We start from the raw sequence: 60,948 nt of genomic DNA on the forward strand, positions 1-60,948 counted from the left end.
TGAGGGAAGACTTAGAAGTCCAGTACAGGTAGAGCTGTGGTTTTCGGAATGTGGTTCCTGGACCATCAACCTCAACATCACCTGGGAACTTGTTAAAAATGCAAATTCTCAATTATAGAGTCTTGCATCTCAATTATTGAATCACCATATGCCCCAACAATTTCACACCTAGATATATATATTCCAAAATAATTAAGAAGACAAAAATTTGTACATGAACGTTTATAGCAGCATTGTTCATAATAGGCAAAGGGTAGAAACAACCCAAGTGTCTACCATTTGGATATAGGTAAATAAAATGTGTTTGCATGCAGTGAAATATTTTACCATAAAATAAACAAAATACTAAAATATATTACAACATGGATGAACCTTAAAAATAGTGTTAAGTGAAAGAAGCCAGTCACAAAAGACCACATACTGTATGATTCCATTTCTATGAAATGTCTGAAAGAGGCAAATTCATAGAAACAGAAATTAGATTAGTGGTTTCTAGAGACTGGGATGAGGAGGGAATGAGAAGTGTCTGCTAATGGGCTTCTTTTAGGGTGATGAAAATGTTCTAGAAGTAGTAGCAATGGTTGTGAAACTTTGTGAATATACCATAAACCATTGAATTGTGTACTTTAAAAGGATTACTATTGTATGTGGATTATGTCTCAAATTTTAAAAAAAGGAAAAATTCTCAGGTTTCACTCCAGTCCTACTGAATCTGAAACCCTTGGGCTAGAACCCAGTAACCTGTGCTTTAACCAGCCTTCTGGGTGATTCTAATATACACCATGTGTGAGAACCACCTTAAGGCACTGGATCTCAGTCTGGGCAGGACATTATTATCATCTGGAGAGCTTTAAAAGATATCCATTTCCCAGGGCCCACACCTAGAGATTCTGGTTAATGGAGCCAGGGAATCAGTGTTTTTTGAAAGCTACTCATGTGACTCTCCTGTGCATCACAGTTGAGAACCTCTGGCCTGGCACCCAAGGCATGTGTAGGTGGATTAATGAGTGATGGTGCAGGAGGATACTGGAGAGGCGAGGACCTCGCTGTAGAGGACCTTGGAAAACAACCTTGAGGAAAGGAGATAGGCATGTGAAGATTATTCTGGCAATAGTGAGTGGAAGAATGGGTGCATGTAGGCACTGACAGCTGTGAGATCAGTTAGGAAATTTGGATAAGCATGAGGAGTCAAGGGCAGAAAGCAGAAACATTGTGGTAGGAATGAAAAGGAAGGGAAGTAAGGAAAAAACACATGGGGATAGATCTACTGACTATGAAAACTAACAAGATGTAAGATGGGGAAGGGGAGAAAGGAGTCAAAGTTGTTTTCAGAGTTTTAAATGTAGATGATTGGATAAAGATAATGCCATTAAAACAAATATGGAGATCAAGCATTTTTGCTGGTGCTTTTTGGTGTGGAGGAACAGAAAGTGCAGGATGAGGGGAAAAGGTAGAAGAGCAGAGTTGAATGAAGATAAAGATAAGGAGCAGAAATAATCCATTATGCACTGATCTTAAAAAAAAAATACAATGATTCCAAGAGCAAATCTGTTTCCACTGTATGTTTCCAAAATGAGTGTTGCAAATATATTCAATCCTTGGAAATTTTATTAGTTTCATATTGTTGCCATAACCAATTACCTCATATTTGGCAGCTTAGAAACAACACAACTATACTACCGTACAGTGCTGTAGGTCAGGTGTCTGACATGAGTCTCACTGGGGTTAAAGTGTTGGCCAGACTGCATTCCCATCTGGAAGATCTAGGAGAGAATCTATTCGCTTGCCTTTTCCATCTGCTAGAGACTGCCTATATTTCATGGCTGGTGAGCCCTTCCTCCAGTTGCAAAGCAAGCACTGATGAGTTGAGTTTTTTATGCTGCATCACTCTGAGCTCCTCTTTTGCCTCCCTCTTTCACTTTAAAGGACCCTTGTGGTTACATTGGACCTACCCAGATACTCCAGGAACATCTTCCTATTTAAGGTCAGCTAATGAACAACCTAATTCCAATTACAACCTTCATTCTTGTTTGCCATGTGATATAATATATTCACAGGTTCTGGGGCTTAGGATATGGACATCTTTGGAGGGCATGATTGCTATATTATATATTATTACTATACAGCCATTTCCTACTGCTACATTCCTCCTAATACAAATTTAATTTATAACTTCCAAGTCTGTTCTAGTATTTTATGATATACCTAAGATTTTTTTCCTTTTTACAGAGTCCTTACTCTATAATACTGGAACTAACAACCACAAGCCAGATAAGAGTGGGGGATGTCAATAGCTCATAGTTCAATATAAAAGAATAATATTAAGAGTGTACCAGCAAATTGCTAAGAGTCTTTTCTATTGTTATAAAAGTCAAGAAGCTTCTTAATCACCCCCACCACATCCTTCTATTCTATTTATGAGACTGGTATTTGTTTGCTAGGACTGTAGTAACAAAGTGACACAGATGGGGTGCTTAAACAACAGAATTTTATTTTCTCACAGTTCTGGAGGCTGGAAGTCTGAGATCAAGGTGTCTGTGGAGTTGGTTTCTTATGAGGTCAACAGGGGAAGCTCCGTGACAGGCTTCGCTCCTTGGCTGGTAAATTGTCAGTCACTTTATCTATGTCTTCACATCATCTTCCCTCTGTACGTGTTTGTGTCCAAATTTACTCTGATAAGGACAACAGCCATGTTGGATGAGGGCATAATTAATGGCCTCATTTTAATTTAATTACCTCTTTAAAGACTCTATCTCCAAATACAGTTATATTCTGAGGTGTGAAGGGTTAGGACTTCAATATGTCTATTTTTGAAGGAAACAGAATTCAACCTATAATGTAATACTTATGTTATCGTATTGTAATATAGCCATATTACCAAACGAATCTCACATGCCTCCTCTGATTGTTGGTGGTTGCCTCAGGACATCTTTTGGAAAGGATGCTGAGGGTATATCTGGGTTGGGTTGGAGAGAAGTAGGTACAACTAGCAAACTAGCAATGTCTGCCACACATGCTGGCTGGCGGAGTGGCAAGTAGCATGCCATGGATGTGCAAACCTTCTCATTGATTCAATGACCACATAGGGTAAGAGATTCTTTTACTAAGTACAGAGTAGACTACCAGCCAGGAAGAATAATATTGGATGCTGATGTTCTGATCCAGCAGTTACATTATAACTTAGAACTTATTATCCTGCCTCCACTAGAAGTTTTGAATATCATTATTCATACTCCATGGTTCCCAGACTGACCAGTGCCTAAATATGTGAGTGATAGAGAAACTGCCTGAGGAATCCAAGCTATTGACAAGCCACTAATATGAATTACCCATTTGTAAAGTATGCCTTTTATAGGGAAATGAGTCATTAGGGAAGGTAGCCATTACTTTATTTTGACTCTACTACACATAACATGAATTCACTTCAAGATAATACATTTAGATATTGTTCACAAGAACAAAAGAGTTGGTTAGAAAACTGTAGGAACCTGAGTTGTTACTCCAGTATGCCATACAAATATTATTTTCCATGCTCATGTATGTAAATGATAAAAGTTGAGAATCACTACCCTGAGTTAATCACCCAAGTCCTTTGAGAATGCACCATTCATTCTCCTGGTCAACTATCTCAGGGATTTTAAGGAACATTAGCAATATTTTGCTCCCCATTAGTGTTCACAGTCCCTTACTCCTAGCCCATCATATTTTTCTAACTCCTTTAATTAAGAAAAATTTCAAATATACAGAAAAATCAAAAGCTTGGGGTATGGGCATGGGTGAAATACATGATGGGGATTAAGGAGCACACCTGTTATGATGAGCACTCTGTGATATATAGAAGTGTTGAGTCACTGTATTGTACATCTGAAACTAACATAACACTGTATAATAACTAACTGGAACTAAAATAAAAACTTAAAGAAAAAACTACGGCAACCTGATACTGATTTCATGGAAAGTGACAAAACATCATTAGCCAAGGAGTAATATGACCTTAATAAGATTAGCCCTGTGGAAAAAATAATATATGGGATATAGGTCCCTACAATGTTTTAGTGTGCTTACGGATGATCAAAACTCTGCCATAAAAACCAAGGTTTAAGGCAGCCATTGACAAGGCATACCACCTGGGACTATCATTTTGGGGGTGTCTATAGCTAAATTTAAGAAAATTTTCATTAGAGCCTTATCCAAATTATCCCATTCATGTGTCTTTCTCATGCAACCTGTCAGACTGAAAATATGGTGCAGATAGATAAAACTGTTCCAAAAAAAGACAGCCAGAGGCAAGTGGCCAAGACTTGGCATTATTCAACAAGAGGGGTCACTTCTGTCGGGATTACTGATGTTTCAAGATTTGCCTCAATAGCCTCCCAGAGATTTTACAAGATAAGCCAGGACGTATGCTGAATGCACTGTACACTTTGTTTATTTTTACCACAAAAGTTTGTCTTTGCTGAGAAGTATGGAGTGACACCGAGCTGGCTTCCTGCCACTACTTAAGATCACGGGCAGAGTGTCATGTGAGGTTGGAGCACAAGAGAACCAGTGTGACATTGCCAGGATAACAGATCAAAGCTTTCCTCTCAGGGTGACCTGACAACAGTAGACCAGGACTTACTGGAGTTACCAAGAAACAACACACAGTCATCACCCCTCTCTGTGTGCAAACAATGAGAACAAGTCAACTGGTAGTTCTCATTACCATTTTAAGCTCACAAGGAATATATGAACATAAATAATTATAAAAAATCTATAACTCATTTAAAAAATATCAGTACCTAAATGTGAAAAATATGCAAATATTAAAAATATCCTTTTGCTAAACCATACTTATCCTTTGTTCTTTCATATGTTTGACCATTGTTTTCAATGGTGTGAATGTTCTTCCAAACCTATATTTCTATATACTTATAGCCAATCTATGTACACAGATACAGATATAGATATCACTATATACATAAATCTCAGGCACTTCACCTATTATTCAGCTACTTATTTTTCTTTTTTTAAAAAAGATTTTATTTATTTATTCATTAGAGAGAGGGAGAGAGAGAGAGAGGCAGAGACACAGGCAGAGGGAGAAACAGGCTCCATGCCAGGAGCCCTACGCAGAACTCGATCCCGGGTCTCCAGGATCACACCCTGGGCTGAAGGCAGCGCTAAACCGCTGAGCCCCCAGGGCTGCCCAGCTACTTATTTTTCACTTAACATTATGTCTTGGAGATTGGCCATCTTCATCCACAATGTATCGCATCTTTTAAATTGTTAGTGTCTGATAATGTCATAGTCAATCATTTTTTCTATTGCTTGCTGTGCATACAGTTCCCAATTCTCTGATACTGAAAGTGTTGCTGTATATAAACCTCCTTTTCCATGTCTTATTCTGACAAGCAGTATATCCAAGAAAGCAAATGTTGGAGAAAGTATATTTTATTTTGATTTTGATGAATACAGACAAATGAGGCCTCCCAAATCATGTTTCTATTATATTACCACTAGCAGTATAAGAGGGCCTTTTCCCCATATTTCATATTGCCAGTCTGTTTAATATTTTTCATGTATAGCCCCCCCCAAATGGTATGTCACTGTGGTTTTAATTTGCATTTCTTTCATCTAGTACTTACACACCTGCTAATATAGAACAGAAATATCTCTGTGTGTGTGTGTGTGCGTGCATGTGCGCGTGTGTGTGAAGGAAGGGAGGAAAGAACGGAAGGGAGCATGTGAGGTTCAGGAAGTAGTACTGCCTGGAAGTAGTACCTCACATTTATTTGTTCATCTACATTTCTTGGCCAGAAGTGTGTTGCAAAGCCTCATCAACTAGTTAGGGGATGGGAAAGATGGTCTTTCGGGGTGTCCAGAAACACAAATAATGGTGAGCAACAATTTTCTATGGCAAGTTCACTGCCAAGACATGAAAAACTCCTCAACATTCCCTGAAATACTGAGCAGTGCTAAATCCACAGAGAAAAGATACACAGAGGTGAAGTTTAGTTTACTACCACCACCCTACAATTTTAGATATGAAAGAAAAGAAGAGAGAAAGAGAAGGAAAGAAAGACAAACAGAAAGACAGAAAGGCAAGGATACTGAGATAAAAAGTTGGTTAGTGATCAAGTTGCAACAGTAACCCAAGTTTCTTGATTGTTAGTTCAGTGTTCTTTGCACCACACCTAGTCTTCACAAAAGTTGCAGTATTGACAGGTGGTACAGAGATGAGAACTATAGTTTGTTTGTTTATTTATTTGTTTATTTATTTATTTATTTATTTATTTATTTATTTATTTATTTATGAGAGACACACAGAGAAAGAGAGAGAGGCACAGACAACAGGCAGAGGATAAAGCAGGTTCCATGCAGGGAGCCTGATGGGGGACTTGATCCTGGGTCTCCAGGATCACACCCTGGGCTGAAGGTTGCGCTAAACCACTGAGTCTCCCCCTCCCCTCCCCACCCCTTCTCTCACCCCCCCTCCCCCCGGGCTGCCCATATCTCAACTTTTTAAAGCGTGTTTCAACAATAAAAAGGGGAAAACAATATTGTCTTCCTCACAAGGCTGTAAGAAAGAAAAGGCCCTAAGAAAGGTTGCAAGAAATGAAAAAATATTCATGCAAGTGTTTTATAAAATAAAATGATCTATTGTAACTTTTGAGTTATTGCATTTTTATGCATTTTTTACTGAGAACACAATGAGACAAAATCTATTTTTAATCCAGTCGACAGTTATAATTCATTACTGTTTTTCTATTTATTAATACACAAATAGCAAAGGTAACTATGATATGCAGCTTGACCTTTGAGAGTGACTAGAAGACATTTTTATTAGAAAACATAATTGAGCTTTATGCTTGGAAATAATAAAATAGAAAAAAAGCTATTTATCTAGCAACTACTCACGGTAGTTACGAAGACCGAAAAAAAATCAAGTTTCAGGAATATGACCTTTTAGAGCTAGTGAACTAAGAGGCATACCAGCATATTGGGCATCTACATTCGATCAGTGTACTTGATGTTAGGGACATAGAGACAGCAACAGCAGTCCTGAAACAGGAGAAAGAGACACAGTCCTAAAATAATATGCTTTGTCCATAGACTGTCTGCTGGTATACCAATACCAGTCCTATTCCTTCTAGGTTCTCCCAATATCCCAGAATCTGGAAGCCCAAAGACTACATTTGCAGTGTCTCCCTTGGCAAGTTTACTTTCTACCACTGAGAGATACCATATAAGATCTTGGAGGCAGGAGATAAAGAGGCCATTGTCGCTCTAGCAGCTATGGTGAGGCATGGCTTTGAAAGATGGCAAATGGGAAGTTTCTCAGCTTCTCCAAAAATCCTGCAAATCACTCGCTTTGGTGCTGCAGGCACCTGAGATGATCCATGGTGACTGCCCACAGTTCCTGGAATGCCCGGTTTCCTAAAAGTTAGCTGTGGCTGGACTCCTCCAACCCTTCACAATCTTATCTTGGAATTGAATTTTCTGTACTCTATCCCTTCGTACTTGAGATGACCTTGAGTAGCTTTTGTTTTCTTGACTGATACATGTTGTAGGTGGCAGGACAGAAAGATTTTTGTCAAAAGTGGTTTAAAGTAAGCATAAGCCTGAACTCGTGGATGGTGGGGAAATGCTGGCTTTGGAAGGTGTCGGGATCTCAGTTGCTAGAAGAGAGAGCAGAGATCCAGGTATTGAAGTAACCAACTAAAGCAACAAGCCACAAAGGGTCAAGACAATCATGAAAGATTTAAGCCTTTGATCACTTACCATGCTAGTAAAGGAAAAGTCTAAAACTGAAGAAAATGCCAACTCCCCCATCACGTTTGGCCCCCATTGATTGAGGGGCTGGTGGATGATCAAGAGGTTCAGCACAAATGTGAGGAGTTTTTTTTGTTTTTGTTTTTGTTTTCAGAACGGGTTTTATTTGGATAATTGACCGAAGGAGCTGCGTCTGTAACCAAGATGGAGTTCACAGTATGTTGTTACATTCACACTTAAAAAATATATCTCTATGTACAGGGATTTGCAAATTGATGTAAACATTCATTACTTTCTAAGTACATTTCTCCCCTTCTCTCTGGAGGAAAAAGAACACAGTGGTCCAACAAGGCAACCCCTTCAAAATAAGTTTAATACAAAGGATGTAAATATCTCTAAATCAAAAAAGTGGTTCGTCTGACCTACTGGGTGTCGGGAAAGAACGTCACAGAATGGAAGTGAGGACAACAGCTTGACTTCAGATGGAACTGGACTATTTGAAATGGCGTTTCCAGGAAAAATAGGCACTGATTTCTAGAAGGAAATTCACTCCTTACACGGAAGCTATTTCTTGAGCCAATATGGCTGGTTAAGGAAACTTGGAGTTTCCCCCTACTTTCTATTGAGGGGGATCTGCTGAGTTAAGCAGGTCAGGCCTACCCATGGTGAGGCCTGAAAAAGATTGGAAGTTTCGGCCATCTTTATATGTACCTTTTTGCCAATGTAAATAGGCACAGATGACAAGGGTCTTTGCATCTCACATGAATACGCAATAGAGAGTATCCACCAAGCAGTGGCATTTAACCATCAAGCAGAGAAGATGACTTGTCCCATGGATGTCAGCCTCCTTTCTCCATTATGGTTGCAAAATGGGCCCATTTTGGAGACTCAGCATTGCCCAATACTTGTGCTCCTTCTCACAGAACTCAATCGAGCTACTACTATGGATTAATGCCTAATTTGGCAGTGCTGATGGATGCTGAGCCCTCAGTATGAACCCATTTCTTAAAACTACTTGGTGGCAACTTGATCACATTGGTCCCTTCTGCCTTGGAGGAAGCATGGATTTGTCCCTGTTAGGATGGGCAACATCTGCACATTCTTTCTGGGTATGCCAAGAATCCAAGGCCCTCATACCTCTTACCCAGGTCATTTTTCAAGGTTGTATTTGCAGCAGTCAATCTTGAAAATATATCTCCTTCCAGAACAAGAGGCTTGTTTATTGCTTCCTTTAAAACAATATGTTCCCAAGCTAAGTATTCCTCAATTGTGATCCAAATCTACTGTGTCTATCTGGGCTTTCCATCACACTCCTGTGAGCCTTCGAGCCCAGAACAACTGACCTACCTCATGCTACTTGTTGTGCTGGGAGTAAAAAGTCTGTCTCTGATCTTAGAGTCTTCTGTCTTTTGCTAGCATCCATAAAACAGTAACAGGTTAACTTGTTAGTGTAAACGTAGGGTAAAATCAATTCCCCTGGTAATTTTTATCAGAATTGATAGCAATTCCAGGTATGTATTTGTCTTCTCTTTTTTTAGTACTCCTACCAACATCATAAACCAAGAGCTTAGAGAATACTGAATTATGTACATGGAACCCTGTATAACATTGCCTTAGATCAAAGGACCTTTAACAGTAAGGGGAATATGAGATATAGGCACATGAACACAGTATTTCTTGTGCTTATCATGTGCTGCATCCATCATTCTGAGGCATTTGGCTTAACAAAATAGTAATCTGCTAAAGATTCAGGTAAGGGACCATTTTAGGGTCAAAGCCCTATGGTTTTAGGATACTTGTCTCTAAAATGTCATAGACACACTCAACCAAAGATAGATATGGACAGCTATATCCTCAATAGCCAAAATACATGAGTCCTGAAACTCAGTAGTACAAGTAGAATTGGGCCTTCTCACCATCTCTCCTAGTAACCCACTTTTAGAATCTAGGCTTTCCTTCCTACAGGCATTGGCTCTGCTAGGTTAGAAGCCATAGTTCTTTGCAAGAAACCATCAGCTAGAGGATATAATACAACTTGGAGCTATAAGTACCACCAGATCATGTAGCAGGGGACTACCATGCATATAAAGGAGTTATACTACAATGGAAATAACCATAATTAAGATGAAATTGTAGGGTTTCTTCTACACAATGGGTCAGGGAATAGCATGTTTAGAATCCAGGAGAGATATGTGGAACCACTCTGATTCTATGCCCAGTGAGAATGACAAATGGACAATTGCAGGCATCATAACCTAAATAAAAGCAAGGCAACCTTAGAGCTCACATCTCTTGAGGATAAAGATCTGGGTCAACCATCAGGCAGATTATCCAGGTCAGTTCAGTAACAGTTGAGTAAAGGGGAACTCTAGAATGGCTGGTGAGCAAGAAGATGATGAAAATCCATTAGGGCCATAGGACCAGCTACAGCTTTAAGAAATGTAGTCTGTTTCCCCAAACCTCTTGCTTTAGGTCTTCTCAGAGCTGTACTTGGCTTTCACCTTAAAAAACACTATCACTGACTAAACTTAGACTTCCTCTTTTGAGGAATAAATGATAAAATCTTGTTCCCACAAAAATGGAGGCTTTAAATCTTCCATGTGTTCGACATATAGGAAGTACAGCTGAGTCTAAGGAGTACAAAGCACAGGCTGTATCAAACACTTCTTAGACACCATGTCAGACCCTTTTGTCCTCACACATGTCTGAGGTCTTTGGCCACAATTTCCATGTCTCTGCTTGTGCCCCAAACAACTTAGAGCAACCGCTATCCAAAAACATTTGACTTATACCAGTCTAATTTCTGCCCCCCTGCCCTGGTTTTCCTGTTGGTGAGGCATGATGCACCAGGAGAACTTCTAAGGGAACTCATGTAAGCATAACCCAAAAACTCAGTAGAGTTAATGTCCCTTGGGACTAATATGTAACTAACGGGAAAAGGAACTGAGTGAATGATTTCTTCATCTATCTCCCATTCCTGCAACGCCAACAATTGATAAATGACAATGCTGCTCACTTGAGGGGAAATCCTAGATCACCTCCCCACCACAACCATCACCACCCTATACAACCTCTGTGGTTTGTTTCAGTCTCTGAGTCCTAGATACTTATAGCAATTACATGAGAACACAATGATACCTAACATTCACTAATATTCTCCACCCACCAAAGCCCCCTAGGCAAGGCAGGATCAAACAAGAGTTTAGTGTTCCAGTTCTTTCCAGTGGCAGAAAGTGTCTAAACAGACTCTCCCCAGAAAAGCAACTAAATCTTCCCTGAGACTCCTACACTACGTGTAGCAAATCAGTATTCTTTTTCTTCCAGCTCTGGTATTGCTTGAGCTTATTTCAGATTTTCTCAAGGTAGACTTGATAGACACAGAGCCTCAGTAAGCACTCCAGGTTCCCTGAGCCACCAGACAGGTAAAGCCTGTAGCTCAGCTACGGGAGCTTCCCAGCACTGGGGCAGGTGACCCAATCCCACCAGTGGGTCCCGCCCATCGAATGAGGCTGCCTCAGGTCCCACTCCCTAGGCGCCCCTCCTTGTTTCATCTGGAATGAGTGCCAGGTACTTTTATTCCTCATGATTTATTTCACATGGACCATATGAGTGCAATTCTGGACTCCACAATGCTGGAATGGTGACTCGGTCTCCACATTTGTCATCAGCTTAACTCCCTACATGAGCCCCAGGGGAGTCTTCCCCTTCTCTTCCCATTCTGAGCCCCACCCTCTACCTCTTTGATTCCAAGAATAAAAACCACTGCAAAATGTATTTATGTGAAAATAATATTTTAGGGGAAGGTGAGATGTGAAGTTATTTATTTATTTATTTATTTAAAGAACAGGAGGCACATCAGAAGGGCTTGCAAATGTTTTCGGTTACCGGCTAGACTCAGGATCCAACAGAATGGTGAACTTTAAGACTTGCGCCTCAAAAGTCTAGTTGGAAACTACCTCTTTGGTAGCGATCCCTGTACTAGTGAAGTCTTAAAGCTAAAACAAAACTTTAAGGAATAGTAGGGTTTGCTTTTTTCAAATATGGTAATTACAAACAAATAAACAGAAGACCCTGCCACTTATTCTCCTTATCATTGTTTCTTAAACAAAAAGACATTTTAACATCTAAAGATAAGGAGAGCAGAATTGTAATAAAAGAGAGCCTTTAAATTAACAAAATGAATTCCAAAGAAAAAAAAAGCCACTACTTTATTATTTTCCTCATTTTACTCCAGATAAATGTCAGTTGTTGGATCAGGTCTACATAAGTCCATAGGCAGGCCGGGAAGCACTCTTCTATAACTCAAAAGAGGATTCACAGAGAACTTCTCATGTAGTTAGGAACCACCCTAGTGGATATTCTTTACTAGCTCCTCCAAGGCCTTTACCAGAGAGCTACTCCAATGCTCTGACAAGGAGCAGCAACAAGTTGTCTGTCATTCAGGATGGAGACTGCTTCCACAAGGAATCTAAACATGGTTGTGCTGTGTACTTGATGCCATCAGCTGGGGACAGAGAGAAATCTCTGTTGCTAGTCCCGGTAAAATGGATCCTTTTTTATTCTTCCTTAAGCTACCCGTATTTTAAATATATTGCTTAAAATCTTTAAGACCGTGTTGTAAGAAGAAAAACCAATATGATGGAAGTATCACCTTATGGTAATGTGTTTTTAATAACAACAACTGTGGAATTACTAAGAAAGTGCAGTGTCAGGGGAGCCTATCAGAATTGGAAGCATCCAGCCCTAAGAGTCACCATCCTCAATGTCCTAGGCCAATCAGGGGTCCCCGGTACACTGGACCCTATGTTTTGTATTTCTGTAGAGGATCTCCGGTGGCTACCTCAATGGGAAATGAAGGTCAAAGTATTAAAGAAAAAGCAAGAAAGTGATGAAGAGCAGAGTTAGGAAGTTCTGAGCGTAAAGTTTGTGGACATTGCAATCAGAAATTTATCACTGACCGATGGATCTTGCCCTCATGCAGTTATTTGGAAATCTGACACATTTTCTAAAATTTCTGCAATCATTAGCCAGTAGTATACCTATTCTAGAGGACAATTCTGAAACCATTTGTCTATTCTTTCCATAATATCATAAAACAGGGTTTCTCTTAGAAAGAGCTGTTCCTTTCCTCCTGAATTTATTTGCTCCTTTTTATGCCTGGTGGTTCTGTAATGTATTCACTTAACCAATGCACAACCCAGAAGTCCAAAAAAAAAAATGGATTTTTAAAATTAGTCCTTCCTGTGAATTTCATATTAAGGGAGGGAAATCAAGCTGGAAAGTACCTCCTAAACCCAAAAACTCTGTATTTGGTCTGATATTTGTGAAACTATTAGAATGTAAGCCTTGCTCACAGTGCACTAATTTTGAATTCCTGAGTGATGCAGACAGATACTGCGGAGCAAGATTGGGCAAGTTCATACACCCCGTTTACTAGTAAGAACAGAAAGTTCCCAGGAGAAGGAAGACACTATTGAGAAAGCAGAACTAAGAACAGTGCCATTTAAGAAAGGAGGGGGAAAAAAATCTCTGAACAACTATCCAAATTTTCATAGCCCCTAAGCTGTTTAGTCTTTGGGCTGTGCTAACACTGGAGAACACAAAAGCTAAACCAGCACATTCTATAAGAAAGGGAAACAAAAATCTGCTTGATCCTCTGTCAGATGTACAAAGGACTGGAGAAAGGACTTTGCAAAGCAGTCATAGAACTTGAGACCACATTTAGGTGACTTGAAGAAGGACAAATTTCCAGGATAGAGACTTCTCATGTATTTTGAGATGCTGATTTGGGTAACCTTGAGTAAACCACATCCTCAGTGTTTCTTCACATTTCTACTAACTGAGCTATATGACTTGGAGTGAACCAAAGCGAGAAATGACTGAATGAAGTTTTCAAGAGGAAATGAGTTTCGATATGAACTTATTCCTCTGAGGCATCTCTGGACCAGAGGAAGTCGGGTGAGAGGGCCACCACCCTGCAGCAGGCCACACACTGGCTTCCCGGCAGGCCCTGGCTTCCAGGCCCACATCATCTCAAAAACTCTCCACTGTCTCTCTTCTTCACTGTGTCTTTTCAATATGATTTCTGCTTCACTCATTCTTTTCCTGCCCATAATGTTGGGACCATTCTTTTAAAAAGCACCGTATGATACTGGTTTTGTCATGGATTCCTCTAAAGAGACTACGCTCATTAAAGAACAAGAGGCATCAGAGACAGGGTTAAGAATCATGATGTCAAGACCAGCATTAGAGCAAGATAGAGTCGAGGTGGAAAATCATTTTATAAACCTACAAAAAGTGAGTTCCTTCAAGCTTTGCACACTTACATCTTCTAAAAGGCAAACACAAGTAAGACCTGATTTAAAAAAAAAAAAATAGGACAGGTATGCCTTCAAAATCAAAATATTAACATAAATATCAGTTTCGACCACTGACTCTAAAATGATTCAGTCATGTGGCAGTCACCTTAGGAAAGTAGACACCATTCCAGAAACACACACTGAGCCAGACACTTGTATACAGGCACCAGTGACTATTGTTGGGGGTGTGCTGATGAACTCAGGGCACCCAGAGCCTTCCAGTTTGTCTCAGAGCCAGCAGCCGTCACCGATGAGCTGTGCCTTGGGGGTGATCCCTCACTGCAAATGTTCTTAGGAGCTTCAAAACTGACCATACTACAGTGCCCAAGCTAGATCCAACTACCTCAGAAAACACCCAGGTGAATTGAAGCCAGCCTATGCAATATTGTCATGTGAAGGAGAAAGAACATAAAGAAAATTAAATTTGCCACCAATCAGAACTGTCTTTCTGCCTGAGCGTGATGAACTCAGTATCTATCTGGGAAAGAGCTAGATGCTACTCTTGTGTGGCCTGCCCCCTGTAAACATGGTCTGAGACCCATCAAGACACAAAAGGATGAGCCTTTCCCTCATCCTCTCTTTCCAACCACAAACCTGCCCTCATGTCATGAGTGAACCAGGGTCAGAGAGTTCCTGGGATTGCCCACTTGTGTGATAAGGTTGTAGAAACCATGAATGGACAGCACAGGAGAGGCGCTTAGACTTTGGGTGCCAGAGAAGCTCTGCTGATGACAAAACAGAGTGGTCGCTGAAGCTGTGTTAAGAAGTCTCGTCAGCTGTAGAATTGGTCAGCAGTGGCTCTCCACCAGGGTTGATTTCACCTCCAGGAGACATTTGGCAATGTCTGGAGACAACTGGGAAAACGATCCCAACATCTGGTGGGTAGAGGCCAGGGATGCTGTTAAACATCCCGCACACACAAGGAAGACCCCCTTCAACAAAGAAATGTTGATAATGCTCAGGTTGAGAAAATCTGCTCTGGAGCATGCCACCAACCTTACCCTGAGTAAAAAGTAGGGAGAGAAGATTCACAAAATTATCACTGGTTCTTACATAAGCAGAGCGCTATCCTGGGTTTGCAGTTGGCTCTAAGGAAGTCTGTCAAGGCTATCAGTACTTCCTGGAAGGAAGGAACTAGTCACAGTGTGATTAGGTCTGTCCCAGTTGAAGTCTTTGGATTAGATATAGTGTTTGCTGCTTCAGGCCTTGTCAACAGTCATACAGGAAAAAAACCAGGAAATGGAATTCTTGCAGCTCCCTTAGAGAACAGTTCTAAAAATCCCACTTTTTGTTTCAGAATCAACAGAAAATTATGTTACCACAGACCAGGGTTTTTTTTTGTTTTGTTTTTTTTTCTGTCTTGTCAACTGATACACCCCAAATTCCTAGCACAATACCTGGTATATGGTAGGCACTCAAAATATATTCATTGAGGCCTCAGAGCCACCCAGAATCCTTCTCAGGCCTCCCCTCACTGGAAAAATAATAGCAGATATTTCTTGATTATTAAGTCCCAAGAACTGTGCTAAAGCTAATCTTATCTAAATTAATTAAATTAACCCTTACAACCACTTTATGAAGTGGACACTATTATTACCTCCATTTTACAGATGAGGACAATGAGGCAAAGAAAAGCCATGTAACTTGTCCAAGCTCACACAACCAGTGAGTGGAAGAGCAGAGGTGCAAAGCTAAGCAGTCTGACTCCAGAGCCTGGGCACTGACATGTAGGCAGCACCACCTTCCCCAGGGAAGACCAGATGCAAGGGTGGAACTCTGCTGTGCCTGGCTCAGTACCAGTGAGAAATATCTCGAAAGGCAGAAAATAAGAAAGTACTTCTTAACCTAGAATCAATTGCTAAAATGAGAATGAAGGTATAAGTTGAGAAAAGGAAAGAGTTGAAATACCCCAAATCCTGAAAGAACCAAAGGAGTCTTTGATGTTGGGAAGTGACAGATGGGTGGCAGGAGAAGACTGCAGTGACTGGCCTGCCCTCTCCCCAGGGTCCTGCATCGTCATCCTTCACCATGGGCCAGAATCCGCCCCCCCGCCTTGGTGCCCACCCCTCCATCTCAGCTGTGCCTCAACTTCTTCAGGCAGAACTGGAGACTCTGCTCAAGTGATTCCACTTCACTTAGACATTAAGATTATGGCCCAAACAACCTCAGCCTGCATCCACGTTCCTGTGAGCCAATAACCTTCTTAGCTTCCACCAGCCCCTTCTCTCCCTCTCAAGATGGGAGCTTCACTCTTGAAACCCCATTTTTGGTTCTATTCTATTAGCTTCTGCAAGATCATCTGCTTGATCAAATCTCAAACAAATTCTCTTCGCTCCACTGCTCTATGCCCACATGCTGTCCCCTACTACTACTCTAACTTGCCTGGTTAGACCTTCCTGATGCTGTCGCCTGCCTGGAGTTCCCATCCTTTTCACAAACCACATTCCACCTTCCCAGATGTCCCATTGCTTACAGTTGTGTCTGCCCGGAGCATATGCCCTGCCCCACAGGGATGGGTGTGCCCGTTTCCACATTCTGTCTTCTGGTTTGTCTGGGGCAACTGCCTCCAGAGAATTGACACTTTAGCTATGACACTGCTCAATGAAAGCTTGACCAAAGCTTAAGTGAGCAAACTGCACATCTGCCCTCCTCACCCCACACAGAGCTGTGTGATTGCCTCATAGCTGCAAAAGTTTTCCTAAATCCCCTAGGACATGTTGACCATTCATCCTTGGTAAACACAACCTCCTTGGGTAGATCTCTATAAGGACACCTATCACTATAATGACGTTAATTTTTAATATATGTAAAAGGGTAGATGAATCTTCTCTCCCTTAGTAGCAGACATTAGATTTTTCTTGGGGCAAGATACACATTTTTTGGGAAATATTTTCTTAACATCACTTGGATTTAGTGAGTTTCTGGCAAGAAATATCATCTGGTGTTAAGGTCCCAGATGAAGGTCAAGATTACATCAATCAAGAAGAGGAATTCATTTGAACCTTAGAGCAAATGGGAAGAATAAACGAAGGAGAAACATGGACAGGGAGAAAAAGAGTACAGCCAACAAGATACAAAAGGCCACACACTGAGCCTGGGTGGCTCAGTGATTTAATGACTGCCTTGGGCCCAGGGCGTGATCCTGTAGTCCTGGGATTGAGTCCCACATCGGGCTCCCCGCATGGAGCCTGCTTCTCCCTCTCCCTTCCTCTCTCTCTCTCTCTCTCTGTGTGTCTCTCATGAATAAATACATAAAATCTTTAAAAAAAAAAAAAAGGCCACACACTTTGTGATGAGATCCTTTCCCTTGGAAAAGCCAACCAACTTCATAATAGTAGATTGTTGTTAGCAGTAATGAGTTTGGATTTGGCATCTAGGTGTATTGGAAAGGAAAGGGGGGCACCCTGGTGGTTCAGTCAGTTTAACGTGGGACTTGGTTTCAGCTCAGGATAGATAGATAGATAGATAGATAGATAGATAGATAGATAGATGATAGATAGATAGATAGATAGATAGATAGATAGATAGATAGATAGATATCTTGGGGAGACTTCAGGTTTCCCAGCTATGAGTTGGAGGTCAGGGCACTCCCACCAGATGTCAGAGATATGTGGGAAATAGGCAGCTGACACCTGAGTAGCATGTGCCTCCTCTATGAAGCATAGAACTCTGGCAGCAAAGATCACATCCTACTCATCTTTGTTCAGCCTTTATTTACCACAGTGCAGGTCTTGCACACACAGAAGGTGCTCAGCAAATATGCTGTGAATTGGTAAATTTCTGCATCTGTTCTGAGAGGAGGTCCACCCTGCAAAGTCTGTGCAAGATGCCCTTGTATTTTTTTTTTACCCCTAAGAGACTGCAAACTGCCACCTGAATAATGTCCATCACTGCTTGTGAGAAACCACCTCAAGAGAGTTACCAAGCCAATGAGCTATGTTTTGCTGCCTTGCTTGTTTGCGCAGAGGGCACACAGCCCTGGGCAGAGGGTCCCCATCCTCCCAAGCCTCCAGAGAGTGCTGAGGTCAGCCTTTCTGAGTCACTCCTAGGGTGTGACCCATGTGGAGGGCCCCAGGTGAAGGGTGGGGATCCTGTCAACCTGGGTGGGGAAGGGCGAGGTAGGGCAGGGAGGAGACTTGTAGCTTCAGTATTGTGCCTCTTTACTCAGTTCTCACAAGTATGGCGCTAGACTACAGGCAGGTGTGGGTGCTGTGTACTGTATGGGAAACAGAGGGGATGCTGTGGGGGGGCATAAGAGCTGGAGAGCTTCAGGATTCCCAACCCAACTAAACACTTGCACTTGGCCCTCTCTTTTGTATCTCATCCCTTTACCTGGCGTGTGAGGCCTTCCTCAGTATGGCCCAATTTACTTAGCCAACTGATTTCCCACCTTTGAAGAGAGACCTTCAGAAGTTGACCTCACTTGCTAATCTGGAGGTTATGTGGGTGGGTCATAAGTAATAAAATCCACACAGAAATCCTAAGAGCAGGGACTCGGAGAGAAAACCTCAGTCTTATAATTGAATGAGCCACCCATTTATTGTTAGTTACTCATTCTGCGTTCTAACCAAAAAGACGAGGTAGCATCTATTTAAAGAGTCAGTTCATCTGATTTCTCATCAGCTGATCTCTACGTGCAGTTCACACAAATGAGTGTTCATGTACTTTCTAGATTGTGTCACCATCATGTAAGAAACTCAAGCAATACTTATATGTGTTAGGTACTAGAACAGATTATTTTCCTGGAAACAATTATGATAAATGCTGCTTACTCCCTCTAATGAAAACATACCAGCCTATATATCACTCAAGAAGGATGAAAGGAGGTCTTGGACTAAATGCCCTGAAGGAGGCTCTAGGATTCTGGCCACATCGCCTCTTCATAATCAACTGAGTTTCAAGAAAGAATAAACAGTCACTGACTTTGGGTTTTCCTTTAGCCAGAGGCTGACGTCATGGCTGCTCAGGCTCCAGTGGGTAATATTCAAGTAATAATAACAGGAGTCATATAAGGAAGACTTATACTCTATAGCCTGAGGAAAATACCTGTGTTAATGAAGCACTTAGGTTTCTCACAGTTCCACTGTAGTCTCTCAAGACCAAACACCTCCTTGCTACCCAGCACCCCCTACCACCACTAGTTATTAAACTTAGACCTTTGTGCACTTACTGTTTGTACATGCTGCTTTTAGAGGCCCCTAGGTATTGACTCAGTTAATCCTCACAGCCTAATGATATACGCACACTTACAACTGTTGACAAACAAGGAAACTGAGAAGTGTACAAATTAAATAATTTGTCCAAGAGTATAGTTGATACATTATAGAACCCGGATTTGAACTTGGGAAGCCGGGCTCAGATCTATAAGCCTAATTGATTTGATACTCCAAAATCAGAGAACAAAGAAATGGAAGGGGAAGGATGGTATGTAAATGGAATATAGAATCAACATGAATAAAACCATCTGAACCAGAAAGACAGAACCAAAAAAAAAAAAGCGGAGAAGAAAAATTGTCCTTTCATTAGCTCTGGACTTCTGTCCGTTTCGGTATGACTGAGCTACTATAGAGACATGGAGGCCAAGTTAAAATACAAGAGAAAACCAAAGTTTGCTTTTGGGATAATGTAAAGAATTTTCATGGATAATTTTATTATTCAGTATTTTTCCTTACATTGAGTTTAGATCCCAACTCCCTAAAAAATCTGACTCCATTCAGTTTATGTGACTTATTTTGAGCAACTCCTGAAACATTTCTCTCACCACTGAATCATAGTCAAGAGGCATCATGAGAAATACCAACTGTGTGCCAGGTTGGCATTCAGAGCCATACCTTCTTTCTGTCAGGCTAGCAAGGACCCTCCTCCTACACAGGTCATTTGGCCCATTGGGCGCTAATATACAGCTCACAAAATAATAGCAACTAACTAAAATCAACACACGTCTACACTCATACAGTGGTCAAAACTCCATTGAGCATTTCTCCATCATACATAAATCACTCATTAATAAGATCTGCTTCATACAGAGCCTATTAGCATTTTCATTCAACTATGCAACAAAACATCTGCCCACAAATACCCAATACTATTTGCTCTTCTACATTGAAAGCTATTTCCACTAAGCAACGTCCCTAGAGTCATTTGATGAGGCATTTTGCCAAAAGTATATTGGGTTCTCTTTCTGAGCATAATATTATTCATTATCTTTGCCTCTTATTTTAGAAACTCCTTAAATAATATAACTCAAACTGCCTTTGCTCTAAATAGTTCATTTGGGATCAGTCTTCAGGAAGAGAGCCCCAGATGGGAAGCTGAAATGTCATACTCAGCAGCTGAGGAAGAATGGTCAGTCTTTTGATTTAGACCAATAGCTAATTACCAAACTTCAGAATTACCAGAAGAACTAAAGAATAATAATAATAACAATAATAATGATGATTATTATTATATCTGAGCCCCACCTTAAAGTTTGATTATCTAAGTCAGGGACGTAGATAACCTGGGAACTTTTTAAAAAGTTTTACAGGTAATTATAATGATCAGAAGAGACCAAAGTTCTACTGAAAAAATAGTATGCTTCAGAAAGCACTTTGTACTATAGTTCCTTTCTATTAGTTTTAGACCTATCATCAAAATGTAATTCTTTTAATTCTATAAAATATAAAAAATGTAATTCTATAAAATATGAACTACTATTACTTAGCTTCTACGTATGAGACTTTGAAGTTATAAAATTGGCTTTTTAATATGGTATCTGTGTTCTCTTTCAAAATCAAACAGAAGAGTACACCTTGGAGAAATTGCACACATTGGCCATACCTTCATAGCAATCACCTTCCTGGTTATCCCTAGCAAGAACGGGACTAATAAATTCAAAATGTTCCATAAATAAAAAAGGAAGATGAAGATATCCTAAGTGTTCTCACTGCTCCTGTCATTAGCTGCTTTCCTTTGGAAAGCCAGAAGGTATCCAGGGAATGGTAAAGTAGAATACACTACAAACAAATACCAAATGTCGAGGCAATTTTTCTATTTTCTTTAATGTATTATTTTCTCAGTGGTGATGACACAAACACGCTGGTTTCATATCAGATGGAGGAGACATGAGACAGTGGCCAATATATCCAAAAAACATTTGAGCGAAGTGTGAATTCCCTTATGCTATGGGGAGATATTAAATAAATAAATGTATTTCATTAGTTGGTTTGACTATTGAATTTTAGTAATAGTTTGAGTTTCATCAGTCCAGTTACTGGTAAGCTTAAAAATTTGGTTCTGGTTAGTTTTAATTACAAAAAAGAGGTTTCTAGAACAATGTTTCTGTGTCGTCCCTCTAGCTCCCACCATGAAGCCAATCCTATTGTGGACAAGCTCTTTTTTTTTTTTAATTAGAGTTCAATTTGCCAACATATAACATAACACCCATTGCTCATCCCGCCAAATGCCCCCCGCAGGCCCATCACACAGTCACCCCAACCCCCCGCCCACCTCCCTTTCCACTACCACTTGTTCATTTCCCAGAGTTAGGTGTCTCTCATGTCTTGTCACTCTCACTGATATTTTCACTCCTTTTCTCTCCTTTCCCCTTTATTTCCTTTCACTAATTTTTGTATTGCCCAAATGAATGAGACCATATAATGTTTGTCCTTCTCCGATTGACTTATTTCACTCAGCAAATACCCACCATTTGAGGTTTCTAACGGCTGAGTAATATTCCATTGTATACATAGACCACAGCTTCTGTATCCATTCATCTGTAGATGGACACCGAGGCTCCTTCCACTGTTGGGCTATTATGGACATTGCTGCTATAAACATTGGGGTGCAGGTGTCCTGTGTTTCACTGGATCTGTATCTTTGGGATAAATCCCCAGCAGGGCAATTGCTGGATCGTAGGGGAAATTTATTTTTAACTCTTTGAGGAACCTCCACACAGTTTTCCAGAGTGGCTGCACCAGTTCACATTCCCACCAGCAGTGCAAGAGGGTTCCCCTTTCTTATGGACAAGCTCTTAACTGGATCTAAATATCAAGGCCTGAATTTCTGAGAGACTATGGATAGATAGCAGGATGGCATCTGCCCTGTGTGCTCAGATTGGGAGCTGGAAAGCAGAGCCCCAATCCAGGATCTGGCTTTCCTCCTCATTCCACAAAAAAAAAAAAAAAAAAAAAAAAAAAAAGGACATATTTTCAAACCAGAGATAGGTTTACTTTATAAACCAGGTTATTTTGGCCCATAGATTCATCTGCATTTATTTCCCACGTGTCCCCCCGCCTAGTGTCAGTAAGTTCTGCCTGTTTCAGCAATGCTTCAGGAACTCTAGGGGAGACTCCTATGTCCACATTGACCTGCTGGGTTGGAGAGCAAGTATTGCTTTAAAAGCAAGGGCTGTGGTAAATCAAAACTTGGTGGGGGAGCAGGGAGAGGATATAGGATCTCAGGATACAGAACAGAGCAGTGGCCTAACTGTACTTCCCCATCAGGAAATTCTTCTTTTCAAGGAAACCAACCAAGGTAGAGGTTTGACATTTTTTTCCTTATTAGGTAAAGTTGTATAACATGGAAATAATATCCCCATCTTACAGAAGAAATAACTAAGGTCAGTTAAGTTTCTTTCGCCGAAACAGCACAGCTGCAAGTGGTGGTATAGGAAGTGAGAATTGTACCACCTAGTGTTTTACTTCATTAGTCTTCAAACTTCAGGAGTTATAGCGTATGTCTATAAATTTTTTTTGGAACTGTAGAAAAATACATTAAGTATACATGCATATATTCAGTCTAGTGTAGTGTTAAGCATATTCACACTGTCGTGCAAGAGACCTCCAGAACTTTATCATCTTGTAAAAGCAAAACTCTATACCCATGAAATAACTCCCTATGTCCCCATCCCCTTTACCGCCTGGCAACCACCATTCCATTTCTGTTTCTATAAATTTGCCTTCATTAGATACCTCATATTAAGTGGAATTATACAAATTCAAAATTTATATGTATTTCACTTAGCATAATGTCCTTCCGGTTCATTCATGTTGTAGCATATGACAGGATTTTCTTCCTTTTTAAAGAATAATATTCCATTGTATGTATATAGGTTCACATTTTGTTTATCCAGTCATCCACCAGTGGGCAGGAGCATTGCTTCCACCGCTGGACTGCTGTCCATAATGCAGCTTTGAAGATAAGAATGCGAACACCTCGGGTCGCCTGGGTGGCTCAGCGGTTCAGCATCTGTCTTTGGCTCAGGGCGTGATCCCGGAGTCCCAGGACTGAGTCCCACGCCGGGCTCCCTGCATGGAGCCTGCTTCTCCCTCCGTCTGTGTCTCTGACTCTGTGTGTGTGTGTATGTGTGTGTGTGTGTGTGTCTTATGAACAAATAAATAAAATCTTAAAAAAAAAAAAAGAATGCAAACACCTCTTCAGGATCCTGCTTTCAGTTCTTTTAGGTTTACGTCCAGAAGTGGAATTGCTGGGTCCTATGGTGATTTTATGTTGAATTTTTTAAGGAACTGCCATACTGTTTCCCACAGTGGCTGCACTATTTTACATTCCCACTGACAGTGCACAAGGGTCTAGTTTCTCCATACCCTAGCCTATGCTTTTTATTTTCTGTTTTTTTTTTTAAATAGTAACCATCCTAATAGTATGAGGTAATATTTCATTGTGGTTTTCATTTGCATTTTCTTGATGATGAGTGATGCTTGAGCATCTTCTCACATGCTTGTCGGTCACTTATACATCATCTTAGGAGAAATGTCTATAAAGTCCTTTGTCAAAAAAATAAAAAATAAAAAATAAAGTCCTTTGTCCATTTTTTAATTAGTTTATTTGTTGTGGTTATTTTTGTTATTGACTTGTGGAGTTCTTTATAAATTCTGGACATTAACTCCTCATCATATATATGATTTGCAAAAATCTTCTATCATTTTGTAGGCTTCCTTTTCACTCTGTTGACTGTGTCCTTTAATGCACAGAAGTTTTTAAGTTTGATGTAGTCCAATTTCTCTAGTTTTATTTTCATTGCCCATGCTTTCAGTGTCATATCCAGAAATCATTGCCAAATTCAAGGTCCCTCTATGTTTTCTATTAGGAATTTTATAGCTTTGGATTTTACGTTCAGGTTTTTAATCCATTTTGTATTAATTTCTGTATATGGTATAAGGCAAGGGTCCCATTTCATTCTTTTGCATGTGGACATCTATTTTTTTCAGTATCATTTGTTGAAGAGACTGTCTTTTCCCTAATGAGTGTTCTTGCCATGCTTGTTGAAAGTACTCACTGCCCCAACTAGGCTGCTTTAATACATGATTAAAGCTCATGCATGTTTTAGTAAACATGAGATATTTCTCTAATATATAACTAGCTTTTTCACTTAGCATAATGTCCCTAAGGTTCATTCATGTTGTAGCATGTAGTAGAATTTCCTTTCTTTTCAAGGCTGGATAATATTCCAGATTTTGTTATTCCTTTACCTCATGAGTGTGCATTTCAATGTCATTAATTATGGCAAAAACAATAACAATTTGTGTACAGATCAAAATTTGGTTGCAAGCCAAAAACCAGATCATGATGTACCAGCGTACCTTAGCATGCCAGGTGAGCATCATCATCATAGTACAGTCTTTCATGAAGGCATTTCTTGGAACCCTAAGAATATTTTTCCCATCCTTACTAAGCTGAATAATTATATCAGTTTGATCAAAAAGATAAAATTTCTGATTTCTGTGGAAGACATTACCATTTTAAAGCAAAGTACATAAATAAAACCAAACAATGACTGACATTTGATTTATGCATGAGTAAGAAGAATTTTGCTCTGAGTATCTTAATAGATGTAGCTGAAGCCTAGGCCACTTCATCTTGGGTCCTGTGCTCCTCGGGAGTATTGATTGTGTTATGAGTAATCGGGAATTAAGAAGTTTGGTGGCATAGGCTCTGGGCCAGGATGTATTATGCATAAAAAGAGAAGCAATATCTCCACGATGGATAGGGCCTTCTACAACAAAGGTGAAGAGGGTGCCATACCCACAACAAAGGTGAAGAGGGTGCTGTACCCTACACCCTGCTGCTGTTTTTGTGCCTGTCCAAAGGCAGCCCAAAGGATAATAGCAACTCTCCATTTATCTGCCAATCATTAGCTCACCCCACACAGCCTCAGCATATATTATCTTCGGTTTTACAGAGGAGTAAATTTTAGGTTCAAGAGATGAAATGTTTGGCTAGAGGACACAGAATAAATGATGAAGCATAGCATTCAAATTCAGATTCCTAGATGAGTAACTTGCTTTCATTACTTTGTTGTTTCCTTGATTTTAAAAGAGTTACCAAAAAATTTTGCATTAGCAAAATTAGCTACATTAGCTACATAGCCTTTAAACATACTAGTTGCAAACATGATTTAGGTACTATTTTTCACATATCCTTTTATTTTTTTCATCAGCTATCATGACGCTGTTCACATAATTTTCCTCCTTCCTCACTAGTTGCCCCTTCTCCACCTCCTTTACCCTCTAGATGTTGGTAGACTCCAGCATCTTGTCCTTGTACTTACTTTTTCTATGGAATCTAAACCCATGGCTTTAAATAAAATCTTCATGCTGATGAAACCTGACTTCTCTTCTGAATTGCAGGTAGATATACCCAATTGCATACTCAACTTCTTTACTTGGATATTTGGTGGGCTCTTCAAATGGAATATGTTCAAAGAGAAGTTTTGGTTTTCTCCCACAAATCTGCTTCTGCCTTAGGCTTTCCACCTCACTGATGTTCAGCTGTTCAGACCAAAAATGGAGGCATCATCTTTCATTATTCAGTTTCCCTCATTACCCACCATCCCCACCAATGATAACCATATCCAGCCAAGTACTGTCAACTCCACCTCTGAAATATACATGGATTCCAGCCACTCCTCTTCACCTCCACCACTACTGCCTCAGTTCACACCTCCACCTTCAGTAGTCCTGTCCTGTACTACTAAAGCAATCTCTTAGGTGGTCCCTCTGCTTCCAATTTATCCTAAGCACACCCCTATGGTCACAGTCCATTCTCCAGTTAGTAGACAGATGATATTGTAAAAGTATAAATTATATAATATCATTCCCTAGCCCCCTCCAGTGCTCCCCACTGCAAGTAGAATAAAATCTAAAATCCACATGATCTGTTTTTTTACTATCTTGCTAAACTCATATCCTACCATTTTCTCCTTATTCATTATGTCCTAGCTACACTGGCATTCTTTCTATTCCTCATACATGCCAAATTCATTCCCATCTTGCTATTCCCTCTGCCAGGAACACCTTTTCCTGAAATTTTTTCTTGGCTTTCCACTCCTCAACATTCTTTTCTCACCTTATCTGAGAAGACTTTTTTGGTCAGCAATAAGAAGTCACCACAATGTCATCGTCCTCTCTCCCATTATTCAAAATTTTTTATTATTTTCCTAATTTAAATTCAATTAGCCAACATATAGTACACATTAGTCTCAAATGTAGTGTTCAACAATTTATCAATTGCGTATAACATCACATCACATGCCCTCCTTAATGCCCATCACCCAATTATCCCATCCCCCTACCCATCTCCCCTCCAGTAACCCTAAGTTCTTTCCTATAGTTAAGAGTCTCTCATGATTTTTATCCCTCTCTGATGACTTCCCATTCAATTTCCCTTCCCTTCCCCTATGATCCTCTGTGCTGTTTCCTATATTCTGCATATGAGTGAAACAGTATAATTGTCTTTCTCTGAATGACTTATTTCACTCAGCATAATACCCTCCAGTTCCATCCACATCAATGCAAATGGTTAAGTGTTCATCCTTTCTGATGGCTGAGTAATATCCAATTGTGTGTATGTATGTATGTTTATATCTATATAATATTTTCTTTATCCATTTGTTGATGGACCTCTGTGCTCTTTCCATAGATTGGCTGTAGTGGCCATTGCTGCTATGAACATTGGGGTGCAGGTGCCCTTTTGGATCACTGGATTTGTATCTTTGGAGTAAATACCTAGCAGTGATATTGCTGGATCATAGAGTAGCTTTATTTTTAACTTCTTGAGGAACATTCATATTGGTTTCCAGAGTGGCTGCACCAGCTTGCATTACCACCAACAGTGTGAGGGTTCCCCTTTCTCCACATCCTTGCCAACATTTGTTCCCTCTCTTGTTAATTTTAGCCATTCTGACTGGTATAAGGTGGTATCTCATTGTGGTTTTGATTCACATTTCCCTGATGCCAAGTGATCTGGAGCATTTTTTCATGTGTCTGTTGGCCATTTGTATGTCTTCTTTGGAGAAATGTCTGTTCATGTTTTCTGCCCATTTCATGACTGGATTGCTTGGTTTTTGGGTGTTGAGTTTGATAAGTTCTTTATAGATTTTGGTTACTAGCCCTTTATCGGATATGTCATTTGCAAATATCTTCTTCCATACCATAAGTTGCTTTTAGTTTTGTTGACTGTTTCCTTTGCTGTGCAAAAGCTTTGTATCTTGATTAGGTCCCAATAGTTCATTTTTGCTTTTTGTTTCCCTTACCTTTGGAGAATTATTTTTAAATATCACTTGCCTTTACCCAAAATCATCATGTTTGATTTGTTTGCTGACTGTCTCTACTCATCAGATGCCAGTCTTTTCTTTTCTTTTCTTTCTTTCTTTTTTTTTTTTTTTTTGGTGGAAGACACAGCTTTTTACTGAAAGTCAATCAGTGTACATGCCCCTAGGGGCCAGAATACAGCCTTATGAGGGTAAGAAATTGGCTTATCTTGTTTGCCTCTGAATCTCCAGAGCCTGGAAGAGTATCTGCCACACAGTATGTGTGGAATAAATGAGGGAATGAATAGCAAAATTAACAAATATAGAAAACTTATAAAACATTAAAGGTTATTTAAAAAGATTTTTAACCTTATTATCTGAAGGTAGCCACTCTTTATACATTTTCAGTATTGTTCTTTTCAACTCTCTCTGTTTTCTCTCTCTCCCCTTCTCCTCTCTCCTTTCCTAGTTGTAGGTGTGTATATATATATATATATATATATATATATATATATATATATTGTACATAGTATTTTAAAGCCTCCTTTATCACCTGGAAATAGCTATTAAACCTATACCCCTAACAATAATAATTATTATAAAGTTTAAGCATGCTTGTTTAAAAAATAAAAGATTAAAAAATAAATAATGAAAGTCATACCCTACTCAATCTAGTTTCCAGAATTAACAACTGTTAAGATTGATATGTATTGTTCATGGTTCTTTCTTTGTCTATTAAACATACACACAAATACATACATCACACATGTTATGTAACATATGTATACATATATATATCCATGTGCAACTTTGTATGTATATATATATTTATATATGGAGAAATAAGATCACAGAGATCAATTTTAGTATGTGCTGCCGAAGCGAGCACTAGATCACAGAGATCAAATTTACTTTTTGCATTTCAAAGTGTATTAAGATCTTCCCCTGTCAGCACATGTTAAAATTTTTAAGGGTTTTTTAATCTTTAAAATGGCTGCAGGGTGGGGGGAGAGGTAAGCCAACAAGAGGCAAGCTGATTCCTGCTTCAGAGAGGTTCAGGAATTAAAGACAAATCCTATCTCTGAACGCAAAGACTCAACATGAAGTTTAGGAGGATAGATCCAAAGTTTTTACAAGAAGCATATCAAAGCCCAGTTTCCCTTCTCTACTACACAGTTAACATCCTCAGCTTTAGCAGGAGACTATAAATATGCCCAGAGTGTATTGAGGACAAATCACAGCTAAGGGCAAAATAAGGCACATGTTGAAAACAAGTGGGTTAAAGTCTACATATTCACTGATGAAAGTTCCAGCTCATTCTCCCATTGACTAGAATAATAACAACCAGGCTCTCTCTTATTGGAAAATTCTGCTCTAGGAAAACTGATCTGCCCAAGAAACAAGACTTACATATATTGGCAATTTGGAGTCCTTCAAACCATATCCACCCCCTTAACCAATTGTGATTCTCACTAAGATGAGCCCAATCAATATACAAGGAGTTTCCAAACTAAATTTTTTTGTGTCCTAGTCTGAAATATAAGCAAACAACTGAGGATCATCAAATATCCAAGGAAAACCTAAAAATTGAAAAATAGAGACCAAAATATATGCATAAGTAATTTTTAAAAATGGAGCTCAAAGGAAAAAGGGACATGGATTGGACCAGAAAAAAACTTATTATTAATGTGGGAAATGAGAGATTTTGCTTCCACAAAATAAGTCAGAATAATTACTTTTTAAAAAAGAGAAATAATTAGGGAATAATAAAAGGCTCTTGGAAGTTAAATAGATGTTGGAAAAAAAATTTTTTTAGATTCCAGGAAGATTGAAAGATTAATATTGAGAAAATCCCCGCAAAGGAAGCATAAAAAGACAAAGAAATGAGAACTGGAAGAGAAAGTAAAACAAAAAGAAGAGAAGAAACAATGAAAAGAAACTGACAGAAAATTTAGAAGATGTAACAAAGAGGTCCAACAAATGACTAATAGGAGTTACAGAAAAGCAGAGCAGAGATGTGAAGTGCTGCATGTGGTTTAAAACCAATACTAAGACTCATTATAAATTTCACAAGAACTATGCTTACATGACCATAATAATACAAAATATGAAAACTGATACAACCAAAAATAGTGGAAACTTGGTAAGAGGAGGGTCTGTATGCATGCATGCCTCTGTGTGTTTGTGTATGTGTTTGTGCACACAGATCTGTTGGGGTGAGTGGGAAGGATATAAAATATGGATGGATATGTCCTTATCTTTCATGGTAAGAGGTCAATTTAAAATAAAAAACTCAAGGATAAAGGCATATGATTTGAAGGATAGAGGTAAATATCAAAAGAAACAGCTAAAACAGTTTTCTGTGGTTATTGCTTTAGCAGTCTGGACACGAAGAGCAAGGAGAGAATGGGTAACACCCACTGTTTTCATGGCAAGCTTTTTGAACCGTGTGATTTTTAAGTTCAGCATATGCATCACTTTGACTTGTTTTTTTAAAGAACACAAGAACTTGGGAAAATATTTGCAGTGTTTCTGGATAGGATGAGTATTTCTTATAAAGCATTAAGTTTGAAAAATAAATAATACTAATGTGTCTGCATTTACAAAGCTGTCATGGAAATTCACAATTTTTGAAAAGTGAGAATCCTTGCAAACTGTAACAAAATTTCAGTTTTGTCTATTATAGAAACCCATTTTTGATTTGGAAACATTTTAAATATTTAGAGAAGTATAAGGAATACAGTATTTATTTATTTCTATGTTTTTAAACACAGGTTAAAAAAAAGTGACATTTTGTCATTTTTATTTTCATCTCAAGTCTCACTCCTTTTCTCCTTTCCTAAAAATAATCTTACCACAAATTTGGTGTACATTTTTCCAGTCCATGTTTTATGCTTTTGTTACAATAATATCCATACACAATGAAGTACCTGCCTGATGGGTTTTTAATCTTCTGTAAATATATTCATATTGCATGAATTAGTCTGCAACTGAATTTTCCTTCCTTTTTAAAAATATATTTATTTATTTATTTATTATTTATTTATTTATTTATTTATTTATTTATTTATTTAAGAGCGAGCACAAGCAGGGGTGGGGGAAGGGAGATACTTAAGAGAGAAATGCTGTAAGGGATTTGTTTGTTAATTCATCTGTTCATTCATTCATTTGCTCAGGAGGCATGAGTGAATCTCTCTGTGCACCAGACCTTATGTTCTATGTTGGCAATGACAATCAAGGCATGTTTTCTGCCTGTAGGGGGCTGGCAGTTTAGCAACGATGAAATGGAAGCATAGAGGCGGAAGAGCCAACATTTGCACACTGCAAGCGTTACAAGTGTGCCACACAAATAAGACATAGCTCTTGTGCTTTCCATAACTGTCCTCATTTTGCCCCTTGGTGATGGCAGGGGATGGGAAAAGGGAGAAGTGGACTTAAAGTTGCCAGTGAAAGGTCACAGTTTGTTCTGGTTTAAAGTCTGTCTTAGGTGACCTTTATTCCTCTAGAGTAAATGCTGAGTCATCCAAAGTTCACACTTCTTTGTTTAGCCCATCCTCGAGCATCTTTCATCCATCCATCTCCCCTTTCACAGAAAGACAACAAGAAACATTTATCACTTCGTGGAGAGGTACAGACTTTATAATGAATTAATCCTAATCTTCTCTACTGAGTCCAAATTGCCTACATCTCCACTGGCAAAGGCTCATCCCTGGAGTGATGAACAGTCTGTTTCCTTGGTTCTAGCAAGGCACAGAGGCAACTTCTCAGGGACTCCAGCCATCAACTACTGCTGACATGGCCCCTCGTTGGCTTCAGCAGGTGCTGTGAATACCTGGAGCCCTTAAGTGGCAATGCAAAAGCATTGGCTGTCTTGCCAGATGGCCTGAGATTGAGTCCTGGTCCGGCCAATTACTAGCTTTGTGATTTTAGGTAAGTTACTTAACGTTACTATGCCTTTGTCCTTCATCTGTAATATGGGGCTAAGAAAAAAAACATTATCTACCTTATCGGGTGGTCAGGAAGATGAAATGAAGTAATGCATAGAGAGGCACGTAGCATGGTATCTGGGATTCTAGAACTGTTCCAGTATTGCTTTCTGTTGAAAGGGTTGTGCGTCAGCTCTCATTAGCAGTCAGAGGCTGGAAACTCTGGATCTAGGCCAGAATATCTAGGGGCAAATGAAATAAGGATGCTCTTTGAGGCTTTAAAACAAAATAATGACCCCTTGAAGACATTCGGATTGAAGACAGATGAATCTAGTGTGGAAATCCAGAAGCTGTGAAAGGATGTGAAAGACTCCAATCCAAAACTGACAGTTGAATGTAATGGTGCCAGAATGGCCAGATCCTCATGTTGTCACTTCCTTTTCTGAACATGCTGAGCTCATTCTCTAGTAATTACATGTGTTGAAGGGTGTGTCTGATATCTCTAAGACACCTCATTAATGAAGACCAGATGGGCAAATGTTAATTATTGGTCAAAATGTAGAAGTTAAACCTGGCTTTCACTCTCTGGTTTCTAGTAAATTCTGTCCAAGTCACATGCCTACTTTATGTCACAATGTCTGTTCTCTCTCACAGGGATACAAGGATAATAAAAGGCAAAGCACTTTGTTTGGAAAAAAAAAAAAAAAGCTCAATAAATGTGAGCCATTTTTCTAACCTCTAACCTCATCAGATTATCAGATAGCCCCTTCATCCACCCTTGGCACTGCCTCCTATATGGTGGGGTGGAGGGTGGGGAGGATTTGGAGTACTTCCACACCTCCCACGCTGAGAGAGAAGGCTTTTTAAAGTTTTCCTTGGGTACACAATACCACTCACACCCCCATGCATATTAGCTTTCCTCTCTACTTCTTTGTGACTTCTACTGTTCTTTGATTCCTCTTTTCAACCCCAAGTTTTATCCCAAGAGGAGAAGTAGGATGTTTCAGCTACACTCTTCTTCTACCGCCCCCCCCCACCCATTCCTTTTTTGGAGCAGGAAGCTTTCTTGTTCTGTTTAGTAGAAACTTGACATAAATCACATCCTGAGTTCTCTCTACCTAAGGCTTAGAGTAAGACCTTGTAATCAGACCTCCCCACTTTGCTCTTCATATGTAAGGGAACTTTTAGAATATAGAAACTCCTTTTATCTTTCAATTAGGTTGATTTCACAACTAGGGAAGACTCAAGAAAATCAGCCTGGAGATTCAAAGCTGGCCAACTACTTCCTGATTTTAGTGTTTTTTATTCTTTCTCTGAAGGGGTGAATGCCACACCCACAGGGACACAGTATTAGCTTTCCAATCTTTCTTTGATTTCTACCCCTCCTTGATTCCTATTGTTAACCCAAGGAAGAGCCTCAGTAAAACAAGGCTGATGGCGGGGTTCGGGGGGAAGCAATGTTAAAAAGTCCCCAAAAAATCATCCTCAATATATATACAAATAACAGTAGCTCCAATTTCTTAAATACTTGGTATATGTCAAGCATTGTGCTGTGCTGTTTTTGTATAGTCTTTCAATTAATTCTCACAGCAACTATAATTACCCACCTTTTAACCGATAGATAAACTGAATCTTGAAGATATTAAATATTTGCTGAATGTCACACAGCTAGTAATAAGCAAAGATACCTGACGCCAAAGTCTACTCATAATCACTGTGCTATTTTACTTCATAAATACGCAATGATGTGGCATAAGAATGATTTGGTGAGCCAAGAGGGGCCAGAGCTTGGTGGTTAGCTAGTGTCAGGGCTTCAGAGAAAGGGAGAAACAATTCTAGATAATATGAAAGAAGAATTCAGATTTTTGGGGAGAATGCAAAAGGGAGAGGATGAGGAAAGATAAGAACAGTGGTTTAGAGAGGAATTTCTTTCAAGATAGAAAAGCAGACAGAGCCAGATTATGGAGGGTTTTGTAAGCCATACTACCCAGTTGCAATGTAATCCTATGGGCTATGAAAACCAATGGAAGTGAATGGGGTAAATAATCCAGAGATGTATTTCCCAGCCAGACTTCTGCTAAATGATGATAGGGTTGTGTAGTAGATGCTGTTGATGCCTACCTTGAAAGCCCATTGGCCCACTGCTGAGTTCACCCCACAGCTGTGATGGATGGTTCCCATGCACACCCCCAAGCAGCTGTGTCTCTGCCTCTTTGCCTGAGGGATTTGACCAACTTGTTAGCCCCAGCACAAGACTCCTCTGAAGTGCTGAGGATCTAATCCCCAATCATTCAGGGATGGAGGTGAGTTGATAAATACTCCAGTTTCTACATCTGCTATAGGACAGTTCTGCATGGTTGCTCAGAGGGTCTGTAGCAGGCCTAGCCCCAGGTGCCTACACAATAGCCAGAAGCAGTAACAGTAACATACACTTTATTGGCTTTTTCCCCTTCTCTATATTACTTTCCTCACTTGGGATTCCTGAGCTCACCTCCCAAATATTACCTCTACTTAAATCCTTGTTTTATGTTCTACTTTGGGAAAAAAAAAAACAATCTAAGGCAAGTGGTTCTGGGAGGGGCCTCAAGATGGAGCCTGCCAGTAGCTCACTCCAGTCAGATGGCAGGCTGAATGGCCCTGCTGGTGGTCTGTGCCTCTGCAGTGACTCCTAACAGCCTGGGGCATCACAGTTACTAAAGCACTCTCTGTGATAGTTGGATGGAAAAGGAAGCACGGGCTTCTGGGCTCTCTGAAGCACTTGAAAGATATGGGGGCAGTAATGATAAGGATGGTGGGATTGTTAACTGGAGTGAAGGAATAAAAGGTTGGCGTCAACTGAGCATCAATTCACTATGGCACAATGTGAAAGCCAGGAATCCTCCTGGAAAGCATTAAAGAGGTCCTTATCTCCTATATCTGCAGAGCAAGCTGTGTTGCAAATCCAGCCTAGGATTCGGTATAAGGATGATAGACATACTAATGAAACTGAAAACACAGTCCTAGGGCTTCATGTTAAAAATCAGGCTCTGATAGGGAATGAGACTCTAAGACCTGGGATGGGGGCATTGGGTGGAAAGCTCCATCCTAGCAGAATGGTTCCCTACCCCTTAGCAGAGAAAAATTACTTTTACCTCCCATTGCCTGGAACCACAGGAAGTTCTTTACTTGACACAGATGCCTCACAAGGTGATAGTGTCCTTATCATTGCTCCTTCCCTCATTGCTTCTAGACCCATACCTAGGCTGAGACCTTGGGATATCCTTAGTGGGAGAGTAAAGTTCACGCACAGAAAGAGATGATCCATCCACAGAAAGAACTGCTGGACCTGGTTGATCTATCCCACAGGCACAGAGGGAACACAGATGGAATGCATCTTGAGGATGTTAGATGGAGAGACAGGTTGGTCAAATGAACTGCCTCTCAAAAAAAATAAGCTACGCACTTGGAAACTTCAGACATTTCCAGCCTGGAATGGGCAGTAATTCATCCTATCAGAGTTGTTTACTTCTGTTTCCCTTCCCTGCCTTCAGTGCCCCTACAGCCCTATTATCCAAGGACTTATGGAGTTGATGAGTTATTGACATGAGATCCTGTATAACATTTTCTTCAATTAAGGGAGCTGAGGTGTGACAATGGGCACGTGACCATGAAGTCCACTGGTCTTTTTCTCTCTCTCTCTCTGCTCTCTCTCCTAGAAGCTGCCAGACTGATAAAATATTAAAATCTTCTACAGTCTCAGCCAAGATACCAGCTCACAGATCTTTTAGGGCTGGGACCAGCCCCTTGGACCTTTATTCCCAGTGTCTTATTCTAGGGAATTTGTGCCTCCTCTAATAGAAAATTTTGGCTTTGCAGAATTAGAGGTCTAGGTCTCCAGGAGGGTGTGAGTTTCAACCAGGGCACATAATCAGGGTTCCATTGAAGCTAAAGCTGCTGCCACTGGTCATTTGGGGCTCCTCATGCAGGGAGACCAACAGACCAATAATCAGAGTTAATATACTGGTGTTAATTGGCCTTGATCACCACAAGGGGATATAGTTGCTGTTATGAAATATCTGTGAAAGCCTCAGCCACAGCTGCTATTATAGGGACTATAACTGATTTCACGAATCCTCCCATTTTTAAATTCTTCTTAGAGCTTACACCCTACAGCTACCTTGATGCATTAATACCAGAGTTTACTCAACACTGGGCAGGAATGATCTAAGTAAAGCAGGAATGAGGGACTATAGCAGACAATATAGGTGTCCACCTATGTTCTCTTGACTCCTGTCCCATTTAGCCTGTGGCCACAGTGGGCAATTGCCCTACACCCTGACCACAGCTTCCCACCCACTCCCACATTGATCTTTCTGTCTGTTGGCCTGAGCGCTTTACCTGGCACCTTGAGAGCTTGTTCAGCCTGCAGGTGGGTCAGCTCAGACATGCCAGGATGCAAATCCCAGAAGCAAATCTCAACAATGAAAGACAGAGTCATGAGATAAATAGCCCAGGCTGCTTGGTCTTCAGTACAACTATTTTGAGGCATATTCCACATGACTCCTCAGCAATAATGAGCCCCAGTTGCAGTGATCTGACTACACACACACACACACACACACACACACACATCTTTTTTCCTAAACTGTTCCTCTTCATCCCTTCATATGCTTCCTGGGATCATTTCCCAAATAAACTACATATCCTCAAGTCCTTGTCTCAGGAATCCAAATTGAGGCAGTGCGCCATGAAAAAAAAAAGAAAAGGAAATGTTCTGATTTCAAAACCCCTTGATGACTTCTAATTCATTTTAGCACTTTAATAGTTGTGAAATTTGTATAGTAATAAAAAACACAAAGCAAAAACAAAGAATACAAAATTCTTTAAACCGGGCAGCCCCAGTGGCGCAGCGGTTTAATATCGCCTGCAGCCTGGGGTGTGATCCTGGAGACCCTGGATCGAGTCCCACATCAAGCTCCCTGCATGGAGCCTGCTTCTGTCTCTGCCTCTCTCTCCTCTGTGTCTTTAATGAATAAACAAATAAAATCTTTTAAAAAAATTATTTAAGCCATATTTATGTCTGTATGCCCCAAATACATTTGTGTATGGTTAAGAGAATGGGCTCTTGGAATCAAATGCACCTGGCTTGAATGATGGCTCCATTACTCCCTTTGGAAGTCACTAACCTCCCTAAACCTCAGCATCCCAAACTCTGACATGGATGTGATAATGTGTCTACCTAATGAGATTGTTGCTATGGTTAAATAAGAGCCTGGCACACAGTGAGGAAGCGATACATAGTAGATATTATTGCAATTATTTGACTATAGAATCCTTTTAGTAACATCTGCTAATATCCGGAACAGGAATATTTTTTGGAACTTTCTGTATGCATTTCTCTTGTGAAAATCTCGCCTATCTCATCTCGTGCAGAGAATATTAGGTTAATTCTTTTGGTGACTTCTCTTTCAGAGAAGTCTTAAATGCATTTGTAAAATTCAAAAGGAAAAAGGCATTCATTTTTTTTAAAGATTTTATTTATTTATTCATGAGAGACACTGAGAGAGAGAGGCAGAGAGAGACACAGGCAGAGGGAGAAGCAGGCTCCATGCAGGGAGCCCAATCCTGGGATCAGGCCTTGATCCGAAGGCAGATGCTAAACCGCTGAGCCACCTAGGCACCCCTGAAAAAAAAATTCTTATCCATTAATTCCTGCAAATGAGAAACCTGTGTTTACCATGCCAGCTTGGCATAGAATATAAGCTTTATGATGCCTCTTTGAGGATTCTCATGTTGCCTGTTTTTTCCAAACCTCTTTTTCAGTGGAAAAGGTGTTTCAAGAGAAAGTTACATTTTAGACTGGGAAGTTGTCTACACTTTCCTGTCATCCCAACTCATGCTGTGATGACTCGAGGGACAGGCTGAAGGACAGATTGGGCTGCTCTGTTACCAAACATAGATCCCCAGACAGGCTTTTCTCATTGAGGACCTGCTAAGAGAAAGGCCACAGACACAGACTGGCTCCTGTTTCTGCCACTCTTCCTGTATTTCCCAAGGCGGCCTGAGGATCACACAGCCATCAGTTCTGGCAACTTTTCTTACCTTTTCTTAGAACAAAAATATGTTGTGTAAAAGAATGTGAACAACTAGGCGTGTTTTATGCAGAAGCCCCTCAGTACCGGACCAGCTAAGCTGAGGTGACTTGGGTGGCAAGTTAGCAGCAGACTCTGCTTGAAATGGCTTTTCCTTCAACAAGTCCGGGTTCCCAGGGTCCCAGGACAGTGGCCCTTTGTGCGCGCACGACAGACAGCTCACCCCATGATTCCCAGAGAGCCCCACTGGGACAGTTAGGTTAAAACTCAGCCAGCTGTCACTGGAAGCTTCTGGTTAACGTTCTGAGCTGAGGAACTTCAATGCGGGTATTTCTTACTTTTTCATACATAGTTAAATGTGGAATTTCCTTAAGGTCTGTGTATCTGCAGCACATGTGAATAGAAAATGACCAACATCGCTTGACTCAGCTTTGAATTTAATTGGTGGTGTTTCTGAATGTTGCATTTACCCTTTAAGGACACAACTTGGAGAAAGGGAAGTGTGTTCACACTGGTAGTAAGTCCTCTTCTTTCTTTTTTAAAGATTTTCTTTATTTATTCATGAGACACACACACACGAGAGAGAGAGAGAGAGAGAGAGAGAGAGAGAGGCAGAGACACAGGTAGAGGGAGAAGCAGGCTCCTGCAGGGAGTCCGATGCGGAACTCGATCCCAGGACCCCGGGATCACGCCCTGAGCTAAAGGCAGACACTCAACCGCTGAGCCACCCAGGCATCCCTGGTAGTAAGTCCTTGATGCTGATGCTGAAAGCTGCCTCTGTTTCTGAGCCTCACAGAAGAAACTTTAGGGAGGTATGTGGGAGTGGGGTGTTCAGGGAGAGAAGGCAAGAGGGCTTGACTAACTTCTCCAGACAATCCTGGTAGCAATGTTCATTCCTCCCAGGGCTCCTCCTTAGAGTGAGGACTGTTCCACTGTGGTGGCTAGGTGCCCTATCCCACAGCCAGGGCTGCTCGGGGGGCTCTGCAGCTGCACCCTGCATGGGGGCACCCAGCCCAGGGCCTCTTGGCAGAAGGCTGCATCAGTTCTCCTTCTAAGATAAGATAACTAAGATAAGAGAACTGGCCCAGAGGGTGAGCTGGGAGGTGTCATTGCGTGACCAGTGTACTGCTCTGAGACAGAGGTATTTGTATTTGGGGCCTGCCAAGAATTCATTTTTCTCATGGTGGTGTTTCTAGTCTTGATGTAGCCAACTTCTGACCACCTAGACATCTTCAGAAGAGGCGATTATTCCAATGGTAAATTCTCTCCACAGGAAAGTAATCGTGGCCAATGCCAGCCTCCTGTATGGACTTTAACTTTTCAATCTTCTCTGTCTTGACTGAAATCAGTTTTTCTTTTTGGGGATGTATGTGGTGTGTGTGTGTGTGTGTGTGTGTGTGTTTCCTTAAAAAAAATGTTTAGGCACTGTAGTGTCACTTGACTAGAAACTGGGTGGGATGGCATTTGGAAATACGCATGGTCACTGAAGCATTTCAAGTGAAGAATATCCACTGAGTCACCAAAACAGAAAGCATAGACCAGAGAAACAGAGGATTCACACATGGAACTTGCTTTCAAAGTGTCACTAAATTGACTTTCAGTGATTTAGTTCAGTTTCTATTTCAAATCTATGTGTTCCTACTTAAAAGTAACTAATTCAAAAACAGCTGGTAATAGCAGGCTAATTACCTTGAATTTTTGTACTGGAAAAACTGGCTGAGCAAATCATTATCCAACTGTCTATTATGATTATTCAGTGACTCATTATCACTAAGACAACCTGACTCCAGTTAAATCAACAGGGTTCCATTTCTTCACCAGAGAACTATCTTTACACCACACACACACACACACACACAACTGAGTTTTCCTTTATTTCCACAGCTAGAGAGAAAGTTCCTAGGTCAACAATGAAGCACAGAATAATATAAGTGGAACATCTTTATCCTGCCAGTTGCTGAACCCCTTTCAATTTTCCTTTTTGGCTGTCTTTTCCCACACCCAAGGTGTATTATCCTCCCCTCTGCCACACCCAAAAAATACACCCAGATACTTAGCAGAATTGTGAAATCCAAGAACAATGAGCTGTATGTGTGACCAGGTGAGCCCAGCTCCTTGAAGAAATCTCGAAGAGCACAAGACTCTGGACATTGATGGGTCCCAATCTCGGTCTGTTTTCAGGAATTTTAAGACCTAAAACCAGCATGCCTGGGTGGCTCAGCAGTTGAGCGTCTGCATTTGGCTCAGAGCGTGATCCCAGGGTCCTGGGATTGAGTCCTGCATCAGGCTCCCTGTGGGGACCCTCTCCCTCTGTCTCTGTCTGTCTCTTTCCCTGTGTCTCTCATGTATAAATAAATAAAATCTTAAAAAAAAAAAAAACACCTGAAACCATATTCACAGAGGTGAGATAAAGCAATCTTTTGACCTCAGTAGAATTGTTGTTAACACTACGTTGCAAAATAAAAACAAAACAAAATAAAACAAAAAACAGTTGTGGAAGGAGTGAGGAAAAGAGGGGGAATCCAAAGGAAGGAGCTGGAATCCTGTGTCTTCATCCCAAGCTCTCCTCTGAGCAGTGTTCTCTTGCCTCTGGCAGAGGTGTTGGCATCCTTACTGCATAAGTCTATGAAATAGTCTTGTTCAAAGTCATCCCCCTTTCACAGCAGTTTAGATTTAAGAATTGTTGGAATTTCTGTTACAGTTTTCCTGGTAATACTTTGAGTTCCTTTCTACAGATGGGAATTAAGTACTAGAGGACTCTTAAAACATTTCTTTGTATCACCCACTTAAGTCAAAGTCAAGGCATTGGGAGTCAGATGATCGCTTCTAAGGAGACGACAGCATCCCCAAAGATGACAAGCTTCATTCATATCTGCTCCATCTTATTTGAAGATTTGGGGATGGAAGGTGGAGAGTTAAGTAATTGGATTTAAAATATTTTTATATCAGAACAAGCATGGCTGTCTTTCCGATTAAACAGTTGTGTAGAAGGTAAGGTAAAACCCAGAGCTATGCATGCATTCATCTTCCTCTGCGGAGAGCACGTGACAGAAAAAGATTTACACACAGTGATGTAGGAAAGTGAAAGGGAGCCCTGTTTCTATTTCTTATGAAGAATATTCTCTAGCATAACAAAAGCCAAAAGGATGAGATGCGGTCTATCTATATCTAGGTACTCTATATTTTATAAGAACTAGAGGTTCACCATCTGGGTTGTTTTTGTAATACATATTTCAAAGCAGCTTATAAATAATAATTAAGACTCAAAACATTCTGTAGCCTATGGATGATTCTAACGTCTAAAAAAAAAAGTTTAGACCTGTAACCTGTAATATCAAAAGCAGTACATTTTAAGAAGACTAAAAAATAAGTGCTTCAGGAAGATGGCACTGGGTTTTAATTTATGAGGCCCTCTCCATCAAGCTACCAAATCAGGACTGGGCCCTTTCATTTCATCCACACCCCTGGGATAGTCGAGAAAATGGCTCATACCTGCAACATTTACAAAGTGATGACTCACATGGTCCAATCACAGAGAAGTAATCCAAAATTAGACGGCATGATCATGAAGACTCAGAACAGTGTGAACTGCATTTCCCTAGCTCTACATTTCCCTATGTAGCTCTGCAGTGAGCTACATAGACCCTAGAAATCCATTCGTAAACCTCTTTTTCTCCTCTCTCCCATTTATCTCCTTTTGCTGCCCCCCGCCCCCCCGCCTAGCTCTTTATATTTTTGGCCCTCCACCTTCTCCTTTGCTCCACACCTCCCCATTTTATAGTCCCCTGTCACTTCACCTCCCAACAAGGCACACCCATCCCTGGAGCATGGAGAAGTGGAAGAGGTTGAGGGCTCCACACCAACACAATGGGGTGGGGGGAGCCCATGAATACTCGTGTGGTAACATTACCTACTGTACTATTCCCAACTGTACCAAATAACATAACATTGTATTTTGCACTTATTATTACTGTTATTTACTAGCTGTCTGACCTTGGAGAGTTACTTCATGTTCCTGTTTTCATTCCTCCTTTGAACAAGTAAGAATAAACTAAACCTATATCAGGGGGTATAGGTGAGGTTTGTATGGGCTAGTACATGGGAAGCACTTAGAACAGAGCATACTATTTAATAATCATGATCATCATCTCTGGGGTTTGCCTACAGATCAATTGTTCCCTTCTGTAAGGGGTAGGAATCTGGTGGGAGGAAGGCAGGGGTCAGGCCAACTGGGAAACTCTTCCGCTGGAAGTGTTTCTTGACTGGAAACCAAGTCCGCTGATTTATACCCTCCACATTTCCCAGTGCTACCCTTTTCTCTGCCAATTCCAAGCTTGGCACCTCTTTGCCACTTATCAGGCAGCATAGGTGTTAATTCCCTGACATGCAACTTGAGTTTATTCTGGGTGGTGGCTTCACTCCACTGTTGACAATATCACTCATTTCTTCTCAAATTTGACAAAGCCTCTAGTCAGCAAATGAATCCTTCCCTTGTTATGGATTTAATCCCTCTGGTATTTGTTTATTATTCCACATTTTTTTTCATATTGGTGAGAAATGATGGATTTAATGGAGTCCACTCCACAATCTTGAATCAGAAGCTCCCTGAAATACAAATAAAGCTTTTCTTCTAAGCTTTAGGGTTACTTAAACTCATGATAGAGTTCAAATTCACTTATTTAGTGGTCTTCCAGTTAAAGGAATTTTCTTTTGTTTTCAATTAAAGAAAAAATTCCATCATAGTATTAAGATTGTAGTCATTGTCTCTAGCTGGGAAAGTCACTTTGAAAAAAAATCACATAAAAAAAAACATCACTTTACCCTATTTCCTTTTTCTCAAGAATGTTTAAGTAAATAACAAATGAGCAGATACACATACAAGCACACTGAATCAAAGAGCTTTGAAGGGAAAAAGGACCATTTACAATAATTTTGTGAATGAGGTTATAAGGCCAGGCAGGGGAAGGTAAACTGCCCGAAGCATGGACAGCTAGCAAGAGCCAAAATTGGATACGATTCAAATATGGCCTTTTTGGTTATGCCTAGAAAAACAAAACAGGTTGATTCAGCATTCATGTTTATTATATTAATTGGACTTTAAGCAGGAGTTTGTAGCAAAAATTAACATAATGAAGATATTATGACTACATCCTTCCATTGTTTTTATTTTCTTAGAAAAGGAAAGCCTATCAAACTTTACTGTCAGTCCTGTAGTATATTGTTTTGAAGCTAAAAGTAATTATATTCCATAGTTAGCTTGTGTGCCAACTGAAAGACCTTGACATATTACTTCTTTGTTATATTCAACAGTAAATGGCAAATAGCATATCTGACTACTTATAGTGTGAGTGTGAGATAATTGTTTGGGAACCTACAACTGCTTATTTAAAGGGTGGGGACTCTTAATATAATTACAGAGCCAAAAGCCACTCAGCTTTACTAGGGGAAATATCATGCAATGTATTCTTAGTCTTCAGATGGTTTCTTGGTCAAATTCTTCATTATTCTCCCAAGGAGCCATTTTTCCTAAATGTGCATCATTAGAATATAGTGTATAATTTATTAAGGAGAGGAAGAAGACAGTTGGGCAGGGAAAAATCCAGAGATAGGAGTGCCTGCTTTAAAGAACCTTGTCCTCTGAGAATCATTTTCAGGTATAATGGGAATTCCAGTTGCTTTAATCTCTAGCTACCCATTATCTTCTTGAGTTACCTGTGCTATTATTTTAGAAGATGACATCTTTAGCATTGTTGAATGTCACTTCAAGTCCTCTACTTGTCAGAGAATTAGAAAAAAAATTTTGGTGTAAATAATCACCCAGGTGACACTCTTCTAAATTTATGATGAGGAACATTCACCTCATATTTTGAAAAACATGGGAAAAAATGGACTTCCAAGAACCAACCAGAACACTGTAAGAAGTATCTCCAATCTACCACCTGCAACCTGTCTTCACATTTACCCACGCCATAAGAGATTTAACCTATAACCCATGCTGGAACACCATTGTCAGCTGGGAAGGTGGACAAGGGGAAAAGAAGCAACTGCTTGCTGTCCCACTACCTGAATGGAAGAAGATCCCATCTCAAGCAGGAAGATGGAGAAAGATGAATCTTCAGCTAAACCACACAAATGCTCCCTGGCATCTGCACCTACAAGAGATCTGTTAGTCCTTTTCCCTCTGCTGGCAGCACCAGATAGATGTTGTATGGTATCTGTGTACCGACAGGGATTGGTCATTGAGGAAGAAGTCCAGGAAGCAGACCACTAGAATCCCTTAAAGTCCATTCAAAAATTGTTACTGGATACCTAAAATAAGCAAGACTCTTAAAACGTTAAGGAAAAGCTATTTTTCATTTTATCCGATGTTCTTATTTTGCCCCACTCAAAGAATCTTTTTAAAAGTCCCTTCCCCAGACGTGAAAAAAGAAAAAAAGCAAGACCAAAAACTACAAACTAGAAACAAGATTAGAACACCTGGTTTATTGGGGGAAAATTCATAATGAAAACTGCAGTTGCTTATTCTGCAACTTACAAAATAATAATTTGATATATAAAATGAATTGGTTTTCATTATGTAAGTACAAATGGTAAAAAAAAAAAAATCATAGTCAATGTGATATATCATCTATTTGCCATTCACGGGAAATCTCACATCCCTGAATTCTCCTGTTGTGTCTTATACCAGATAGTTTATATCTCTTTTTCCAAAGACGACCAGGTTTGTAACTACATTTAAGTTGTTGTTTACAATTGCTATCTACCAGAAGCTGTGTCTATATGATGAGAGCCCAGTCAACCTGAGATGAATAATTCAAGTCACTTCGTCTCCTTGGGCTGTTTTAATGTTACTTTGTGAGAAGAATGGCATTCCTAATGCTTTACTAAGCAACCAAAGCATGCCTATAGTCGTGATGAATTAGACCTAGCCCATCTTTTAATCGGTCTACTGTGTTCCTGAACATATAGACACAAAAGAGTACAGATTTATTAATGTAGCATTTTCCCACACCCCAACCCTATAAACCACTTTCAAAGAGAAAATTTCATCTTAACATTTCACTACATATGAAGGCCTTACTATTGCAGCAGGCTTTGACTATGAAAGAATACTTTCCTAGATGCCATATCAAGTTAATGTGAAGCTTCGCAAAAAAAAAAAAAAAAAAAAATTACTTAGGATATTAGTTAGAAATTCTCACAAACGATATGCATTTAGGAAACTTTCACTTCTTTAAATAAGTGAAGGCTTGGAAAATATTTACTTTTTGCATTTCTTTTAGAATATTTGGTCACTGACATTTTTTATTAGTATCTCCCTCTTTTTATTGGCTCTTAATAGATTCAGTCCATTCTATCTGGGAAAAACAGAAACTTGATCAGGTCCAGCCAATCTTTGAAGCCTTCTTTTTTTTGCCTTATACATGGTTAAGTTTCATATTCCTATTCTTTTACAAATGTATAAATGGTATGCATAGATATAAGGGGATATTAGCATATTACAGGTCATTATTTAAAAGAAATAAGTTTTGTTTACAAAACATATATAAAAGATGAATATGAAACTTTAACACCATTTAAGAAATTTTCCCCAAAATTTATTTTAGCATTGACTAGTCTAATGATATGAACATTGCCTACAAAATGGTTTCAAAGGATTCTGGGAAAGACAGTTTCTTGCTCTGGGATCCATCTTGGCAGCAGCGTTGTCTTCTGCTCACTCCCCACCTTAGGCAGATGTGTAGAAGTACCTGGGCTTAGCATTGCCCAGAAGATCATCTTCATAGTTGGGAAGACAACAGAAGAAGAAGGCACAGCCGATCAGGATAATCGTGGCCGCCCACCCAAAACCATAGGCCCAGTTATAGATGTAAGTGACAGCAGGGTTGTCATGAAGGTTGAAGGTCTGGGTGTACTTCACAGGATAAATTACCAGGGAGATGATCTGGAATACAGCTAAAGGAAAGAAAAACATCCCAAAGTGAATACGGATCCATGAATGAATGCATGGTAATAACAGATTAACTCCCTCTTCCACCATTGTTTTTTGCCTTTAAATAAGTGTTAAATCCACTTCATGCTAATGAAAGGGGTTGAGGGAACCTATCAATCATGAGCTCAAACAAGTTATTGACTATTGTATGTCAGATCTGGCACTGACCAGAATACTGAATATACGAAAGACAGAAAGCAATTAGAGAATCTCTCTTTGTGCCTGTGCAAGCATTACATTCACTCAAGTAGAAAATGCAAAACTATGGTGTATAGTAGAAAGCAGGGTGGCTCAGAAGAGTACTTTTTCACTTGGTATTTACTGTGCCAAACACAGTGAATATTTTCAGTGTTAACAAAAATAATATATACACATATATTTGATGATATTGATATTTAATAGCACACCATTGGAATATTTATTTAATAAATGAGTGACTAAATGAAACAAGCCAATGATGTGAATGATCAATGTAGAGAAGCACCAGAAAAGTCTGCAGAGGAGGCAGGAATCTGAAGAATAAATAGAAATGGAGAAATGGAGGTTGGAGGAACAGCATTCCAGGCTGGGGGAAGAGAAATAAAATAGGAGAGTAATCATCCTGACTTGGGGGAGTGTAAGGAGGATATAAGAAAGAAAATACAGGTCAAGAAGATTTCTAAACTCTTTGGTATAACAGTCACCTTATCACAATTAGTATTAGTCATATTAATATTTTAAGCAACTTAAAAAAATAAGAACTCAATTAAATCTACTTTTGTATTATTTTTCAATGAGCATGCATAACTCTATGAAGCTATAATGAACATCCACATGCTATGCTGTGTTCTGCATTCTTTTCACATACTATTTCCCATGTCCACTGCCACATCATAAGGTATGAACACATTTTCACTCTGTAACATTAAGACACAAGTCTACACCAAGAGGTGCCAGGTGGCCGCGCTCCAGGGAGTGTAGAGTCCTCACCCCTACTTTCCTTTTACCTACTTTTTTCCCTATCTTCACAGATGTAAACTAAAGTTGTTTTCTTTTCCTTTTTTTTTTTTTTTTATTGCTAGAAAGGCCATAGGTGTTTCTACATCTTGATTCATTCCTTCTATTTCTCAACTCAAAATATTCCTCTTCTCTGGCAATTTAAGAAGGGTGATCTCGGTGCAGATCTTAAATATTTCTGTTTCTTACACACTTTAAGTGGCAAACTCTTACTTGGGAAGTTTGTTATCTACTGCAAATATTGTGTAAGACACTACATTATTCTCTAATTCCTCTGGTCGTAAATGTTAAATATTGTTCATCACCCATTTTGGTCCATCAGATGTAGAGTTTGTATAGCAATTTGGATCCACTTCTGTAAAATCTAAATTGTATCAGTGCTCAATTTTTCTGATGTTAACCCCAAAATAAATATAAAATTAAAAATAACTGTTTTTGTGAAGTAATTCTTAAAAGTTGAGTAGGCCCTAATTCAACATTATTACCACTAAAAGTACATTGAGATTTCTAGGCTTTTCACTCCTGTAAAAACTTCTCATTCTACTTGTCAAGCTCTCAAGGAAAAGAGGAGTATTTAGTCATAATGTAAAATAAGGACACAGAATTACACAAGGCAGTATGCTGTGAATCTGTGAGAGTTCATAGAACCAGTCTTCCTGAAAATAGTAATTCTTGCAAGCCTGTCAGCTCAAGCTGGTCATTCCTAGATCTTAATTTTTATTTATTTTTTTATTAGTAATGTGTTTTTATTTCCTTGAAATTTCAGTACCTGTTAAGATGGTATTTTATCTCCAGCAAAAAATCAATAAAGTTTTACTTAACATTTATAGAGGGCCAGACACAGTACTTTTCACATATTACCTCACATAATCTTTTTAAAACTTTTATTTAAATTCAACTAATTAACATATAATGTATTATTGGTGTCAGAGATAGAGGTCAGTGATTCATGAGTCTTATAGACTCATGATGTCAGATCTTTTTTTAAATTATTTATTTATTTGTTTGTTTGTTTTATATCTTCATTTTTTAATGCTAAGATGGATAAAAGAGTTTTACTGGGATTTTTTTTAAATGGTGGCAAAATATATACAACATAATACTTATCATTTTAATCATTTGTTAAGTGTACAACTCAGTAGTATTAAATACACAGTGTTGTGCAACCATCATCACTATCTGTATCTAAAACTTTTTCAATATTCCCAACCTAAACTCTGCTTACCCCATTACCCACCCCGCCCTCAGCCCCTGGTAAGTTTGGATCTCTATAAATTTGCCTATTCCAGGTACTTTATATAAGTGAATCATAAAATACTTGTCCTTCTGTGTGTATACCTTGTTTTTCTTGGCATAATATTTTCAGATCCTTCCACACTGTACCATGTATCAAAACTTTATTCCTTTTAATGGCTGAATAATATTCCACTGTGTGTACATAAATATTTAACCATTTTGTCCTGATGAACACTTGAGTTGTTTCCACCTTTGGCTATGGCAAATACCACTATGAACATGTGTGTACAAGTATTTGTTCAAATCCCTGCTTCCAGTTCTTTGGGATATATACCTAAAAGTGGAATTCCTGGGTCATATGGTAATGAACATTAATGTCCTAGTGTGTTTCTAATGGTGATTGGAACAGGCATCTAGCTAGTCTTCTAAGATGTGTGGAAGAAAAGATATCAAGTGTGTTTCCTTGATAAGGCCTTATAAATTTAACTATGAAAGCCAAATAGAAGTAGAGATGGGATTCAATAAGATTCTTCATGTTTTGTGGTTCCAAACTGCTCCTAATTTTAAAATATTATTCTAAAAGGAAACTCTGAGACAGAAAGAAAACCAGAGTAAACCTTATGTTCAATCAAGAGAAATGCTCAAATATACAGGTGAAGGTTGGGCCTGCACAGGTTGGTTCTCTGAGCCACCCCCTTTCTCTGAGCCAGGGTCCTCCTCCCTCTCCCCTACTCTCCACCCTCCCCCCGCACTCCCAACTCATCCTGCCCTGGGCTCTGGGAACACGTTCCCTAAGCTCAGAGAATCCAGCACAAGGTGGTCTCTCTCTGGGCTCCTGCTTTACCTTATGTACCTCTCCTAAATCCAAGGCTTCTGACCATGTGCTCACTCTATACCTGCACCCCAGGTCTGTGGCTGGATTTTTGCTTTGATCCCAAGGGCCTAAGTTGCTATGTCAAACAGACCTGTGGCCTTAACCTTATCAGCACCTTCTCTTTTCTCTTTGTCAGAAAAATCCAGTGATCCATCTAAATTCAGTTCTGTGACTGAGGTCCCTAGTGCCAGGGACCAACGGAAATTTCAAATAATTCTTGGTCCTAGATTCCTAGTTCTTGTAGTCCATTAATCAGTGTTCACTCTGACCACAGCCACCTGCCTCACTCCATTTCCCACCCCTCAGAATCAGCTCTATGATACAAAAAGGCAGTTCCAGATCTGGTCTTTCCTAGGGTCTCCCGTCCCCCTGCAGAAAACCTTTCCATGACCTGGGACATAAGACTGTAATACACCTTCAATAAGTAAGATGGCTCAGGGACATCCCAGTCCCCATAGCAAGGGGCTCACAGGAAGCCAGCACTGGGACACCCCATGGAAACAGCACACTGTGTCAGCCCTGGTCCCTCCAAGTAGGGGTGTTGCTGGACGTGGGGTCACCTACAAGAGACAGCAGCATGCAGCGTGGATGGAGAACACAAGATATCATCTGAGACCTCCTCCAGGAAGAAAGGCACCTGGACCCTAAAGAACACATCTCTGTTACTTCTGCCCCTGGTGACACATTTTCTGACAATAGACCTGGAAGTGTAATTGTCAAGAATGGTGGGTTGGGCAGTACTATGATGATGTCTATGGAAGGTATGAATGAAGAACCGCTGACTTAGTCTTACCTGCCAGGGCCAGGAGGCCTCCAATCACTCTCAGGAAGACGAGCATCTGGGGTCCGCAGAGGGCAAAGAAAGACAGGATGAAGCAGATCACCAGGATGATAAAGCCACAGAAGAGCATGGCGGCCGCTGCCCTTCCCCATGCTGTGGGAGAAAAGAAACCGTGATTAATAAGATACACATGCCAAATTTAAAAATCCCTTATCAAAGTATCAATATTTTCGTTTTTTTTTTATTTTCTACTACCTATAGTTGGGTGAAAGGAGTCTTTTTGACAGTACTTACACATCTCCATATCTCAAAGGGAGAAGTAAGCAATTCATATGGAGGGCACTAATAAATTGCTTCCAGTAACGTCTTCTACCCCCAGATTTGGGGCAAATGTTTCTATCTTTGAAACGAAAGTTAAAATTCATTCAACTATTTCTCATGTAATAAAGAAGCCATATAAACAGGTATATTTAAAAGGTTTTCTCCCTCTCCCTCTGCTCCTCCCCCCACTTTGTTCTCTCGTGCTTTCTCAAATAAATAAATAAAGTCCTTTAAAAAATAAATAAAATAAAAAGTTCACACAAGTTCTAACATAACACAACCATAATAAACAACATTTTTAGTGTTGAACAATTAAATTAGAATCCCTTTAGCAAATGGTTCAAATACCTTTAAAAAGACCTTTGTTTCATATTAATGTCTGGTTCTGTGCCAAAATAATCATTGAAAATCTACTTATGGCCAGGCAGAGAGGTGAGCTAAAACAATTTAATTATAAAGAAGCTGTGATTTTTATAACAAGTTTAGGTGCACATATATCCAATTGTCTAAATTTTAACTTTGCAATTTATAGTGCAAGGATTCTTAATTATGGATATGAGCCTTATAAGCAACCAAGATGAAGTGAAAATTGAGTTCTGGGTTTGAAAATCCTCACGAGTACCTCCTTGTTTTACCTTGAACCTGTAGAAACAGGGAGAGCCATGATACCCAGGCTAACAATTCCAGTCAATAATTCCCATTGTGCAACCTGCACTGATTTCAAAAATCTCTTCCAATACAACCTGCTTTCTGGAGGGCATAACTAACATTGATGACATAATTGCTCTGTGCCAGGCACTGAGCTAAGAACTTGGCATGCATTCACTAAATCTTCACAATAACTTTTGATTTATTTTATTTTATTTTGTTTTGCTTAAGAGAGGGAGGCAGGGGAGGAGCAGATGGAGAAGGAGAGAAAGGTTAAGCAGGTTCCATGCCCACTGCAGAGCCTGACACAGGTCTTGATTGTGACTTGAGCCTAAATCAAAGGTCGCACGCTTAGCCAAATGAATCACCAAGACACTCCCACAATACCTTTTAAAGGTTCATATTATCATTATTTCTTTAGTGGAGTGTCTGGCTTGCTCAGTCAGTGGTGCATGCGACTCTTGATTTCAGGGTTGTTAAGTTCAAGCCCCATGTTGGGGATAGAGATTACTTAAAGATAAAAAAATCTTTATCATCATTTCTTTAGAAATGAGGATCTAGTAAGGCTTTGAAAGTTCAAATGACCTGCCCACAGCCACAGAGCTGTTAAGTGATTCAATCAGAGTTTGATTTCAAGCTTGGTCTAAATACAACACATGATTCTTTTCAGATATATAATTTACATCCTGGAAAATTCACTCTTTCAAACAATTCAGTGGTCTCTACTATATTCACAGGGTGGTGCAACCAATCATCACTTACAATTCCAAAATTTTCATCACCCCCAAAAGAAGCCACATATCCATTGGCAGTCACTTGCCATTCGTCTCTCCAGCTTCAGGCAACCATTAATCTAGTTTCTGGCTTTACAAACTTGTCTATTCTGGACATTTCCTAAAAATGGGGTCCATACTGCATGGCCTTTTGTGACTGTCTCCTTTCACCTAGCCGAAAGGTCTTCAGGGCTGTACCAACATTTCATTCCTTCTTATGGTCAAAAAATATTCTGTTGTATGTAGAGCCCACATTTTATTTATCCTTTTGCTGATGGAAGAACATGTGCTCTTAACCTATCACTCTGTATTGCACTCGAAAAAGACAGTCATGTGCACATCTGCCCTGGTTTTGCTCCTACTGGAACACAGCTTGGCTGACAAATGTCTCCTCCCTTAATGATAGATCATTTGACTGGCCAAAGGAAAAGGATGTCAGAGAGCCGAGAGGAGCCGGGGCTTGGAAGCCAGTTGGACCTCATTTATACCCTGCCTCCACCACCAATTAGCCACCATCAGCCTGCACATCTGCTAACCAGGATGAAAAATGCCTTCTTTCAAGATTATTGTGAGGATGACAGCTCTTGTGTGAAAGGGCAGGGAGTTAGGAATTCTCTGCCCCTTACCGTTCAAGAAGTTTCTCAAGTATGCCTATGACTTCTCTCCAGGATCTCAAGTTTTTTCATTTTTTCCCCTATATTGGAAAGTTCTGCATCATCACATTCTTATTCCTCAGTTACCCACCACATATTTACATCTCCATCTGTTATAGACAAGCCTGAACAAAGTTTCCCTGTTGATTCTCTAATCCCCACGCTCCTTCCAGATCTTCCTCTAGGTTTATGAATGACTGAGACATAGTAGGTTATTAAGGAGAAGAAACATTTTTATATGCCTCAGAAATACCACATTTCCCCACAAATTATCCCTTAATATCGCTGCAGGATGAGGCTGAGACAGTGCATGAGTGGGCCTAATTTATATTTATAATTTTCCTTACTTTCCTCCAGACCTTTTTTCTCTTTCTGGAGATCAAGAAGAGATCTTAGGGGCAAGGTAAAATAGAAATGTGTTATTTTAAAACAGAAATGAACAAAGCCAGAATGTGAAACAATCTCACTTTTGCCTTGTCCTTCAAGTAAGGGAAAATGCAAGAGAAGGGGACCATCAGACCATCTCAAAGTCTAGTCCATAGACCACTGTGTCAAAATCATCAGTGGTGCTTATTAAAAATATAAATTTCTGCAGTTTCCTCTGACCCACTGAATTAGAACTCAAGAGATAGTACCCAGGAATCTGCACCTGACTGACATTTCTTATAGCCATACTAAAGTTTAAGAAGAACTAAGAGAGATGATTAATCTCATAAAAACAGATGCAGTACTGCCAAAAAGGAGAGCATTTTATTTTCAGTATGTGACCCACTGTTAATAACAGTCACATTTCTATGGATTTTTATGGCTACTACTAATCACTACATTCAATTAAATCCAATGATTAAAGTCAAGTAAGCAGATACTGATTTTTCCTTTTAAGTTGAGTTCACAGGTTAGAAACTGTGCAATAAAAGGCTATATATCTGTATAAACATGCACAGGAATGCAAACGTAATGAAAAATTGCATATCAGAATGTGAATTTTCAAAAATAACAATAAAACTTCCTAACAAGGAATATATATTGATAACTTTATAGTCACAGACTAGAGTTTTAAAAATATAGCTATGAATAGTAATATCAATAATTATTCCTATTTATTTGGGGAAGATAATACAGATTTTGCTATTACTACTTCCTCTAACATAATAGCTGAGGTGTGATTTACACTTAGTTTCAAATACTTGAACTAAGAAAATAGAAAGCCAGTTCACCTCACTAACCTGAAGCCAACAGGTGAACACAAACAGAAACACAGCCCATTTTAAGAACTTGGTCTATGCTAGGTTAAATAATTCAGTAGTAACTTGTTTACTCAAAATGCTGAGTCTACAGAAAATCAAAACAGCAAATTAAGTAGCATTTTGTATTGAGAAAGGCTTCCCTAGAAGTAGAACACGTATAACCTGCTCTTGCAGCATGGAAACACCCACACTGAATCATTTAACTACCACTTAAGACTAAAATCTAGGCAAGGTTTTGAAGATCTGGCTGATGAAGACAAGTAAGACAACCTGCCTTCTCATATCAATGACTATTTTGCTATAAAATGATGAGATGGACCCTGGTCTAAGCAGGGTCATTCCAGCCCAATATTCTGCCCAAGAAGGCCGACAGCCATGTAGACTTATGACATGGCATATCTCCATGACAGACATTTTGAAAAGTTAAGGGGTGTCTGGGTGGCTCAGTTGGTTAAGTGTCTGCCTTTGGCTCAGGTCATGATCCCAGCATCCTGGGCTGGAGCCCTACTTTGGGCTGGCTCCCTGCTCAGTAGGGAGCCTCCTCCTCCCTCCTTGTGCTCTCTCTTGCTATCTCACTATCTCTTTCTCTCAAATAAATAAATAAAATCTAGAAACAAAACAAAACAAAAAACAGTTAAGTCTGTGCTCCAAATACCTTTGGTCTCAAATACCCAGAATGAGCTTAATACCTACAAATTTACCCAACCCTTTTGGGAACTATTTATATTTTTATATTATATCATGGTCTAAATTATACCATATTTACCAACCCCAATATAAAAATATCAGCTTTTAAAACTTATCCTACTACTTCTTCCATGATTGAACAGATAGATGGTCCTTGGCTCTTGGAAGGCAGTATGTCCATCTTTATTCTGAAGAAGTCTGCCCTTTATGTGCAAAATTTTATTGCCTTTCCTAATTGCGGTTTGTGATAGAGAGCAGGGAAGATTCTCATCATCAATTGGCACTCTTTGAATTGAGACCACAAGTCGTGCTCAAGTACTCCAGGTAAACAGATGCTGTATTTCTGTGCAGGAATGTTTCTTGTTTGTTCTTTCTCCTTAAGGGAAAATCAATCTGGTGTTACATATAATCTGTTATGTCCTAAATTTATTTTCTAAGTATCACTTGGAGAAGTTCCTATTATCAAAGAAACCAGCAGCCTTATAAATCCACTTTATAAGATTCATTAAAGATCCATTTGGATGGGCAGCCCTGGTGGCGCAGCGGTTTTGCGCCACCTGCAGCCAAGGGCCGTGATCCTGGAGACCCTGGATGGAGTCCTGCGTCAGGCTCTCTGATGGAGCCTGCTTCTCCCTCTGCCTGTGTCTCTGCCCCTCTCTCTCTCTGCATCTCTATAAGTAAATAAATAAAATCTTAAAAAAAAAAAAGATCCATTTGGATGAAGAACAGCTTACTTAATTTTGCTATCACTTGCAAAGATTCAACACTAAATCAAAACTAACAGTCACTAATGAAATCCTAAGTTTTTCCTAGGAAACATTTTTAAGTTTTTTGCATAAGAAAAATGCTGTATCTTTTTTCCAGTGACGACATATGAAAATACAATGTTACCCAAAAAAAGAAAGAAAAAAATACAACATTACAAGGTAAATACAGCTAGGAAAAGACCAGTAACGTCAACTACTAAGAAAGTAGGATAGATAGATAAATAGATAGATAGATAGATAGATAGATAGATAGATAAAATAAATACCTTGAATGCCAATCTAGAAACCATAAACTGAAACTTGTAAAAGGGAAAAAAAAACTTTGTAAGATGAAAACATTACTAATATTTTTAGTATTGTGGGTAATACTCTGCAGGCTGTCACCAATTTTTCCTCCAAAGTTAGTGTTTCTTTTAAGGGATTTGCTGTATTCTTCAGTAATTTCTCATGTAGGCACCCAACACTGACCAAGACAGTCTGGCCTAGCCCCTTACTCAGTGCCCTGCAGATACCAACCTGTCATCCAATTACAGTAGGGTCCCTTTCTAGAACAATCGATTCATCTAGTAATAGTACAAAGGCCCTACCTAGTAAATCTGAGCTTTTGTCAGATCTCATACTGCTTGTATAGGGTTCTTTATGTCAAACAGATTCTTTATATCAGAAATGAAAACTGGATTCATGACAAAAAAATTAAAAAGATCCTACCTACACAAACAAGATATATACAATATATAATGAATATGCACATGGGTGGAACATATATTCAAAAAGACTGGTGCATGTCCAATGAGGAGATAATCTGCAGGAACAGAGGCCAGTGCTTCTGAAACCAGAAAAGTGCTTACAGATCACCCAAGGATCTTGTTAAAATGCAGATTATGATTCAGGAGGTGGGGCCTGAGACACTGAGTGTCCTATAACCACCAGATAATGTGGATGCTTCTGGTCTGGATACTTTGAGTAGCAAAAATCTAGAGGACAACTCGTAACAGGACTCCAAAAAAATCTACATCAGAAGAAGTGATTTTGTAGAAGCTTTAGAAGGCAGTAAAGCAAGGTCAGGGTCACATGGGATGGCATCTAGTTGGTGTGAGATTCTTTGCATGCCCCACATTTTCTCCTGAAACTGAACCTGAAGATAACTACTTACCACTGTGTTTTTATAGAACTGTGGTCCTTTCCCCCTTTATGGTTTTCTTTGAAAGTCTCAGTGGGGAAACCACCCTACACAGGAAGATGTGAAAACAGGGATTTCTACCCTGAACTGAGTAAAGATAACTAGCAGGGAATTGGGGATCTATCCTCACAGATTTGAAAGTTTGTTAGATGAAGGCAGCTGGGAAGTAGAATTTGCATGGAAGCGTATTGGAACTCCATCAGTGTAAGACAAGTACTTTTAGACAAACAGCAGTGTCCAGAGAACTGAGTTATGTTGTGGAACAAAGGGGAGAGGCTTAGCTTGTCACGGGTGGTGTTGATGAGCACAGGCTTTGGTGAAAGCTTGAACAGGTGCACTCTTACACCCTTCTTTATAGCCTAGGAGTCTGTGCCCGCTAGACGGAAGAAAACAAGTTAGGTCACTTAAAAGGGAATGGGGCTCTCTGTTGATTTACTGCTAAGTGCAGCAAGTGGACTAGATCACTGGTTCCTACACGTCTGGATTTTATAAGTCAATAGACATATATATTTTAATTATGAAAATCAACTGAGTACTAGCCAACTTTTTATTTTGTTAGGTAAAACCATGAACACACACACACACCCAGAATAATCTATCCACTAATGCCTAATTTCATAAAATAATAACATTTCAATACCTCACCCTGCCTCCCAGCAAAAGAGCATCATCTCAACATGGTTCTTTAAGTCAAATTTAGCCTAATGTAAACCTATTAAGTTGGTACTTATCTTTCTCATTTCCTACATATTTAAGAACCATAGGGTGAAATGATCTAAAAAAATACTTCTTATAATACTCTGATTCCTGGACTTATCCAAGACCAATTTCATGTTAAAAACAAAACAAAACAAAGCCACATGCAATGCACTGTGTGGTATTCAAAGGCATCTGGTAAAGATGAAGCTCTGAACTTCTGAGTGCAGAGCTGAGGCAAGCACCCTTTGACTTAGCTGCACTGACTCCCCACTGCCATTCTTGGTAAACTCATCACCATTTGTCTCCACCCTGACAAGTAGGAGCCTGCTTGAGATTTGAAATCTGTATCATTGATATTTAAAATATGCTCCTGATGTGTTGTTTTCTTAAAACTGGGTAGGGGAGGGATGGGTGCCAGCAGAACAAAAACAGTATGCATGAATATGCATTCAAATGCAATTTTGCATTTTATTTATATGTGAAATTTGAATGATCATTTGGATGTTCTTTCCCCATTTGGACAAATATAAATGTGAGATTCTTTCAATGCTCTACATGCTCATAATTTTAAAAAAAAAAAATTAAGCAAGTATTGGTTAAGCTGGGTATTTACTCAGTTGTTAATATCATGTAAAGGCAAATATTCCATGTATAATGTGGCTCACTTATGAGGCAAAATGAGGTGATGTAGCAATCTGAAATTCCTTAAAAAAACTGTCAATAACCATGGGGAATATAATATTCTGCATTTTACATAGTTCTTAGGAACTATTTCCCTTTATAGAAACAGCTATATTATTAGGATTATTGCCAAGATTTGCCAGGAATGGGATCCCTGGGTGGCGCAGCAGTTTGGCACCTGCCTTTGGCCCAGGGCGCGATCCTGGAGACCCGGGATTGAATTCCAACCCAATGTCGGGCTCCGGGTGCATGGAGCCTGCTTCTCCCTCTGCCTGTGTCTCTGCCTCTCTCTCTCTCTCTCTGTGTGACTATCATAAATAAATAAAAATAAAAATAAAAGATTTGCCAGGAATGATCTGTTTTTAATAATAAAATGAACATATTAATGTTATTAATATCAATTAATAGAAAGAAATGGTCAAACACTTTGTAATAAGAAGATATATTTTCTTAAATATATTATATATTTAAATATTAAATATATTTTCTTAATAGTTACAATGGTAAATCACAATGTATACTTTCTAGTACATAATCAAGAAGTTTTTAAAGAGTAGATAAACACAATTCTCTGCCCTGAAATACCATATTAACTAGAGCCATTTACCTTACTCCTTGTGCTTATACTTATGTGGGAGTGTGTATAAATCTTTTACTACATTTTAGATAAACCTCCTGTAAACATATTGTTTTCCACAAAGCCTTACTGAAGTTATCTGAAAATCTCCAGAGTTAAAGATGTCCAGAAAATCTCCCTACAGTGTAGAAATACACAATTTGTATACTTGTGAAGCAAAATTTGCCACGACAGAAAATGAAGTGAAAGTATAGTAAACACTCCCAACTCATCTCTGACCACAGTAGCCTGAGATGGACCTCTCTTTGGGGAGTTCACATCTATATGGTTCTTCCCATGGACACCTGATGACAGTGGATCCCGGATTCATGATTTGATTCTAGGTCATGAGCAAAAGCTGCGTCTAACACATTATTAGCACTTACTTATCTTTGCAAAGGTCATAGGAATAACTTAACTGGGAGGTTAAAGCCACCACCCACTTATGAAAATCGGTCTTGCTGCATCATAAAGGTAGTAATAGATTTTTCAAGACCTACTTGGAAAATTGAACTTTACCAAAGGCCAATTTCTATATCAAATTGAAATATAGTTTATCACTGGATCAGTGTTGTCTTTACAATTAGAAGAGTGAATGCTTTAAACTCCTAATTAAAAAATATCAAACCAACAAAACCTGCTCATTCTCTTCCATATACAAAGCACCATATCATTCTGAAGCTGGAGGCGCCACACCCTCCGAAGGTGAGCTCATCTTGCAAGTCAAGAAAAATAAAAACCTCATTGTGTGAGTTTCACAAGAGGACTGCAGTCACAGCCAAAACCTTGCAAGCTGGATCATGTCCCAGCAATAGTGCTGCTGGTGGCTCTACTGCACCTCCCTTCCAGTGGTGTGCTAAACTTCTTACTTCATAAGCAAGGGGTGGAGGAGGGGGTTGCGGCATGCTCTTTGGATCTGTATTAGTTTTTGTTCTCAAGCACGATTATCCAGTCTGTTTAAAAACACACTCGTCTAAAGCAGTCCTATTAAGTCCCCTACAAGACCCTGGGCTCCAATGCATTTTAACTAAAAGATACAGATACTTTACTTCAAAGAAATTAATTTCCTTTCAAAAGATCTGAGATAATAGAAACCCTGGCAGGCGGTCTGTTTGTTTTAAGAGAGGAAAAACACAGACTTTAAGGAAAGCAGGAATTCCATGCAGTCTTTACATTTTATTACCTGCTAATGAGGACCATGCACTCCCTTTGCGGGAAAGCACAAAGTGGGAACCTCCAAACAATTCCACAGTAGATAAGATACAGCACCAAGCTCTGGATACGGGGCACCAGAACCACAAATAAACCGTGTGCTTGGAAGCCGTGGACAACTTTGGAGTAAAGAATCAAGTCAGTGGTCCTAGCAGGGAATGAAAAAAAGGCAGGGTAGCCTTCTTTCTGAGTTTAAAACTATTAAACTCAGTTGCTAAGGCCTCATTCAGTAGCATTTAGCTTTAAGTTTCCGACTATGCTCATACTTAAACTCTTGTCTCCTGCACCCCAGGCCCACATGGCTAATCACAACAGATCCCAGCTGTTCTCAGGACAGCCCTAAGCAGAGGGTGGCAGCAGACAGGAAAGTGCTCCTCTCCAGTCGGGGCCTATTAAGTGAAACACCCAGGCTGCCTTCATGCTGGAAAAATAAAACACTCCCTCTGAGATATATTAAACTTGTCAACTCTGTTTCATTCTGCTGGTGTAGAAGATGTGTTTGCTGCATAGATTACAAATCAGATTAAGATAAGTGAGGTTTTTAAACAGTGCCCTACTTAAGTCATAAAGACACTCCCTAAAACAAAAGCTAACCAGGACTAGACTGACGCTTAAAAATACTGTAGTACCTGCTGAGATCATAACTGCTAAAAACTTTGATGGAAAAGCCTTTTTTTTAATGGAAGAAGAGTTGCTTTCGCTTAGTTCAAGTAAACGAAAACACCGACCTCGGGAAGGCGCGTATTTTAATATTTATATTTTAATCTTACAAAGAAACACAGGAGGAGGTATAATGGTAAGAGATTTTGGCAGGTCTCCAAGAAAATACAGGTTGTCCATTACATTTCTTCTTCTAAAACTTTTCAATGCCTGAAAAAAATCACCTTTTGCATGTAACTGACAAACCCTACAAAAAACAGAGCTTACACTAGGGCCATTTCCGTCCAGCGGTGAGCCTGGTTTGGGCCACCCAAAGCTGTTACTCCGTTTTGTTCAGATCGGATGCCGAAACCTAAGCTCTAAACTTTTTTTTTTTTTTTTTCTTTTTTCTCCCAGTCACTCACTACCTCTGCCCCAGTTCAGACCGTTCGCGAAGGGCGGCTTCGGAAGGCTGCGCCCGCCCAGCCGCAGCCCGGAGGGCTTCCCGGAGGCGCCGGCACTCACCGAAGTCCATGAGGCTCTGGCAGCCTTCCTCGTAGGACCCGCTGCCGCCGCCCTCCTGGGAGCATCGCCACCACAGCGAGGACGTCTGGACGTGGTCGCTCGACTGCAGCCAGCCGCGGCCGGCCAGCGCGATGATGTCGAAGGCGATGGCGCTGAGCAGCAGCAGGGGCAGGATCCACCTGCAGCGCTCGCAGGCCAGGCCGCAGCGCAGCATCTCGACGGCGGGGCGCGGGGCGGAGGAGCGCGCGGGGCTGGGACGCCGGCGGAGAGTGGCCCGCCAGCGCGGGCAGCGCGACAAAAGGGAAGGGGCCGCGGGGAGGCGGCTCCCGGGAGGACGCGGCTCGGGGCGCCCGGGCCCCACCTAGATTCCGGTGACTCACGGCGCGCCGCCCCGACCTGCCCGGCCGGCCGGGTGCGCGCGGGCGGAGGCGGGGCCGGCTCGGGTGACCCGCCCGCCCCGGGGCCCGGCCTCGCTGCCGCGGCGCGCGCCTCCTCGCCCCCACCGCCCGGCTCCCCGCTCCCCGCCGCCCGCGGCCGCCCGCGCCAAGCGAGCCTGCGGCCCAGTGCCTCGCCGGGAGCGCGTCTCGACCCAGGCGGGCCCGCTAAGTATTCCGTCCCCGACGGCGGATAATGCGCTGACCTTCCGCGGCCGCGGCCTCAGGTTCCGAGCGGCCTGGGATGCGTGCGCGCGGCGGGGCTGTGGGTCAGCGCTGCGCCCCGAGCCCGCCCCCGACCCCCCGCGGCGGGGCGGCCGCTTCCTCCTGGGCCACCTTTGTACCTT

The 60,948-nt window shown here is 40.1% G+C and overlaps 1 protein-coding gene across 1 annotated transcript; it reads right to left on the reverse strand.

Moving 5' to 3' along the window:
- Positions 1-44,102: 44,102 nt before the first annotated feature.
- On the reverse strand, positions 44,103-60,482 carry LOC112644183 (p53 apoptosis effector related to PMP22). The gene is made up of 3 exons (XM_025422391.3): positions 60,168-60,482; positions 49,532-49,672; positions 44,103-45,595 (listed from the first exon to the last, which is right to left on the reverse strand). The coding sequence occupies exons 1-3, from the start codon at positions 60,379-60,381 to the stop codon at positions 45,369-45,371; spliced, it is 582 nt and encodes a 193-aa protein (XP_025278176.1). The 5' UTR covers positions 60,382-60,482; the 3' UTR covers positions 44,103-45,368.
- Between the last annotated feature and the right edge of the window lie 466 nt (positions 60,483-60,948).

This window comes from Canis lupus, chromosome 1 (assembly GCF_003254725.2).
Source record: "Canis lupus dingo isolate Sandy chromosome 1, ASM325472v2, whole genome shotgun sequence".
In the NCBI taxonomy this organism is placed as follows: Eukaryota; Metazoa; Chordata; class Mammalia; order Carnivora; family Canidae; genus Canis; species Canis lupus.

Coding starts and splice junctions, on each gene's coding strand:
- LOC112644183 (XM_025422391.3), bottom strand. CDS start 60,381: ATGCTGCGCTGCGGCCTGGCCTGCGAGCGCTGCAGGTGGATCCTGCCC. Junction 49,673..60,167: donor CCAGAGCCTCATGGACTTCG/GTGAGTGCCGGC, acceptor TTTCTCCCACAG/CATGGGGAAGGGCAGCGGCC. Junction 45,596..49,531: donor AGGCCTCCTGGCCCTGGCAG/GTAAGACTAAGT, acceptor TCTTTCCTTTAG/CTGTATTCCAGATCATCTCC.